Source organism: Mastacembelus armatus, chromosome 23, assembly GCF_900324485.2.
Source record: "Mastacembelus armatus chromosome 23, fMasArm1.2, whole genome shotgun sequence".
Lineage (NCBI taxonomy): Eukaryota > Metazoa > Chordata > Actinopteri > Synbranchiformes > Mastacembelidae > Mastacembelus > Mastacembelus armatus.
In genome coordinates this window covers 13,932,974-13,998,664 of record NC_046655.1, presented here as the reverse complement: position 1 = coordinate 13,998,664, position 65,691 = coordinate 13,932,974, and the positions used below count along the sequence as shown (strand labels likewise).

The window sequence follows — 65,691 nt, the reverse complement described above, 5'->3', positions numbered from 1 at the left end:
TGCCTTACTGTAGTATAAAAAGTTTGCCTTAGTATAGTATGATGAAAGTTTGCCTTAGTATAGTATGATTAATTTTGCCTTAGTATACTATGATAAAATACTTGCCTTACTGTAGTATCACATTTTTGCCTTAGTATAGTATGATGAAAGTTTGCCTTAGTATACTATGGTAAAATACTTGCCTTACTGTAGTATCACATTTTTCCTTAGTACAGTATGATGAAAGTTTGCCTTAGTATAGTGATTAATTTTGCCTTAGTATAGTGATTAATTTTGCCTTAGTATAGTGATTAATTTTGCCTTAGTATACTGTGGTAAAATACTTGCCTTACTGTAGTATCACATTTTGCCTTATTACAGTATGATGAATTTTGCCTTAGTATAGTATGATGAATTTTGCCTTAGTACAGTATGATGAAAGTTTGCCTCATTGTATGAATTTAGGGAGTCAGAATTCAAGATTTCATTTGGGTTCTTGATCTTTATTTAGCTAAAATGGAAATGCAACATTTTATATCACGTAGACAATTCAAGAAAGACAATTTAAATATTTGTTAGTATACAAGTATTGACTATTTGCAGTGTTACAAATGTACATTTTTGCATTATTTCATTACAAGGCACATGGTTTGTGACTTACAGTCCAATGTAAAAAGTACTTAGAGACTAGTATTTGTCTAGTTGAACAGCTGACACTTGTTTATAACTTAAAAAGTTTGTGCCTTAATTGAAACGTACATGTTATAATGGATAGTGGTAAATGTAAATATGCCTTCACTGCTTGGCTGTAGTTCTTAACATATTTAAATATTCAACATACATGGAATTGTTACACTATTAGCAAAGCTCCTGTGAAGTGATCTCCAGACCTTCCATATTTTTAAGACAAACATTAACAAGGTCTGTTTTAAATGTACATGCCTTTGTGGAAGAGGTGTGTCACAACACCATGGCCAGGATTTGCTGCATATCATCAGAAATTTCCCATCCAAAATTGTAGATGCATAGGAGGATAATGAACGGTCATTCACTTCACAAGAGCTTTGCTAGTAGCATCACTACTTCAAGATGCAAAAAATTCACTCCAAAGTTCATTTGAGGCTTAAAAGGAGCTTCAGCTTTCCCACTGTGCTAAATTGAGTTAGTATGTTTCGAAATTTCAGGTGTTTCCAAGGATATTAGTTCCTGCTGAGTTGTAGCTGAGGGATACATTATAACTGGGAACAAAGGAGAGAAATTTGTTTTAGAAAGACTGTAGCTTGAACTGTAACTAAAGATGGCAGCTTGAGTTAGCTTAGAGGGAAGCTTCATTTAAGCCTCAGACAAACTTACAAGTGAATGCTGGATATTTGACTCCCCTTTTTTTTTTTTCTGGGTGAAATACTTCAGGTATAAGATTTTAGTTAAGAGCAGGTCCTTGAACCTTGTGGAACCTTCCTTAGTTAATATTTTACATCATTCGTGACATCATACTTTGCCTTACTCTATTATGACAAAATTTCTAAAATACAAAGAGAAATTGGCCTGTAGGCTGCACAAGGTTCAAGGACAAAGGTCTGGCAATTTCTGTATTAATAGTATTTTCAACAGTCTGTATTCAGTTGTTGTCTGTCATAGACCTTTGTTGTTGATCAAAACCACATCAGTGAAACTCATTAAGAAGCGTGAGCTGAATATTTGTTGTTAAATGTTCCTGCACAGGCTCTGGATGAACTTAAGTTTTTACAGCGTCTAAACAAAGCAGAGCTGTACTTTAGAGTTTTTTAGGCTCAGGTTTTTTTTGTTTTTTTTTACCCGATACTTAAGGCACATGTTTCATAATAATGAAACATGTCACTAGTGCAGCAGTGAGTTTCCCTGATGTTGAACAACAGAGGCCTATAACACAGATGAACAAGGTTGGAGACCAGCAGACATCAATTTTGAGTAGAGTCTCTGTATAGGGACTGTTGAAAACACTATTGATATAGAAAATAACTGACCATCACATTTAAAGGGGGTGTATCATGTCTAACAACATCTTCCTCTGGTACACAGGCCGCTGACTGTCATTGGTGCCTCTCTCCTCAGATGGTCTCCACCTTGACCCAGTTGAAGCACCCACAGAAGCAGAATAGAGTCCAATGTTGCTTTGGTCCAGCAAGAGTTGATGTACACCTCTTGTCCTACTGCAGGGGGATTGGCTCCAACCCCTGTGACCCTCTACAGCAGGGGTCTCTAACTCCAGGCCCAGAGGTTCACTGTCCTGCTTGTGTTCCAACTATCCCTGACCTACCCGCTGCTGCTTACCTGGGTCAGGTTTGTTTAGCCAATCAGAGGCTGGAAGATACCAATTTACTTTCTTTCCACACTCATCTGATATGGTACCTTCCAGCTTCTGATTGCCTGAACAAACCTGACCCAGGTAAGCAGCAGTGGGTAGGGCAGGGATAGTTGGAACACAAGCAGGACAGTGGCCAGCCCTGATCCAGTAGAGCAGAGGGGTGGGGGTGAACTCTGGTCCTCATGGGGCTGAAACAGATAAAGGAAGTTCAGAAATTAAAAACTGCACTCTTTGCCAAAGAAAAATGTACACACCTGAACTGTCACTACTTTGAATTATTATACATGACTAAGTGTGAATGTGTAAACCTGTTGCTCATTAAATAAGCATTTGTTCCTATTCCACTTATTTTTGAGTCAATCTGCTGTTACAATCTACACAATCAACAGCAGGAATTCTTGTACAATAATTGGGCCATTTTATAATGTGCCTCAACTAGGAATGAAACAGCAGATATAACAAGATTTTACCTTTTTTTCTGGTCCACTGTTGTGATGCAGAGCCCAGTTTTACCAACGATCACACTGCAAAAACATAAGAGACAGAAAATCTTTGTGAGGCCAACTGAAACACATCAGGGACATTATACACAGCCGGCATGAGCCACTGTGATTACAGATACGCTGATAAATATTCCTAAATGCCAAACTGTGATGTCAGGAGTAAATCAAGACAGACATCACTTTAGGTCCCTGTAGGTTTGTAACCTGTGCAGGGTCAGGATCAGCCAAACAGGTCATTGCTCATTAGACAATTAGAATCTTATCTGCTTCTCTTCCTTCAAAAACATATCAATCACAAGACTATTATCCATGCAAACAGATAGCGTAGCTGTTAGATCTCCCTCGACCTCAAAGTATTTCTTTCAACAAAAACAACAGGTGTAAGATGAAAAGTGTGAGTAAGAACTGAAGTGTTACCTTTTAACCTCCATCAGCGAGGTGCTGTGGCATTCCTGTGGCAACTTGCTTTGCTCTTCCTCTTGATGACAGACTCCTTCCTGATCCCGACCTGGACGTTTTTAAACCTGTTAGATGCTCCCACCTAAAGGGGACAGCAAGAGTAAACTGCAGGTGAACCGTCGCTCTAAATGTTTTGGTCCATATGTACCAAACATACAACTGCACAGGCTTAACAGATCTGGCTCATGTTCCCACAACATCAGCGACTGAATGTAAGATGAGAGGAAAATACTCAGCTACAATCAGGACTGAACTCATGTGGAAAACATTCCTTATCAATTCTCCAACATACAGCACCAAACTGCTACCGTCTGGCTGCCTGGGCCACTGTCATTTTTTTGAGAAAACTACATCCCAAAAATTAAAAAGCTGCAATTTCCCTTTGATTGGGCTTATCATAGAGCACAAATCTCAGAATGTTCTGGTCCAGTCATTAAGTCTGATCCGAGTTGCAGGGGTATTACAGCCAAATGTATAAAAAGGTTATGAAAGTTATCAAGAGAACAGCGACGTCATGAGTATGTGGCTGCATTTAGTGAATAAAAGATCGGGCAATTTAGATAAATGCAAAAAAACACCCACAGCAATAAGAACAACCTCTACCTCAGGTCTGCTCCTTTTCTAAGCAGGGATGTCAACACATCTGAGAAATAAGGAGACGGATGGAAAAAGGCTGAATAACCAGAAGCACTTCAGGCATCTGCCCTCAATGCAGATCCAGTTTGATTTTTAACTCTTTAAAACTTGATTGCATTATCTAAGCCGTGACAAAAATAAGTCACCGTTTCAGCCGAGAGCAACGAAACGTCAGTGAGAAACCCGAGTGAAGATTTGCTGAAAGGCTTTCTGTGCTTCTGGCACAGACGAGCCGATACAGAGCAGATTATGCTTTATTAGCTGCTCATGGAAACTTAATTGTGAGATCAAAGTTAACAGTGCTCCATCGATGCACGGCAGAGCAGATTTCATTAGGCTGAGACATATCAGTGCAATAACACTGTTCACAACTCCGACTATCTTAATGTTTTGGGGCAAATTAGAGCAGGAAACTCAGACATAATTGGCAACGTATTGATAAGTTTCTATACTTATAGAAATACACAACAAGGAAGAGATGATTTGATGACAGATCCAGTTAAACTTGGGTTGATGGTGACATTCAGCAGTTGCTCTGGCCAAATCTCACAAGAATATACTAGATGGATGAGCGATTTCTGAAAAAACTAAGGTGTGAACAGTGTTACATCAGGAGATGATGACGCCTGAGAAAGGTGAGCTCACTTGACAGGTATCGTGGGTGTGGGGACCTCAAAGGAGCCACCGTGACCAGGAAGAGACCAGGAGGAGACGAGACAATTGAGCTAAAGGGAAAAAAATATGGTCATATTCCAGATAAACAGGGAGGCTGAAATATAACATCTTAAATAACGTGCTGCAATGCAACATGGGACAATGGCTACAAATCATTAAAACAACTTTTGTCTTTCTCAGTGTTTCTTACCTGGGTGGGGCCCCAGCTTCACCGTACCAGGTGACGTCACGGTCCTTGTTGTCCCTTTTTTCATAAGGGTCTTTTTGAACCGCTCTTAGTCTGGCCCGTCACCTAGGACCTGTTTGCCTTGGGAGACCCTACTAGGGGCATATAGCCCCCGACAACATAGCTCCTAGAATCATTCGGACACTCAAACCCCTCCACCACGGTAAGGTGGCGGTTCACAGAGGGGATCTCTTCCAGATGCCTCCTGGACTCCTCCCTAGGGAGGTGTTCTGGGCATGTCCCTCCAGGAGGAGGCCCTGGCGATGACCCAGGACACACTGGAGGGACTATGTCGCTCGGCTGGCCTGGGACGCCTTGGTGTCCCCCTGGAAGAGCTGGAGGAAGTGACGAGGGAGAAGGAAGTCTGGGCATCCCTGCTTAGGCTACTGGCCCCTGGCCCCGCAACCAGGCCCTGGATAAACAGAAGAAAATGGATGGATGGGGAACAGGTTTTCTTCAGCTCAGTTCACCTCATTCACAAATAACCTCAGTTCCAGACTCGTATTACATAAATTGATACTTTAACTTAACAGGCAGGAACAAATATTATTCAAACACTGTTGGAGCTAACCCGCTGACTGCCACACTGACCCTGCATGACCCCAGGTCTCACATGGCTGACTCATTTTTTATGTCCTCTGCCAGTGAGAACGTCCTTTCTCTCAGCCTCAAACATCACGCACATGAATATCAGTTTACCCAAAACCATAAGTAACATTCACCTACACAGCTCAGTCCATGTGGCAGCCCGCTGACCCTTTAAAACACACATCTTCACTGAAGAGCAGGGGATGTGGATGTTCTGGCTGTTCAGGAGCCGACCCTGTAACCCCCATGAAGCTGGGGGCTCCCAAGTCTAAGTGTTGTCAATAGAGTGTTGTTCTGAGGTGCAAAGAGAGGAAGTCTGATGGCCTCTTACCTTCACCGAGCCAGGAATCTCCCCTTAATCGCTCTTCTTTGTTGGTGCTTCCTCTGCGGTTTGTCAACATTCAGGTGCAGTCAGACTGGGTTCATCAAGACTGGAGCTAAAAGAGTCCACACAAATGACACCATTAACATGTATGTTGGGCTAATTGTTTCGTTGGTCGATGTCTTACAGCAGGAAACAGCAGTTTTAAGGTGCCAGAGCATCCATGTGAAAATGAGTCTAAATCTGCTGATTTCTAAAACACAAGAAAACAAAATGAGCTTCTTATTTAAAAGCCTGTTAAAGCTACTGTTGTAAAATAAATGTGAGTTGTTTCATTGATGAATAATGGAAGGCAATACTAAGAGTCTAGTTCTAGTCCATGTGTCAGACCACAGTCATATTTCAGCATCAGGCCTATAAAGGATTAAAACTACTCAGGATAATTTTTTATGAAGCTGTGCTGAGGTGAAGAAACCATCACATCAACAGTGACTACAGGAGGCCAATATCAACAACTCCTGTCTACCTGACCTTTGACCTGCACCTGCGTGACTTCATCCCACACACATCAGAAGCAGCAGCAGGTGATTCTATTGTATACGTGCAACGAGTGAGCAACAATGAGGCTAAATGAAGGAGCCGCACGTTGAATCAAAGAGCATAAAACAGGAGGTGTAGACTGAAGAAATAATAGTGTCGTGTCATTCGGCGGTTTGCAGAGAAAGATGAAATGGGCTTTTAGTAGTTGGGGAAACCGAGGGAATCAAACACTTCCTGGCTTTAAAGTGGAAACAGCGGAGACTTCCTCCCTCATATGCAGGTAGAGGAGGCACCATCAGGGAGGAACAAAGACGCAGAGTCTAAACATGAGCTTCTGCATCGTCACCACCTCTGTCCTGGAGGACACAGAGACAGCTTGTGTGTGTGTGCGTGTGTGTGTCTGCACCGGGTGTGTGCATGAGCTCGTCGGCCTCTCTTGGGGTGGTAACACACACCATAGTGGGTGGGTGGTTGAGTGGGGGGGTGCTCAGCTGTGATTTCAGTGGCGCTCATTCCACAACCGGTCACAGGGTTAAGTGCCGCAGTCATACACACACATGAACACTGGAGCCATTGAGTCCAATGTACAGAGTAGACGCCACAGGGTTGGGTGGGGGGAGTCCACACACACACACTGCTGTACACATTCATGGTCAATGGGAGCTGAAAGGGGAGTGTGACCACACAGGCAGCAGGAGCTTTATGACTAACATCCTTCAGTTTTATGTAATCCTGAGCTATTGAAGACTCCGTAGGAACCTCCACAATGAGCAGCACAAACACACAGCCCCGTGTACCTCACACTAACAGCTTCACCTGGGACAACAAAACCAAAACAACCTGCACAGTCAGACACTGCTTAAAGAGTAAAAGTAGTTTTTAAAACGAGGCCTCTGAACGGTGCAGATGAGGCAGGTTTTATTCCAGATGTTACAGACTGAACATCCCTGTAGAACTATCCCACTAGACAAACAAGACGCAGTGAGCAGGTCCAGTCTAACTCTATAACAACTCAATGCCAGTGCAAATATTCATCTTTAGCTTGGAAAGTGTTAATCCATACAAAGTTTAGTCTAAGTTGCAACTATACACAACACAAATATTGATTATTTAGTTTTGTTCAGTATTAAAGTGTTAGAATTATATTTTGAGGCTCTACAAACTTAGACAGTGGGACAGCGGCTCCATACAGATCTTATGCTGGAAGCTAGTGTGGTGCTGTAGCTTGGCGGAGCTGCAGAGCATCTGTCTTTGTGTCTTTGTGTCTGGGGTAAACCCCTGCTGCTGCCGAGCTTTTGTCTCTTCCTGATCGGCTCTAATGCTGCAGCACTAATTGTTTAACACAGAAACACGTCTTTTTTCCCTTTAATGTTTTTGTTGTTATTGTCGTCGATGCATTTATTACAAAACCTTTGTGGATTTTGAACACACGCCTCCCTCATCCCTTCCCCTCCCCTTCATCATCTTCCTCCCTTTGCTCTCTCTCTCTTTCCCTTGCTCCAAAACTGCCCGCCCTAAAAAAGAGAAGGAAAAAATGTGAACATCAGCAGAAAAAGAGATGTCTGGCAAGTTGCATCATTTTCTGAAACAAACAGTGTGAAACCGTGTTAGCCAGCCTATTAGCATATATACATAAAGACCGTGTGGTGCGTGCCCGTCTGCAAAATAAAAAGAAAACACAAAAAGGGGAACGTTACTCTCCGCTACCCGTGACAGAGGTTTCTCAAAGAGATAGCGCTCTGGGTAAACATGTGATCAACACAGAGCCAATCAGCTCAAACAAAGGGGATAAGCAATGGAGCTGGGTGAATTTTATCATGTGTGTGTGCACTGTAATGTAGGTGTGCATCTGTACTATAATGTGCCATGTTGTTCATAGTAAAAGTGCAAGAAGAAAAGGGAGCAAGAGGGAGCCAGGCGCCACTCTTATCATTTGCATCATAATGGTAAACTGATATGAATAGTGCTGCGTCGATGCTAAGCTTTTAAGGTGCATGGAAATCGCTTACCTTTAAGAAATGTGTCGCTACATTCATGTTTATGTGTGCACATTGTTTCATCATTTTTCCTCACGACACAGAAAAAGGTACTGAGTTATCGTAGGAGTGATTTAGACACTGCTGCTGAAGATGCAGCCGCCTTGTGAAATAGGTAACATGAATACGAGGAGCCAGAAATTTGGCCGATGCTTATTCCAGGTTTGTTACTTCAAGTTTGAACTAAACTCTATGAACTTTCAGCAGCGGGGAGAAAAACACGATGCACAGAGGCCGAGAGACATGCTGAGATACTGGAAACTGGTCAGTGAAGGGTGAGATTAAGTCCCAAAGCTGATCACATGTTTACACTGGGCCCAGATCTCCACTTTCATCTTCTGACACTTCCTACAGCTCACTTCACAAATTTATTACAACTTGGAGTTCACTTTTATATGTTTGTCCAGTGGTTCTAACTGCTATCATAACTGAGAACATACCAACATCACTAAAAATGACTAGTTTAACCCAACGAGGCCTCACCCAGGTGAGAGTTTTACTTTTAAAGGTCCATCATTTCAGTTTTGTGCTTACGATGAGCCATAATAGCATCAGTGCTTTGGGCTAAATGCTAACATCAACGTGAACATTGTTTACTATGGTCATCATGTTAGTTTAGCTTAACATTTGTGAGCTAAGGCTGATGGGAGTGTGAGTTTTGCAGGTATCTGGTATTTGACCTGCTGATGGATTAAGGAGGTGGAGAATTACAAAGAAATGTTTGCACTAAACTTCACAACAATCGATCTAAATGATATTTTCTCATATACTGGACCAAAGTGCTGGACTTACCAACAGGAGAACTGTCATCGAGCTGCACCACGTGTGAGGACCAGGAGCTAATTAGTCTCCGGGACTCTCAAGCAGCTTATTGGAGCCAGGACAATTAAAGGTTTTTCCTTCTCTTCTTTTCTTTATGTCTTAGTGATTGGATTTAATCTGTTTGCCTGGACTTGGAAAACATTCTGTGTTACAGATATGAAGTTTATAATCTATTCTCGTCATTCAAAAGACATGAAAACATTAGAGGACACATTCAAAGACAGAGCGCTCATCGACGGGATCCCCACCCCATCTTTCTTCCCTACAGCACCCACCTCTGCCTCCTCCCTCCATCATCTCCCCAGGAGGCTACAGAGGCCCTGGAAATCCCTGATAAGACCTTCTCACAGAGAGAAAGGGGTGGTGGTAGGATGGGTGTTGGTTATGGAGGGAGGAGGGGGGCACCTTCAGGGTCACCACAATGGCACGCTCCTGATAGCGCTATCTGCTTATGCTAATCACCAGCTAAGTGTTTCGGGACGAGAGGGAGCGACGGGGCGCTGTCCTTAAACATGCGCCTCCTACTTAACCTGCACCGTATCGTGATGAGCCCATTCAAAGAGCCACCTCCTCTTTATTTAAACACTGTCGACAGTGACAAGACAGACACAAGGGGAGAGAGGGTCCAAATTGATTAATTGCGTCACAAATTGATGTTAAGCACCATCACAGATACGGCCCCTCTCTCTCCTTTTTTGACTAACTTGGCTTTTTGAGGGTTTTGTTCTGCCAATAACGGCGAGGAGGGGAGGGGAGGGGTAGCAGAGCCGCTTTAGATGTCTGACTGGATGAATACAGAGCAGGCATGTAATGTAATGTACGGTGCCATTGTTACCTGGTCTTACTGTACATGGCAGGTGGAAGATAAAGAAGTGCAGGCCAAGCTCGTCTCAACCTATATTTCACGATGATAAACTCTGAAAGTCGAACAGGAGCCTTCAGTGTCAGTGACACATTTTCCTGCTGCCTGAAGAGAAGGATGAGACCTTTTGCTCGATCACTTAGTGCATTTATCTCCAATCTTCTGGTCAAATCTCTTTCAGCTCTTCACGGCTTTTGTGCCTCTTTCTAACTCTGATTTATGTTGATTTCACCCTCGCACTTCCTTCGTTTCTTCAATCCACTTCCTCCTACCAAGAGCTCAGACTTGGATGCAGCAGTGAGGACACAATGAGACCAGGGGTTCTCCCATCAAACAAAACGCCACATCTCACTCACACTCACACTCACACACACACACTCATATGGTAATGAATATGCTATGTAGGGCACTTCTTACTGCTCACAAAGCTGCTTGCACTCAGAACCAACGAGGGCAAATTAAATGAGCATCAGGTGAATTGATTTCATTCACTTAACCTTTTTAGAGACAGGTGTTCATGTTTTATAAATCTGTGGTGGTTGTTTCACATTAAAAGCCTGTTCATAGGTCTCTTTCCTGTTTGTCTTTTAATGTGAAACATCTGCAGGAAGTGCCACAAGCTACTGTCAAAAATGGCAAAGTAGAAGCTATTTAGGTTAATTAGCAAATCAATAATTTGTATATTTCTGTGGCAAATAAAAAGTCAGAGCAGCAGATTGATGACCATGACTATGTTGTTCGACTGACAGTGGAAACGAACATTAGTCCTGTTAGCTGCAGGTTTGTATTTGTTCTCTAGTTTTGAGCCATGTCGATTATTCAGAAAGTGGCTTTAAATGTGAAAATCTACGATTTCAGTATTTCTATCAACTCACAGCTTCTCTCATCTGGATTATGGCAGCTGGACAGGCAGGCTGTATGTAGAGAGACTTTTGTGAGTAAATTAAATCGAAGTTGTAAAAGTCAGGGTGACAAAAAACGGGATTTGAAAAGTGAGGTGGACCTTACGCCCTTGCCATCTCCTGACAACCAGCTTCCCGGTAAACTCCGAAAATGAAGTTTGGTGCAACGCCATATCTTCTCCTCCCTCCCCTGTCCATCTGTGTTTTCTCCTCCTTCCCTCGGTCTCTAACTCCTGCTTAGATAGAGGAGCTTTGGGAAACCCGGGGGACAGGAGGTGAGGTCCACAGATAGAGGACCCCATTGTGGTCCAACGGGAAATGCATTGTGGCTGGATTTGTCCAGTTTTATGTAAAAGCAATACTCTTTTCACCTGAACTAATACAAGCTGTGGCGTAAGCCCCTTACTGCCATGTGCTGCATTTTTCCCCTAATCTCTCTGGATTCAGCAGCGTCCCCACATACCTCAGGGCACTCACTGATAAAGCCTTAACTCTAGACTCCTCTCCCTCTCTCACTCGCTCTCTTCTCACCCAGCTTGGTTTGCAGTCTCTTGCCCGTTGGCTTTTTCCCTTCCTCCTGCCCCCTGCCTCCTCTTTTCTCTTTCCCAGGACACCGATGAAGCAGCCTAGCAAAAAATTAAAGTGATCAAGAGATTTAGAGGAACGAGGAGAAAATCACTTTGTGAATTCCATCTAGGAGAGGAGATGAGAAATGTTGAGGGAAAAGAAGAGAAGTGAAAGAGTGAAAGAGTGAAAGAGAGAGAGAGAGAGAGAGAGAGGCAGTGGGATTTCTCAACTTCAAATCAACCTCAGCATCATCTGCTATTACAGGGACAGACAGACCACAGCTACGTGCAACTGACTGATTTCTGGGTCAAATACACACACGAGCGTCTAAATCTGATCTCAGTCGTCCAGTAAGTTTCTTTGTTCCTTAAATACAAATGATAACAGGAGGTGCAATCATAACCTACATTATCTTTATAGACCAAAACAAACCTACACACACTAAACCTCTAAATTATATTAACATAACCAACATCCCACAACATCTGGGCTTTCCCAAAGTTAAGCAGCTGCTTTGTTATGATCACGGTAAGATCATAAACAACAGTAACAAAGTGGGACACTGACTCCTCCCACCTTTGGGTGCACACAGTCCTAAAACCCACAATCATGACTACTGAGGCAGGTAGTGTTTTTGGAGAGGACAATCTCCATGTCAGATTTATCAAGGCGACTGTAAAGTTACGGGATTAAACATGAGGACTGGGGAAGCTGAAAGAACAAGAAAAACAAACCATCTCTGACTGTCTGTTGATTCAGGTACAATAAAATATCACACCGAGCTTTAAATGCTAAACCACAAACACGTGCAAACAGTTAGAGAGACAAAGCTTTTCCACCTACATTTCCATCTTTCTATAAATAACCTGCAAATACAGAGAGAGACGTTTCTGATGGATTATGAATAAGAGTGATCGATTACATACCGTCCATCATTTAGTGATACTGGCCTCACAAAAACTAGATTCTGTAATGATTTTAATATTATTGCTCCTCAAACCCAACTGTACCACATATTTATATTATATTAGTATATTTACTTTTTTTATTTCATACATGTTCCCCTTGTTGCTCTCAGGTTTTCTCTAACACCTTCAGGTGTAAAACTAAAGAGCACACAGCATTTTAAGCCTAATTTAAGGTGCTTGAACCTTTTCTGAGATGCATCTTCTCCTTAGATTGCTTCAGATTTAGAAGTTGTGCTGAGGCGTTACTATCACACGTTCGGCACAGGTAGGAAGGCACATGTCTCCCATCAGCTGTGATTTGTCAAAGCAATTTGAGTCCTTGCAGAAGCTACTGTGGGCTCTCCTCTTAAGCAACCAGAAGCACATAGCGCTGACAGAATCTTTATTCAAATGAAGATCCTGTCGAGAGAGATTAGCTGTTCGCAAGCCCACACAGGGACATCCATGCCAGAAACTACAGATATTATACCACTGACTAGTGCTTTAATATTATAGCAGTGCTTTAACATCACTTTAGGTCTTCAGGAGGTCTTCCCTCCCCGTTCCTGCTCTTCAGCATGACTTTTAAAAGTACTGCTTTCTCTTCTTTTTCTATCTTTTCCTAATCTACCAGGCCCGTCTGCTCTCTAGCTGCTGCACGTTTCTTGATCTGGAGCTGTTGTGTTCAGGAAGGCTGGGTCTGGACAGTTTGCCGCTGAAGAAACACACAGTTTCTCATCTCTGAAGTTAAAGGAACAAATGCAGCATCTTCCTTCTCCTTCACCCTGTCCTTGCTTTGCTCCCTCCTGCTGTTTTATCTTGTCCTTGTGCTCGTCGCCACCCCCCTCCTTCCCGTAAAGACTCGAGTGCATTTTGAAGATATTTTTGTTCTATTTCTTTCTCCACAGTTTCAGGCTGAACTGGAGGTGGACCAGACACCAAACACAGGTAAACACAAAACAGTAGCTGCAGTTACAGATCTGCAAAGTATTGACATGAAATTTCAAATGTGTCCAGAAGTAACTACGTCAGATTTGTTGCATATACATTTTTCTGATGTCTGATCCAGTGTATTTGGCCAGTTCTGCACTGGAATTAGTTCTAAATATCAGTGCCTCCTTTGTTAAAGGTGTAGGGGCTGGATTTTGATTTAGTCTGGATTTAGTGGTATATTAGTTTTAATCTTTTTATTTTTGTTCATTTTAGTGCAGTTTAAGGGAATAAAACCTGAAGAGAAGAAAAGTGGTGACAGGTTTGTCTGTTGTCTGTCTGCAGGAGCTGGATTCATATTTTCACTAAAATCCTGCCTTAGAGAAGTTAACTCCTCACAAACGACGTTCAAACAGACAGTTATAGTTCTTAATAAAAGATCTTACCTGTCCATAAATGTTGGATATTATTTTGCATCTTCCTGCCTCCTTCTCAGTGGATAAGATGCTTCTAGTTAGTGTTAATGCAACAGGTCAAGATGCTACATCAAGATGTTTTTGAGTGATGGAGAAAAGTGTTTCAGGGATCAGGAGCTGCAGTTTGTGACTCGTTAACATCATCTCTTTTGTTTTAATAGTCTCATTGTGAAAGTTTGGGAAAATAACACTGATTTTTATTATTAAAAACTGTTTATTAATTTTCTGTCTATTAACTAAACAACTAATGATTTGACTACAAAATATAATAAACCTGTTGCAACTCAAGTATCCATCCACTGCAATTAGAAGAGTCTTTTGTGAATATCAATATATTTTTTTTTTTCTCCAGCTTCTTCAATACGTCTCTTGACATATTACTTCCACTGCTGATCATTTTGTCATCTGAGTGTTTGTGCGTTTATGTGTGTGAGAAAAACCTGCACACGGTGCCTCGACTTTGACTTGATCTCTCCATGTAAAAATGGCTCAAAATTAACACACTGGTCCTGTGATGTCAAAACAGGTGAGTTAAGTCGGTGTTTCCTGTGGGTGGGAAGCTGTGACTGTGGGTGGGCTCTGTGTGTGTGTGTGTGTGTGTGTGTGTGTGAAACGGTGCATCCACATATCACTGCTCTCCATCAGAAAATTTCTATCTGCAGATAAAACAAGGAGGAACAACACCTCGGACAAGATACGCCTTCACTAATCTGCAACACTTAACATTTCCCGGCTAATATCTCCTCCAGTCTGCCTCCTTCCCCCTGCGACAAGTCCCCACCCACCCGACCCCTCCCTGAGTGCGTGCACACACACACACACACACACACACACACACACACACAAAAACACACATGGCCGACTCCTCTCCCACCACGTCATTGTAAGTGCAGGCCGCCCTGGCAATGTGCTGCCGTGTGATACTGAGAGAGGGCAATTCAGTTCCTCATAAAGACCAGGCTATAATCTCCTCCCAATGACAGGTCCACCTACCCCACCCACACACACCTCCACGACACACACAACCTCGCCGTGTCCCCGCCATGCTACACCTCCACACACACAGTGACGACTTAAAGCTGCACCCGGAATGACACGCACCATTATAAATAGTCTAATCTATATGGTAATAGTGTTGTATTCTACAAGCAGAGAATAGGGATAAGATAACATTGTGACTTCGGGGTTTGTACTGCCTTCTATGGTAATTGTTATCAAAGGTTATTTGGGATGACATCGGCGGCTCCTCGTGATTGGCTGGGCCCTGTTATTTATGATATGAATTATGATAACCATGATGTCTCTCTGCTCCTTTCCCTCGCTGCTGCCTCGCCGTCCGCCAGATACAATAAATTGCTATCGTTAATCATGGCGCTTTGTTCTGCCATGATTACCCCTCCACTGCAATAAGAGTTTTATTTAAGGGAGAATATGGATTTGTCATCCTTCTGGCGGCAAAATGAAACTGACAATATTTTATGTCCTGACATTTAATTTGTAAAAGCGGACGCAGGCTGCATTTGCATTTTATGACACTCTCCTTCTTCCTCTCTCTCTCTCTCTCACTGATCTATCTCTCTCCCCTCCTCCTCGATGTCTTCCTCTCCTTTTATACATAGAGTGGAGGTGACATTTGTGGATCGGGTTGGGGCTGGAACGAGAGCAAGGAAGGAGAGGAAAGCAAAAGGCGAGGCGATGAATGCCTCTGAACGCCGGCCAGAGTTTGTGTTTTATCTGCGTGCTGTAGCACATCGCCAACAAAACCAACTAAAAATAGTTTAGTTGGCGAATCAGTGTTGCTGGTTTACACGGCACTGCAGAGCAAAAGGTTCCTCTTATCTCAGCAGTATCGGCGCACTAATCAGGATGACAGACGCGATATTACAATACTCCCTGATGCTGAAGATCAGTGAAATGTTTGAATGTTTGTTTTACAGGGACAGGAAAAAAACCTGAAACTTTTAAAGATAAGAAATATCAAATCTGCATGGTATATCAAAAACTGTATGTTCAAATAGGTTCAAACCATGTTTAGTTTTTCCCAACATTTCTACTGTCCCAGTGAATAAACTGTGCAAAATGAGTAACATTTATAAAGGTCATCATTTTTAGACACGTCATCCTGTCACATAAACTAGGAGCTGCTGCTGAATCACCACCCATGGAGTCCTGAACTGTCAAGTCCTTCAAATGGACTGGACTTGTGAACATGCCCCCCTGAAGGCGTCATTCCGCTCGGTGCTACAGCTTCTTTTACAAAATGACAGAATTTTCCTTTACATTTCAACTAAGTCGCAGGATGGATGAAGACGTCTATAATAAACAGATCCACTGCTGTCACGTACGGTGCATACATGCACATATATACTGACAAAACACACACACACACACACAAAGAGTGTGAGGGCTCTCAGCGGGATCGCTGCAGTGAAGTCGGGCTATTTCCTTTTCGTGTTTGTGTGGTGCCAGGCGAGCCACTCTGCTGCCACCGAGGAATGTTGATAATGCTGTTTTTGGGCCCTAACACACACACACACACACGCACGCACGCACGCACGCACGCACGCACGCACGCACGCACGCACGCAGGCAGGCAGGCAGGCAGACAGACAGACAGACAGACAGAAAGACAGACAGACAGACAGACAGACAGACAGACAGACAGACAGAGCCCATGTTTCTCTGCCATCTGCGAATGCATGTAAACATGATGGGGAATAAACTCCTTGAGAAACAAAAAAGCCTCCAGAGAAAACCAGACTTTGAATGACTTTGACCCTGCATTGCCTAAGCCGACTTGAACACACACACACACACATTCTCTCTTTCTCACACACTCACACACACTCGATGGCGTCCCTCTCTTCTTCCTCTCGGCTCCACCTTCCTCTCACTTTCCTGACCTTCCAGTCCAGGGGGGATGGAAAGAGACAGCGAGCCCACTGGAACCTTGGGCTGAGTTATGCAGGAGTGAGCTTTGAATAATTGTCCCGCAATATGAGTGTCTCTGATTAATTGCCTGAGATAAGGTCTGCTTTCCTCCCCACTCCTCCCATCTGTACCCCCTCCATCCCTCCCCAGCTCCAGCTCCCAGGCCTGCCTGAGCTCCCATAATCAGCCCGGACTACTGAGAGAGAGAGAAACTATTTAACTGACCCTGTCATCTCGGAGCACGATGATGGCTGTCCTAATTACTCAACAATAACAAAGGGCCTCATTTAGCTCTGACGGCTGCCTGCAATCAGCAGTTCTATGAATAACTTAACAAATAGGAATGAGGAGGAAAAAACGTATTTACAGGCACATTAATTCAAGGCCAAAAGACAATACATGTCACCTCCAGCTAACTTAGAATTCAGGTGACAATCAGTAGGTGTGTGTGCATTAAGCCTTACACATGCATGTGAGTTGGGTTGACTAATTAAAAGGCGAATATCTGCTGGGTATTTTCATGCTGAAGCTGGCGATGGGTCATATTTTATATCTGAGTGAAATAGTTATATTGTCATGATCACCTGCCAAAACGGCTGCCAGGTTTTAAAGTTAGCAGCCATGTAGAGACCTGACCCTGACTCACCGCCCCCCTTTCATAGTTAATTATTAGTCATAGCTAAAGACAGAGCTACACATGTCACAAAAGGGCTCATGAGGACAAGAAAACTGCATCTCAGGGCAAAGACACTGAACGTTTGCTTTGTCCGGACCAAAAAGTATCACTTGAACACACCACGCAGACTCCAGACACTGGCCAGACAACAGGAAATACCTCTCCACACCAGCAGGGGACGATAGTCTGTATTCACCACTCCAAAAGGGACCTATAGTGCAGATATATACAAAGTCTCACCAAAGCAGCGTTTGCTTTGACCATTTTCACACCACAGATGGTTTATAGCTGCTTCTAGTCCAGAACATGTCTGAGGAGAAGCTGCAGGTGGAGCTGCTGTTGGCAGGACTTGGTCTTTGGTTGTAGAAGAAGACAGGAAGACGTGCAGGAGAAAAATAAGAAGAAAACACATTAAATGGGTGAAATCACGGAGACTATGATCTCTCTCACTGCCTGGATCCAAAACGTCTAAAAACTAATAACGATTACTGACATATTGAGCTGTTCAGAGACCTCTATGCATCGTCTGATCAATAACACCCTGCTTATCTATCACTCTATCCATCATACCCTCAGGGGACGACACCGATCAGACCAGACTACTGGCCCAGTCGGTCTGTGCGTTGAAATGTGTGTCTGCCTGTTTGAGAAGGCGAGGAAGACATCCACTGCCCAGAGTATCAGCTTGTGTAAGCACAGATAACACCTGGGCTTTGTTGAACTGAATATTTACATATCAAATGCCCTCCCGCCTGTTGTTGCACCCCGCACGAAGACACCGACGGAAAAGAAGGGCATTTCCTCCGGCAAAAAAATATATAAACTAAACAGGGAAGTTTAAAGAGTTATAATGGAGGTGGACGAACTGTGTGGAGCTCCGTTTACTGATAAACACACCGGGCCTTTTATAGTGTTACAATAAAATGGCAGCCTTAGACACACACGCACACAGACACACAGTAACAGGGCAGCGAAGACAAGTTGTATGAAGTTTGTCTAGAATTTCAGAGCATTTGGGGAGAAAAGATAGAGAGAGGGAGGATGTGGGGAAGACGGATGGGGAGGGGAGCGAAAGCCGAGCATACACTTGACACTCAGCTAATGGTAAATCCGCAGCTTTATACTGTAATTTACTGCAGAGCCTTCAGGCCAAACTGCCTTTGAAGTGCTCTGAAATGTCAAATCAATTATTACTTAAATGAAAAAAAGAATTCAATTTAAGTGTTTCGTGATAATCGGTAACATTTCATGATAGAAAAAAAAAAAGCAAAGCAATTTGAGAAGATTTGAGCCCCAGCTCCATTTTTCTGTGCGATTCTTTCTTCTTCATCCTACTCAGATATGCTGATTGGAATATAAAGTTGTTGATGATTGCGTCTTTTCTTCATCTTCTGCTTTCTTGTGTCATCATGATCGCAGAGTAAGGAAAATCAATTTGGCAGTATAATACTCTTCATCAGTTGGAACTGGGCGATAATGATGTTCTACACCTGTGAGTGTGTCTGTGTGAGCAGCGTTAGGAAGAGTAGCATGGAACAATACAGCTTCTTCATGATTCATTACGTCCTAATGTCGCCGCGTGAATAAAGACGGCGCAGGCCCTTTGAATTACACACTCCTTACACTAATGGCTCTGAAAATAGGCCAAACCAGCGTGCACGCCGCCGCCGCCCTCCTCCTCCTCCCCACGCTGCTCTTTGTTCAAGGACAGGTAAAGCAGGCGAGCCATGAAGTGTACCGCTTTTCTCAAAAACATGCTGCCGATGATGATATTGTCCGTTACAGGTATATCAGCAAAAAGTGGAATAAAAGGACGCCGTGGTTTCCCTTCGACCGCGAGTGACTGGCCTCCGTGAGAAACGTCAGGTTAAAAGTAAAGCAGATAAAAGTAGATAACGTAGGTGCATTTAAATGTAAATGAGAAGATGATTATGTTTGTTTTTTAGTGATTTGGGTGTACTTGCCCTTTAAATGCACTTGTTTGACAACCCAAGGTCCAACATCTAAAGATCTGTGCAGCGAGTAATGAATCATCTGGGGGTTTAAAAGGTCAGAACTTATTTTTCATACTTCAGTTTTCAAGCATTTAACAGCGAGCACTGTCTCATATATTAGTATTTTCTACAGAGTGTATTTGTGGACGCTTCATTGGAGGAAGAGGCTTCATGTGCTGCTGCTGCTGCTGATGTTAATGCTGCAGATTTCTAACTAAAAAGTCATTTTCCCAGCCTGTACTGCTGCACTCGAATGCATCTCACACTTTTGAATCAAATTGCACTTTCAGCTCTTTGAAACAAAACCATTGTATATAAATAATAAATAAATCCTATATCTGTGTGTACGCCTCTGGATAATCGCTCTTGAATTTGACTTCCTGTTTCACCGGCACTACACAGTCGCTCATGGGTCGGTGCAGGTGATTTCTTAGTTTACAATCAGAAAACATCTGGATATGCAGCATCACACTGTGAAACACAGGCACAGTAGAGCCAGCAGAGGGAGAAAATGATATGCCAACACATCATTGATCTGATGCTCTCCTCTCATTCGGACAGAAATGAATATAAACAGCAACACAAAAACCTGCTTAAAAGCCGATACACAACGTAATGCAGTAAAATATCTCAGTATGTATGTTCTAAATATGAACTTAAGGTATTTCTGAGTAGTCAGAGTGATACATCTGGGAGGAAGACAACATGCTGGGGGGCATAAGATTTGAAATAAAGTGAAAAGTTAAACAAAAGACTCAAGGGGCTGCAGGGAACTAGACCTGGCTGCTTACTAATTTCTAATAAAAGGCTCAAATTCTCCACGTACTAACAGGCCAGGAAGCCGACCACCCACGTGACCTATGAGACAGACAGGCTGAGACTCCGGCCTGACTCAGCTGCAGACTGGCTAGAGGGAGACCGGGCAGAACAAGAAGCTGGTAAGGAGGGAAAAAGGAAAAAGGGCAGACAGACACACTGCCAAGCACCCACATCTCTTTCTGTTCCCTCCATTTGTGTACCGTGTGGAATAACATACCTTTTATTCCCTCCTCCCCTCTCTCTCTGTAAAGCGATCAGGGCCCCTGATAGTGATGGCGATTACAAAACCACAGGAGCAGCCTCCCCCCCAAAACAAAGTGTTTTTCAGCTCCTGTTTTTTCAGGGCCTGGCGCCACCCGGAGCACCGTAAACAATAAACACGAGCAAACGCCGGGCCATCCGGCGCTCTTTTTTCTCCCTGACTCACTAAGCTCACCGTGCACACATCATCACAGGTACAGTGTGTCATTGTGAGCAATTGCTGGTGCATTCAGAGGCAGAGCGTGCAGGGTTGAGTGACAGCTATAAGTCCGCACACTTCCTGTGAACTTCTCATCAACTCCGCACACGCACGCAGGCTGTCTCCATCTCTTATCGACTTCACCTGTCTTTTGTCTACAAAGGGTCTTGTGTAAAGACTTACAAACACACGTGAGCCATCTTTTGTTGAACGGAGTGTTAAAAAAGCGTCCTTTCAATCGGCGCAGCCTCCCTATCTTTACATCTGCCGTGGCCAGCTCACAGGCCCAGCTTGCATCGAGGCAGTTCTGTTAAACGGTGGACTCATAGCAAATTGACTATTACTTCAAAGTGGTCTGTGATTATGTCCCTGAGTGATTAGGCGGGGGGGGGGGGCTGTTAAGAGGGAGCCACTTGAGCATTGCCACTGAACCCATGAAGGAATGCCGGCTCGGTGCCGACTGGGAAGAGAAAACGCCGCCAGAAAGCTACAAATCCCAGAAAGGCAACTGCCATGCAACGCTGCACAGAAACCAGGGCGGAGAGGCAGGAAAGACAGAAAGTTCACTTGTACCTGCACGAGACAAACTCAGACAGAAGCAACATCAACACAGCACGTTAACGGGGTGAAATAAAAGATGGAGATAGAAACTAAAGTCAAAGGAACTAAACTTAAGTCAAAGGAAATGGAAATGTTAGGATGTGTGGACGCACACGTACACCCTGAAAGCAGGGTGCACTCAGGGCGGCAAAATCATTAGCTAAGCACATCAGGGGACGAGACCTCCAAACACTTCCATTACATTCCAATTGTTACCAGATTTTCCAACTTTTCTGCACCAAACTGTTCTTGTTTGCCCTTTTCCCCTTCATCTCCACATCAAACAGACAATAGAGACAAGCAGAAAGCAAAAGAGGAGGAGGGATGAAAGACGTTTGGGGGGAGGTGGGAGAGAGCCGGAGAGCGAGGCCCCGAACGCCCGTTTTAATGGAAATAATAAGCTTCTATCTCAGGCAATTAAGTCTGCATTCGATACTTATCTCAGAGCAGAGGTCCACTGTGCCATCTAAAGAAAATGTTTGCGTTTGAAAAACTCCATCACATAAACAAGATAAGAGGGAGAACACGTATGCGTGCCGCCTATCGCATCCAACCTCGGCTTTGTTCTTGGAGGGATAAGTGACTGAGAAGCAGGTTTTCTGGACCGACTAATGTCCTCGATCCCCCTGTTACTGATACACGCTGCTGGTTTCCAGCCGAGGTAACAACAGCAGCAGCCGCAAACTGATGCTGAATATAATGGTATATACCTCAGGTTTTGACTTCTACATATGTTTTTAGATTGTATTCACTGACAGTTAAATTTGACTGAACCTCTAAGCTTTTCTAGACATCTAGGTTACACATATAACTGTTCTAACAAGATTTAAATCACTAATGTTTAAGTCCAAGTTACATGAAGATGAAGATATGTTAAATATGCAGCTCCCAGCTTTTTTATGCTAGTTTTTTCCCAAACACCCATGTTGGGAATCACAGGTTTATAAAGCTGTTTAAACAACAGTTAGCGTACAGGTAATTCGGAAATTTAAGAATAGGTGTTGAAGGTACTAACTAATCTAATTTGAATAATTAATATTTATCTTTTACCTATAAATGTCTTGTAATTAATCTACACAGATACACTGTAAATAGATGATATTACATTTAGAAACTAATTCATGCAGCCACAGAACTAGAAACATTAGACTGCCATTTGCTGAAAAGCAGCTCTGACAACGTATAAAGGAAATGCTTTTTCGTTATCAGTGCAGACACCAAGGCGAGATGGTTATGTGGTTATGTTTTCATTCCTGACAGGTTTTCTTTATGCATCACATCGTCTGTATCAGCAGGTCACATCTAGAGACTCGTCTTCGACCCGGGTCATGAACTGAACCTACGCACACTCACGGGTTACACACACCGGATCCTGAAATACAGCATTTCTGCCACATTCTGACCTGCAGTACAACCTGAGGTACCCACAGTATAATGGACTACATGACTGTTTATTTTAGAGTTACTACCAGTAGCAGTAGAAATGGTTTTAGCCACTTTGTATTTTAAAAGGAAGCTGCAGCTTTCAGCAGCCACAGGCCTGGAGGTCTGAGGACGTGTAATGTGGCCTGGAGGCAACTGGACGGGGCTGTTTTGTATGTTTTCCTACAGGTCGGGACATGTAGGCCAAACCAACACACCGAGGCCCCTCTGACGCTGAGAGCCAACGCCATTCGGTGTCATGACCTCGGCCAGAGTGTCTCTGAGGTCAAGAGGTCGGGTCGATCGCAGGGGAATGTTATCCAAAGCATCAGAGTTTATTTGTTTAATTTTCCGTGTCTGCCTCTGATCAAGATGACTGGATTAGCAGAAGAGGAGGAGAGAGAGCGAGACTGAGGGAAAATTGTGGGAGAGAGGGCCTACTGCTTCAAATTAGGCTGGAAAAATAATCCTGTGTTACCTCAATTAAACATCGTACTTTAAACTTATTGTCAAAAGTCAAATACGCTTAACAAACCACTAAAACACTCTCAGGCCGTGGAGACGGAGGAGGCTGAGATTCACATGAAGGTCACTCCAAGTGTCATGAATATTTTCCTGCCTTTAAACCACTTTTATATTTTCTCTCATTCAATCTGCTAAACCACTTACACACAGTGAGGACCAGACAAGTGTCCAATTCATAAACACTGATCTAATCTTATGTTCAAAATGAAAGGCTCATAGAAAGACGAGTCTTCATGGGGGTTTGATGATTGTGACTGCAAGCTGCCAACTGCACCTACAGATCCCTGAATCAGGTTTTGGAAAAGCAAACTATTAATTGCCTTTTCAAAAAGCACATCATGGCACTCCATCAAAAACAGTTAATAAAAACATATATTGAACATTTGCCTCAGCAGCTGGTTTAGTTGCTTAAACAAAGCAGTTAAAGAAACATGAATAAAATACTTTTCTTCTATGAAAATGTATAAGCTGAAATAGGTTTTGTTGGTGAAAGATGTTTTCAGATTATTTACTTCAGTAACATTACACGGAGTATAAGTAAAATAAGTATAATGTTATATAACCTACAATTACTGACATTGATTTCACAGTATATGATCAATTTTAACTGCATCTAAAGTGTTGGATCAGTAAACACAGTTCTATTAAATCAAAAACTGATTTACATTAACCTTTTTTTTTTTACCAGGACAATAAGAATATTAAAACTATTTGTATTTAAAGCTACTTGCTTGAAATGTGTATTTTTTTAAAGAAACAAAACTGATGCTGCTCCTGTTTTGGAAAAATTCTATTAACTTAAAAAACGAGTTAAAACAAATGAGAAATGAAATAAAACTTTAGAAGTAATTTTTCATGCATCATGTTTTGCAGCTCTTATCTGCTTAGTAAGAAACATTATCTGCAAAATAACTACAGGTTTTAGATAAATTCAGTGGAACGGAAATACTCAGTAAAAAACTGAAACATTGACATTAATGCCTAAGATTCATAGTTAAGATTAAACTAGTTTTCCATTTGGTTGCATTCAATATGCGATTATATTACAATATTTACAGTAATGTCCTGAAATCATGTAGTTAAAGAAATGAGGTGCAGACAGCAAAACACAAAAAAACCAGGAGTGTAGTTGAACTTTAGTATCTAATGCTGCTCTGTGACTATAAAACTTTACGTAAACAATCACTTTGGTATATTCTGAGCTACAGGAGAACAGATTTGTCTGGGGGGGCACCAGTGTCAGTAAACTGGTCAAAGTCCTGGTGGTCTGAACCTTCATGTGGTACGAGAACAAAACCTGCGCTGGAGGCAACGTGACGTACGATTCATTTGCTGTGTGAATACCTGTGTACCTGCGTAGGTGTGTGTGCGCGCACGCGTGTGTGCCGAGATACAGCGAGAGCCCAAACACTGCGGCGCCAGCAGTCTGGCCTTCCCTTGAGAACGTAACGGCTGAGTGCCATCGGAAAGGGAGAGCAAGCAGAGCGGGGGAGGTGGGGCTGGTTGCTTAATGTGTGCAGCACGGAGGGCAGCAGGTAAAGGGCTTTCAGGTGAGGCTGGTGATGCCGCTTTGTCTCCAGCAACACGGCAATGAAGCAGCAAAAATAGTGTGACTCAGCCTGACTAAGAGCTCAAGCATCACTGAGCTACAGTTACTCACCGGGTGCACACATAGTTTATTCTCACACAAATAAAATCCCCCAAAACAGGGACTTCCTGCCATTTCCCTCATCTAAATGAACCAAGAATGTTTGATCGCTACACGAGAACGTCCAGCACTTCAAAATAAATTCACTCTCCACATTCCTTCTTGCAAAAACCCCTCAGTGCCACATGATAATCCTACTGTGCAATGCCAATTCAGAAATGCTGTCTAAATTTTCATTTAATCTGTAGAGGAGGGAATGGATGTTCGAGAGAATATGAAAATAGGGTGAGCTCCAAAGCTCCTGTGCTTACTCCATCAGAAATCCATTTCTGCTGCGCTCGGCACAAACCTAATGCCAAAACATTTACCCACAGTCCTGCTGGCCTCCCCCCGGCCAGGTTCCACTGCAGCTCATTCATTTTAACCTGAAACTTTTTATTTTAATAGCAACAAAAAGCATAACAAGCTGAGTTCAATGTGGAGGAGGGCGGAGTGTTCAAGGAAGCCAAAAATCACTGAAACTCCATCTGGTTATGGCGTGCTCTGTGACTCCGAAACACTTTTTATGCTCTAACTGCTGTAGATAGACAAATATAAAAATCTTGACATTAAAATATTTTTCCCCGATCGTGTGTACGTTACATAAAGAAGCTCCCAGTGTGGTCGACCTCTCGGTTTTCTCCACAGGGGGTATAGAGTTTCATCCTGCTCTTTCTGTATCAAACCTATCAAAGGAGATTTGCTTTTTTAATGAGGGTTGAGAGTAAGTCAGCCGGGCCTCAGAGCTCAAAGCGTTCCCTGTCAGTGTCATTCTTTCCAGTTTGATGGAAGAATCCAAGTCAAACCGTGCTGATTCAAACGCACAAACCTAATAAAAACAAAAGAAGCGCTGTTCACACAGCCCTAATTCCCCTGACAGCCTTCCAGCCAGTCCCACTTAAAGTTATTATGGCTATAAATATGCTGGTTACCAGCGCTAGAATGTTAACGCTGTTTGCCCTCGTTAAGACACATAATTACCTCATTTACATCTCGTTTCCTCCCAAAAATCGGAAACCATTATGTGCCCCCGCACTCGGCTTCCCCCCTACTCCTCCAACAACGATTACAGTCATCATCCAATCAGCTTCCGAGCTGCACGCTGGGACGGAAAGACTCATGAGTCAGGGTGGGTCGGCTGGACAGAAACCGAGAAAAGGCTCATGGGAGATGAGATGCGCAGGAAGGAAGTACAAGCAAGGGATATTTCCTGGGCAGAAAGTCTCTGTGGATCCTCCACAGGCTGCAGTAACAGAGCTGGACAGTCAGTGCACACAGGTCAGGATTTGGATTAACAGGACAAGGAGTCTCAACACAAGCCAGACTGATACCTTCCTTTCTAATTTAGTTCTCAGGGTGCATCAATATTTTTGTTGTTCGTTTTGCTGAGTATCAGAAAAGTGTTTGTATCCTCATATTTCCCAACCTGGAACAATCTCAGCTGTGTTACTGATGAAAATTAGGAAAGGTTTAGCTTTAGAAGCACAACAACCAAAACAACAAGACAAATCGCTCAAAGACAAGGCTGATACTGGTCCAGAAGCTTTCACCAGGTCAAACATTTGTCTTCTTTTGGTTAAACATAGAATATACAGCAACCAATCACTAATCCCGTAACACATATGCTAACATTTTAACATTATGTTTGGAAAATACAAATAATTTAGCAAATCACTAAACTTAAGCGCTGTGGGTCTTTGAACTGGTCTTAACATGTAGATTATTTTGAATATTGTGTAGAAGAGTCAAGTTACTTTAGCCAACAAAGCACAACAGCTACAGAAGACCAGGCCTGGATCAACCTGCCCCTGTGCCACAGGGGTCTGTGTCTGAGTCTGTGAGGGAGGCTCAAAACCAGGTTCAAAAAATGCAGAAGCTGCAGACCCATGGCCCCAGGGGAAAGTTCCAGATTTCAGATACTGAGTCTGAGTGAAAAATATGGGCCACTGTCAGATGCAAACCACATACATGTGGATAAATATCAGCCGTTGTGACCCAGCACTGACCCACAGGGCTGAGCTCAGAAACACACAAAGCTTCATATTTGAAGACACGACAGACAAAACAACACAATGTGGAGCACGCAGGGTGTTACACGTGTGTGTCCGAGGACGAAATAATCTCCAGCGAAGATCAAGAGAGACTTCATTCCTCACATCGTTGACAGGTTCCAGCCTCTGTCTGTCCACATCAGCCGCCAGCATCAGCAACGAAAACAACAACAACAACAAGGCTGCACAGAAGCTGCTTCCCTTTCCCTTCTTATCCCTCCCTCAATGCTTTCCTCCTTTTGCCTCTTCTTTACTCTCCCTCCTACAAACTATCTCTACCGGCTTACCGTTACACGGTGGGAGTCTATTATATTACGTGTGTGTGTTATAACAGTATTACAGCAGTTGTGTATGAAAACAGCAGATAAGACAGCAGGATGATGAAATGTGAAGCAACAACACATGACCCAGCTTAAAGATCTCTGATAAAAACAAAACACGCTATATGCTGCATCTGCGCACACACACACACACACACAAATACGCGTGTACACACATGAGGTATACATAGCATTACAACAGATAAACACACACAAGCGATGAACCAAATGTTACGCACATTCACCAGGGACAGAGTAGCAAATGTGTGTATGTGTGTGTTCAGTAATGACACACGGAGGCCGGTTCGGCATAGTAAACGAAAAAGATGTGATAAGATCGGTGAGACAGGCAGAGTGACTTGGGTTTCTGTGGTGGGGGGAGGGGTCTGCAGTGTGGTTAAAGCAGAGGATCATGGGAAGAGACACGGAGGTGTATACACTAATTTCCCCTGCCACAAAATTCAGCTTTCATAACATCACGAACAGAAAAAAGTTCAGGTTTTATGCAAATTTCTACAGTAAAAAAGCTCTGACAGGTGCTAATGTATATATCATGTATATAACTACCAAAGAGAACAGACGCCAGAATAAATCTTAAGATATGGATATAAAGTATGTTAAATATGCTGTCTGCTCCTCCAACAAGCCGCTAGCATTGGCATTAGCATTAGCTGTGTGTTTGCTAAAGTTTCATTTTGGGGAAGATTAAAGACGTGTTGGTAAATTGAGTTTGATCAAGAGTCAAAATTCTCTCGTGTAATTTTCATGAACCCTGTGGAGTTACTCCACAACAGGGAAACTGATATTTCGTGTTATGCTGGTTTAGTTAGAGGCTCGGTGTTTGTTTTCCTTTTGTCTCTTCCTTCTTTGCCGTCTGAAAAGTTCATTTCAAAACAAACTGGCTGGTTGTCTGTCTGATATAAAGTTGACCATGGTGACATACAGAGGGCCCACAGTGACACACACACACTCAGCTCTGTGGTCTGATAACAGCAGTTGGGGGGGAAACGGGAAAGTTGAGGGACAGATATGTTTTTTCCGGATGGACAGGTATGGTTTTGGCCACGCTCCGCTACTCCGGGCCACCTCTGTGATTGGCATGGAGGCTGGGTCGCCCCCTCCACTGACAGATTATTCATATCACCTAGTTTGGTTTCATGAGGCAATTATATGTCTTCACACTTCGCCAACTTTGGGAATGGCAGACTATAGAAACACAAACTGTACGGCCTCTGATGGTGGGAGACGCCTGTCGCTGAGGAAGAGGAGTTCACGCTCACATCAGGGCATTAAAGTAACTTAAGCATTAAAGGTGCTTTCGTTTTGAATATACTGTATGTGTTTTAATGCTCTTTAACACGTTAATGACCCAAACCCAAGATTAACATGACATAACTGATGTGATAAAAGTGAAAAAGGGAGACGAGCACAGACGCGACTGACACTGACCGAAGAGAAAACAAAAAGAAAACCTCCCACCTTACCGACAGGAAGACTGTACCTTCCTGGTTTGGGGTACTGGGGTTCTGGGGTTAAGTGAGATGAGGTCTGAGCATGTTTTAAACAGACTAGGTTACGCAAAGTGCCCAGAAAAACATCTACGGTGCAGAGAACACTGAGATGCAGCAAATCTAAGGCATTAATGCTTAGTGAAACCTTCCTTCACACCTCCGCACTGCTGCTTAATCACTGGGTGAAGTGGGTGTGCTCGCCGCTTACAGAAAGTTGCAGAAAACGTTGGGCTCAGCGTCGCTGATGCCACTGTCAAAACTGGGGTTTCAGATGCTGATGTGCTGAGAGGCACGTTGACAACAAACCATTCAGACCTGCAGCTCACTTCTCCCATCACTCTCATACAATCATACAGTCTTTTCTCACATAAATTTCCATCTAAACAGGCCGGTGCAAAAGCTTTTACATCTCAGCAAAGACACTAGAGCACACTAAACCAATAAAATAAGGACTGATTCAACAGATCCCATAATAATCCCCCCTCTCCCTGTGGATGCCTTATTAACCCTGACATGCAGTTAGAGGTTAAACAGCCACAGGTTCAAGTTAGGCGCGAGTGATTCAACAGAATTTAGCTGATTACTCAACCACTGCAGCAGAAAATCAGTGTAGCCTGACTGCCTCTGAAAACAGACGCACACGCTGCTGAAAGACATGGCGACAGGGCCAGCATGCACGTACGCATATACGCACGCACGTACGTACACATGTATGCACGTCACTTCCAACCAAGCACACATAAACTTCAGGTGTTGTGCACGTTCTGAGTGACATCATGGGAAAAGTGTCAGGTTTTTTTCTGGGTAAAATGTTCAAGTGTGTTATTTAAGGACTTTCTCTCTTCTTAAAACACACACACACACAGACACACACACACACACACAACTGTGCACAGCCGTGGTTCTCACACCATCAGCTGTGACCTGGATAGCTTTAAGCTGCTGTATGAGCCTGACCCTTAGTTGAGGTTGGCTGCTCAGACAGGGCAATAGTTTGCACACACACACACACACACACACACACACACAGAAACACACACACTGGCCACTAATTGAATGGCCAGGGCAGGAGGTCCAGGTCTTTATGCTTGTGGAGAGGAGCCATGAATATCTCTGTTTCATTTGGGCTTCACTACTGAGGCAGGTAGGAAAAGGTGAGTGAGTGTGGGAACGAACAGGGACAGGCTTTGAATATTTACCTCACTAACAGCCCTGCCAGAAAATGAGCGGAAGACGATTCATATTGTTTGATAAGAAAACTGTCACAGTTTCTAATACAGCTCAGGCTGTCAGAGGGAAGCTGCTACATTATGATCAGATTCAACACGAGTAAATGTTTTTTTTATTATTAATGTTGTTACTGCTGTTGTTAAATTACTGATTGTGCTTCTACAGACTGACCAGTTTAAACGTAACACCTAAAACACACCAACAGTTACAAAAGAGGAGACATATCTACCTAAAGCTACGACTCTAGACTGTGCATGTCCACTAAAACAGAAATGGTGAAATCGTTTACATTTGCATCTTCAATCTTCATCTGATTCATAAATCTATAAACTCAAAACACACACTCTCACTATGCTTAACAAGGTTTCACTTCTTCTTCTTTTTTTTTTAAATTCAAGCCGTGAAAAATGTCAGATTTAATGCGTCTTCATTTCAGGCCTTGAGGGGATCCACAACATCCACATAGAAAAATACAGCGTGTTTGTGATGGTTCAACCCCAGTATCAGTTCATGTACAGTATGCAGCACATACAGGCTTTTAACAATTTTCATGCATGTGCATGTTTTGTGTGCACAAACACTCATGCATGTGGGGGGTCATGCTGTAACTGTGTGAGGGAAGGACAGAAACGAGAGAGAAAATGGAGCCTTGGAGGACGGAAATAAAACCCTGGAGCAGGAGCTGAGGGAGAGGTGAGGACGGCTGCTGACAGACGAGGAGAAAGGAGGAAAAGTGAAACGGTGTGATGAGAGTGGAAAGACTCAGCTTTGTATGATGCAATGACATGTTTGCTGATGCTCAGCATTCACACAAGTGAAGTATTAAGGAATCAATGGATGAGACACTGCATCACACAAACAGAACTGTGTGAGGGCATTAAATGTCAGATATTCGCCAATAACGTTGAGCCGCTAACCGGAAAAGCAATTTATCAATAAAAGGTTTGAGCAGAGACTTTGGTGTCACATGATGTAAATGCTGATTTTGACACTTTCCACCCACACGAGGATCAAAATCATTCGAGTCTAGTTTAAAATGATAGAAAGTGTAATCTTCTTAAAAATTCGAGGGTGCAAGAAAGGTGAAATTTAAAGCGATCACCCCCAGATGTTGTCAATCAGCAGCTCCAGTACACAATAGCTGGACTTCCAAGAAAACCATAACACATATTCACCCTCCCACACACACTCTCACAACCTATAACCTTGGAAAAAACAGTCAACTCACATTCACACTTTGAGTTACACAAACTAATTTCACTACGATGAGACACGCCTCAGTGTTAAAACCAAAACCAGTCAAGAAATGACCCGTTAACTTAATGTTGCATAATGTTGCTATGACTGTTCTGCGTCTACCGTCACACATATACACAATAAATACGCTCTATTATTCCTGCACGCACTGTCTAATGGCTCACACAAGGGCAAGGAGGGGCCGCAGCTTCAATTATGGCATAAACGCCGATGGGAAAACAAACACACGCACACGCACACACACACACACACATACACACTGAGGCACTCATAAACAAACACATAAGAGGGAAGTGAGCATCATTAGAGCAGGACTCCACTGAAGCCTGAGGTTTGAGCTGCTCACTGTATGACTCACACAGATCTAGTTCAGACAGAGTGGATCACCTCTGATATTGTATTATGGTGTAGATGATGCAGTGTAGACCTCATTAAATTATTATGATTATTATTATAAGGGTTTGGATAAGTCTTACTATTAGGGTTAGAATTAGAACAAATACCAATTATAAACTTTTATGCTATAATTTGTATTCGTGCTGTTATTCATAAGAGAAGCATTAGCATTAACATTAGCATAACATTTGTATTATTACTATTAGCATCCAAATAAAGAGCACAGACCCTGTTTGTTTACACTTTCCTTTGTCTCTTATTCTGCATTTCAAAGCAATCTATAAAGATTTCATTGATGTTTATAATACACTATGATGTTCTGTACAAAGACACAAGGACATTTAGCTTGTGTTGCCCCAACAAAACCCAAAACATAGAACATGTATCTGCTTACAGCGACATTACAATGTGTTACAAACATGCCAAATGTTTATATGATGCTAATAAATAATAAAAGTGAGAACATATTGTGCTGTCACCAAATGTCACCAAACTCCAGACGACAGTCATTTCTCAGACACTGTAGTTTCTCTAGTTTCACCTAAATGCAGAAACCTGCGTTTGTATTCTAAAGAGACTATAACTACAATACAAAACGCGTGATTTTAAAACACACACCGTATATAGAATTACATTGGCGCTATATGAAAAGGGTTTGGAGGGAGGACATACAGGGGGTGAGACAAGGGTCAGGGCAGTGAAACAGCAGCTCATGGAGTGAAACAGAGGCTGAGAGGGTTACAACTGTTAGCGTAGCCCCACTGGCCATATTCTCCCTCCCCTGGGTCTATTTTACATACCTGTCTCTCAGACCTCATAAACAAACAAGTCTTACAAATTAGTGCTGTGCATGCATGTTTCTGTGTGTTTACATGTGCGCCAATGCGGCGTGTGAGGGCAAAGAACATTATTCTCTGTCGAAAATAAAAATGGAGTTATGTGGACATAAAGTACACACACACACACACACACACACACACACACACACACACACATATATAGGCACATACGGCAATGCATGTCCTGGTACTTGCACACATACACACACTAGACATAATTTCTCTTAACACACTAATATGGTTCATTTTCAGCTATCAAAACACACATGAAAAGAGTGTTAACAGTGTCAACAAGCGAGCATGGGATGTGGAACCGTCGTTTTCATTCTCAATATGTCAAGGTTGGGGTGTATTCCTGCAGAGAGCGAGGGGGGGGGGGGTAGAGGGCGAGCAAAGGGAGGGAGGGAGCGAGAGAGAGAGAGGGTTAGGGGGGAAGGAGTGTCGTTCTCCATCCTCTGCTCTCCAGAGAATCCCATCATGAAACGCCAAAGCACAAAGAGCTCAGAGCCTCCGTCTGAAACCGAGGGACCTTTTATCCAGAAGCAGGAGCATGGCTGGGGCAACAGCGCCACCCAGCACGCCACTACACGTACTACACCTGTACAGCCTGACCTGTCCATTAAAAATGAATTTAAAAAAGAAAAACAAAGAGACGTTTCGGCTTTTTCACATTCAATGATCAAAACGAGCGACGGTGAAAAAAATTCAAGTCAAATCCGGTTCTGAGCAAACCGTCTTCCTCCCCAACACACGAGAGAGGTAATCAAAGCCCCAGTCGTCTTTCTGTGTGGGAATCTAACCCTTAATGGGCTGCACCAACCTCACAGCCAAGCACACACACAAAATCAAACTAATTACAATTTGTCCTTTCTCTTTTGTCCTTTTCACTGAGCTTCATTTTAATTCCCACCAAGAACACATTTAAAAAAAAAAAAAAAAGGGGGTGGTGGGTGTATGTGAGGAGTAAATGTGGGGTGGGGTGGGGGTGTACTGAGGGATTTTCCAAAGTGGCACAGTAAAATAACACACTGGAGTGTATATCGGCTTCCACTCTCCCTCATTTAAATAAGCGCCAACACTGATTTTCTAACAAAAATATGGTACTAGTATAATAACAATGAAATAAGACCCTGTGAAAACTCGCAGCCTGCAGCAAGTATTTAAAATATCATTTAAAAAGGGCTGATCTGTAATTCAGAGCGGATATGGTATCAGACGGCGTGCTTGTCATTCTCGGCTATAATCTCCACTACACTGAGAAACACACTGTCTGCTGGCAGCACTGGAGAGAGGGAGGAAGAATAGGGAAGAAGGGGGGGAACTGGGATTTGACTACTTATTTTTCCTTCTCCTCTAGGTGCTGTTTGCTCATCTGCTATCGGCCGCAAAATCTCAGAGCCTGTTTTAAGAAAAATCGCAGGTTGGGGAGAGAAGTAGGAGCATAAAAACGGTGCGCGAAAGGAGAGGGAAAAGTTTTTAAAATGAAATTCTTAGACAGGAAAAGGTGATAGAGGAAGGTTGGAGATAAAGTTTTAAGAGAAATGGAAACGCTCAGCTCATTAATCAGTTATGGGATTTTAATTAATTATTCCGATAATCGACTATTTGTTTATTAGGTTTATCAAACAAAGTTTAATCGTTCAGAAAGTTCATAATTAAAATCAAGTTCCTGACTTTGGAGAACAGTGAACACAAGGTGCCTTTAGTGGCTCTACCGGAGCTTTCAACCACATCAAATGATCTTCCTCAGGAAATGGAGCTGTCATGCAATTGTACTCGTCTAAAATTTTCCAGCGATTAGTCCAGTAACATGTCAATATATCAACAATTCATTCAAGCTGATTCCCTCAAACGCTGTAAGTTAATTACTGTCGAGATTGAAGATTTATTCTTGATCTAGGAAACAGTGGTTAACAAATTGATTCTGCAGCTTTTGATCATATCACATGATCTTCCTCATCAAATGGAGTTCACCCATCAATTGATGATTTTAAAAGGTATTTTTTAGCACCTAAAGGACCTCTTGTACATGTGTCCTTAACAGTCTGGATAATGATAAAAAAATTCCCAGCAGTGGGTCCATTTAGTAGCAGTTCCAGAGCTTTTGTTATTGTATTACACAGTTTTGTTAATAGATGATAAAACATGAAATTTGAAGGGGCCGTTTTCAGCATTTTTCCTGAACTGTTGATGTTTTCTACATTAAATTATTATTCAAACATCGGAAAAAAATCATCAAAAGATTCATTGATAAGGAAAATAAGCAGAGGGAGGCCGTCCTGGACCCACACTGATGAACACACAGACACATAAACACACATTGGGATTTGGTTAGACATGCGGTCTGGACAGGAAAGGGCTGGGGCAGCCACACTCAGCAGGACATGGACCTCAGGCGGTTCACACAACACACACACACTCATAGAAACACACTGCCAGGCCATCCTTACCCACCTATCCTGTTGCAGTGGGGGGTCAGAACCTGCCAGGCACACACACACGCACACACACAATCAGGCATCCTCATATTCAAGCACACAAACACACACAAATGCTGACACACACACACACACACAGTTGGCGGAAACTGGCAGTGACATGCTGTCCAGCGGCTCAACCTGGGGGCTCTGAGGTTGGGCTGAGCCATCTATCATACAGCCAAAAACACAGTAACCCAAGACCCACCCACCCACCCACCCACACACACACACACACACACACACACACACACACACAAAGACATCTGTAAGTATTCTCACAAACAAACACTCGCCCAGACAAACAACACTGGACCGGTTGTATAAGAAACACAACAAGACTAAAGACATATTGATCTGATTCCACACACATGCATGAATAAGATGTAGATGTTCTAAAACTAGAGAAAACTAGTGGATCTTACTATAACACACTGACTTCTCAGCCACATGACGCTCATCGTGCTCGTCACATTGAGATTCTCAATGTTAAAATGTTAAACCCAAGGAAAAGTACCAAATGCAGCATTTTCAAAGACAAACCTGATCCAGACTGTGACACGTCTCTATTCGAAAACATATTTCTCTCCTGAAACGATTACAATTAATGACTGACGCCCTCCCAAACCCAGAGACAGACAGACACATGGCAACACAAACACAATGAGACAGAATATAATTTGACTTACTGGGAAACGTGTGATCTTACGAACTAACCCTTTACTGCAACAGTCTTTGCAGACCCCCCCCCCCCCCCCCCCAATACAGACCAGTGTGTGCTGAGACTGTCCTATAATGTCGTTAAGTTATTACAAGGAACAGTAACGTGCTCAAGTTACAACACAAGTTAAAGAGGAAGTACAGTTTTTGATAAACTCCACATTGAGGTCAATCTCTAAAGGTCTTTTACTAAATAAACTACATAAATAATATAAATATAACTATGTAATAATATAACTAATAATACATAATAGAACTATATAAATAAATTAACTATACAGCGGTTACCATGACAACAAAGGTCAGGTAAGCATGGCCGTACTGGTCGCTTTCTAAGGTAGGGACAAGGGATGTGTATAAGCGACTTGTTTGCGACCGAGTGGTCCACTTCATTTGTAAAATCCCCCTGTGAATGATACAAACCACCACTTCCCCCGTCTAAATCTCTTCCTCTCCCTCAGCAGACCTCACTATTCACGCCCCTCGGTCAGATTGATGGGGGGTTGGCTCTCATTTGGAGCGGGAGAAAAGTGGCCAGTTTAAGGACCGCTACTGTATTTTAAACGCCACGGGTGTTAAAGAGACTGATGAGCCTGGCGGGGACTGCAGCAGCAGCAGCGATGACCCTCCCTCGTGGCTGGGTGCAAAACCCCATTGGGAGAATGAGAGAGAGGCGGGAGGGAGGGGGGGGGGATAAATCTGCGTTGTGGCGGGAATCGATCGTTTCTCCATCCTTTTCCCGCGCTATCTCATCTGCAGGGGCTGAGAGAGGCAGAGCGGTTTAAACGATCCTGACCTTGTCCGACATAAATAGTCAGAAAAGTCCACGGAGCAGATAGCTTTGTGTAAGGCTGGGGGGGGGGGAGAAATGAGGGAGGGGAACGCATTGAGATAAGGAGTGAGGAGGAGGGAGGAGGAGGAGGAGGGGGGGTGGACGAGATAATGCCCCGGCGTTACTACATCTGAGTCCATGTCACTCACGCGCACACGTCGCCGTGGGAAACAGCCCCGGCCTCACTTCCTGTCTTCCCTCCTCCATCGCTATCTCCCGCTCGGCTCCTCTCTGATCAGAAAGAGAAGAAGGGAGGGCGGAGGAGTGGAAAGCCTTTCCTTTCAGAGCCCTCATCCTTCGTTCTGATTACCTGCGAGGGGGATGGAGGGATGGAGGAAGTCAATTGGCTCCCATGAACAGCCATTCTGCACTCCCGAAGAAGACGTGAGTGTTTTAAAGTAAGAAAGGAGCTCTTTTGTGCGGCGCCCCTCTTCTTTTCTTTTGAGTGTAATGCTGCTGTACCTGACAGTGGCGCTGCCCCGGGTAAAGGCAGAAATCTCTGCCTCCATTGTCACCTGTTCCTCTAATCATTTTCCGCCCGTCATGCCACAATGGAGGAGGGCGATAACGATAACGAGGTGAAGCTAATACAGAGCGGCGGCGAGGGCCCCGAACACAATGTTCAGATGTCTTTACTCGTTCTCACACACACACCTTCATACACACACTCCATGCAGTCACACACATTTAGTCTTTTTTCTGCAGTCACTCACATGCAGATGGAGGAGCCGTTTCGTTATGGAGCTTCAAATCAGCCTCACATTAACACAGTCACACACTCTCACAGTTTCATCATAAAACCTAATAAAAGCAGAGCGCCGGTGTGTCGTGTCATTTCTCTGGCTGGTTTCTTACGCAAACAAGCCTCAGCTGTAACTACACAGAACAAAACGAAGTGTGAGGTAAAGAAACAAGCAGCCAAACAATCAGTGTGTGTGTGTGTGAAAACAGGCACAGTTCACAGAGCTACCTGTGCTTTGTCCCACTGCACTTGCCGTAGTTGTGTGCAGTGTGTGTGCATGATCTCAGGTGCCACTTCAGGGTCGGGGGTTCACGGCCCAGTCAAGACCTGACCCCCTGAGCTGGTCTCGTCCATGACGAGAATTATAAAGTTAAGAGCTGCACACCATAATACGCCACATTCTGCCGTACTCGCTCATTAGGTCAGAGTTTTTATGTAAACTTGCCGAGCTGGACTTGGTTCTGTTGTTAAGACGCCGTTTCTGAGATAAGTCTAAGGATGATCACTGTACTAAGAGGAAAATTTTAAATTGTTAGCTAGTGGTCTGTGTTAAAGACCTGCACCCTGCCTCTGAATAATTAAAACCAGCTCTAAAACCTTAAACCAGATTAACATACAGGACATCTGGGTTTGTATTGTTCCGAGCATTAAGACAGAATAGAAACCTAATGCAACGGAATAAGTTTGTACTGTCCTGCAACAGAGGATTTAGCCTTTTAACTGGACGTCCTGGTTTCTCAAAGGTGTTTTACTGGTTGTGAGCAGACTTTTCCACACAATAAACTCTTAAAGAGACAATCTACACAGAATCCAAGGCCCCAAATCAAGGAAAATCCACATATTTCCAAACTGGACTGCAGAATTTCCAAAATTACTACTCCTCCTTACTCCCCTACCTCATTCCCTTCCTCACCCACATCCACATGACGTTGGAGGGGAGATGAGAAGGCTGCTGCTCTCTGACTGTTTATCACAGTCTGGCATCGCTGTAATTTCAGTGTTCAGATGCAATCTCTGCCCACTCCCCTCAGGAGTAAACAATAACAAGCACACATACAATGGAAAAACAAGGCCTGCAGGACATGTATGCACACACACGTCTACATGTGCACGCTGATGAGGGCATGCACAAACAGAAAGTACATTTCATACACACAAACAATAGTAAAAGCTACGAACACCTCTACCTCTCATTTTCTGTCATCGCTGACAAAACCTCACCGAACTGATCATTTACAAAATCTGAATGTAATATAAAAATAAATCACCAGTCATAGTGAGTCAATAACAAAAACCAGCAGTTTTGCCTTTAAAGCTTCTTGGTGCTTTTGGGTTTTACTTACGTGCAGGCTGTTGCTGAAGAGACGCCACATTTCTTATCAGACAGCACAGCCTGGTGGCCACTTGAGAAACTGCAGAGAGAGAATAAGGAGGAAACTGAGCCATCAACATCACTCAGAGCTATAAAAAAAAATAATTTTATCTATTGCTCCTCGTCTCCTTCATCTTTTTATTTGCACAAGAAGGTCAGAGGTTATGATCAAGCTCCAAGGAGCTGTAAAGAATAATTCAAGGGCAAACATAGACCCTGAGTTTACCCTTTCTACAGCAACACATCTCTGGCCAGTGATATGGATCTATAGTAAGATCAGCTAAACAAACACAACATAGCTGATTTTGCAGATGTATCCTGAGTATCAACCTACTTCACAGTTTCATCTATATAGAAATGTGGTTACTATCATTGATTTGATTGGGATTCATCTATAAAGATTCTTTTTTAATCTAGAGAGAAAATTGTCTCTTATCTTACCTGATAATTTAAACTACAATCCCTCCATCAAGACTGGATCACAAGTACGAAAGCACTGATCCTTTTCTCTCACGATAACTTAAAACCTGTATACCTCGGTGTGTGGACCTCACAGGGACTGTTTTTATGTAGAGTAACATTAAGATCGAGAAAATCTTTATGTAAAAATTGCAAAAACTATAGTTTATTACTAATATTATGTACATTTCCTTGTAACAGCCTTAAATTAGAGAAAGTGCTTGTAATGCAGATGTACTACATCATTACTATTTAGCAGCATTTAAATATTACAGCTGACTGCAGAACTAGTTAATATATTTGACTTAATTTGCTGTATAACAATGTCTCCTCCAATGTGTAATTTTAACTGTCGAGTAAAAAGCACAATATTTCTTTCTAGTGGAGAATAAAGCAGCACAGAATTGAGTAATGCTTGAGTTAATTTACTTTGTAGGAAAGTCAGTGACTGAATCAATGTCTCTGACATGAGGGGCTGAATTTAACACTGAACTTTGTAAAAACTACATTAGATTTAATGTGAACTGGTCACGTCACATAAACATTAATACTTCAATAACCTCTAAAAATAAACATTATCATTGAAGGAATACCTGCACTGATTTGGACAATGCTGTGCAATGTGTTTCTGCACTTTTGCCGTTTCGCCTCCTGAGCAGCACTGCACGGAAACTGCATTTCTATCTAAAGGAATTTCAAAACAGCAAAAACACAGTATAAAATTATCCATCAATACCAACCGTGCCTTTAAAGATAAGTTATTTTTCATTAAGTAACATCGGGGATGAAGAGGGAGACATTAACCTTCATCTTTCTCAGGCATCAGAATTTATTGTGAGGAACGAGAGATACAGGAACTGATGAAATGGTGAAGATTCTCTGTGTAAGAGCTTTATTTTCTTCATATACTTTACAAAGTGAAGCACAAATATTCTTTAGACTCTCGACAACATGTCTGAAGTTCTTTGAAGAGCTATGGGGAATGGGAACGATGAGCTCACCCGTTTATCTGCAAAGAAAAAGAACAAAAAGAAAAGTTAAGACTGAAATAAACCAGCCTGTACCCTTGAGGACAGACTCTAAACCTAACACACATCCAAGTCTCATATCCAAGACTTCATGCTACACACTTCCCACATCTGTACAGCAAACTAGCTCTGAAGCGATCTAACACTACAGTCGACTGTACAGTGTTACCTCCTCTGTGACGACAAGCGTCAGTTCCTGAGTGGAGCAGATTAGGTCAGAGAGGAAACATAGTCAAGAAAGAAAGTGATGGCTTTTAAAAATGTAAAGATGTGCAGGACATGAGCAAATCTTTTGGGAAAGAGGGAACAAAAGGGGGTCTCCAAGGTCAGAAAGGTTTTGAGTGATAGGAGTATAATTATGGAGTGGGAAAAAAAAATCTGCAAATGAACGAAGAGAGCGAGGAAGGTCGTGGAATAAAAATGAAGGAGAGAAAATATCGTGGACATGACGAGAACACGTACAGAGCAGCTGCTCCAGAGATGATCTCGATCAGCTCCTTGGTGATGACGGCCTGTCTGGTTCGGTTGAAAGTGAGGGTCAGCTTGTCAATCATCTCAGCTGAGGGCAAGGGGAGAAATCCATCAATGTCAAAACTAAAAATTCAGGTCACTGCTGAACTGAATTGTCAGACATTCACTGGTTTTCATTTTCAAACATGAGGTTCTGCTGCTTCACTCTGAAGTGTAATAATCAGAAAGGGCAGCATCTTACAGGCGTTCTTGCTGGCGCTGTCCATGGCAGTCATCCTGGCGCTCTGCTCACTGGTGGAGGACTCCTTCAGGGCCAAGTAGAGGATGTTGACCAGGGTGAACTCCTGGTAGTTCCTCAGCACATCAGCATCAATGTCATCATAGACGCCCAGGTTCTCTGTTTGGGGAGAAGGAAAACAAATGAGTAATGTCTCTGGTTGGGACACTCAGGGCTGAAAAACTGCCACGATTAAAAAAAAAAAACAAAAAACAAAGCAACAGCATTACCTGAGTTAGCGACTGTGTCTGTGGAGAAAACAGGCTTCTGGTCTGTCTTGTATGAGATAACAGACCTGCATGAGGAGAAAAGGTACGCTTAGTTGGCTTTAACCCATTAAAACACAGAGATCCAAGTAAAGACTCCAAAGTGAGAGGATCATACCTGAATCTGTTGAAGATGACGGTGCCCTGGTCAAACTCATATCCAGAGTTGAGCATCTCGGTGGCGATGACGGCAGCATCGCCGAAGTTGGGGGGCTTACGTCCGACTTCCTTACAGTTCAGTATGATGTGCTTTCCATGAGTTCTGAAGAGGGACAGTAGGTATTACTCCAACCATCACTAAGATCAGACTAAGTCTGTCAACTTTAATCTGCTTCAATATTTAGACAGAAACCAACTTAAATCCAACAGTTCTCATGAGATGATGTGAAGCCCTGAGCTGAAACACTGTTCCACCCTGCATATGTTGTGAAAACTTTAATATCAGGAAACATTTGGGCCTGAAAAAGTTTCTTTGCAAAAAGACCTCAGTAAACAACAGTCCTAAAACTGCAGCTGTTACACACAACTGGAAACTACATCTTAATAGCAATTAACAAGTATCACCCACTTAACATTTCAAATGCAACACACTGATTTACAACATCCTTCTGAAACACAGCCTATTCATTTATGCCCTCCGCAGTCTCCATGAAAACAAGGTTCCCCTCATCCCACCCAAACACATGAGACATCATTGGAAAGACCAGGATGTCCTCTGTCGAGCACACCAGGACTTAGAGGGGTAGCTCAAATGAATCAAAGGATATAGGCCAAAATCAAATGTCCACTACAGAGGCTGTAAATGAATAGCCTGCGGAGGATATTACAAAGTGGACGCCACAAAGCCCAACACTGGACCAGTTCTTTGAGGTTTTGAAGACACAGGTTCGTACCGGTGCAATAGGCCTCTCAGCTTGTCTCCCACATTGATCACCATCACCTCCTTGCCAGTACGTGTCAGGCTGGCGATCTCGCTCTTGATGGTCTTGGCCACACCGGAGTGGATGGCTCCACAGAGTCCACGGTCTGAGGTCACACCAATGAGCAGGTGTTTGGCGACCTTGTCCTCTGGTGCCTTGATATCGGCCTTCTCGTACAGGGCTGGAAACAGCAGGATATTAGCTTCAAAACCATTAAAACACACAGCGAGAGAGAAACCAGAGAAGGGAGATACCATACCCAGGGCACCGGTGCCATAGACCCGGGCGGGTTTGAGCTGCTTCTCTGCACGGGCATATTTAGCAGCTGCCACCATTTTCATGGACTTTGTGATTTTCTGGATGTTCTTGATGGACTTCAACCTAATGGTGACTAAAGAGAAAAGAGGACATCACCCAGAACAGTTAGAGAATGTAAAAACAACATAAATATTACTGTTTACACCAAAGCGTCTATTATCTACATCATCGTAAAACATTAGTTTTCTCTTACTGTCCTTCAAGGTGGCCATGTTCCTGACCTGCCCACTGCGAACAGAGACAGTGAAACAATGAGCTCAGACATCGATTATTGATCAGTAAAAGGTTTGTTCTCATGCAATGTCAAAGCGTTTGTGCAGGTAAATGTTAGCTCCGTTAGCATTAGCTTCATTCATTAGCCGCGGCCTTCATGCTAGCGCGTCCTTGTGCTCGATAACTGCATGTACCACAAGCTAGAAGGAACACAATTGTTCTATTCGCAGACAGACACGTAGTAAACACAACGAAGACACTAGTGCAGAAAACTAGGAAAGTGTGTGAGTGTTTTTGACCTCACCATTGTGGGGAGAAAACCAACGCGCTGGTCCGAGCGAACATGTTGCTCCACTGAAGGTCAGACACACCGGACTGCGCATGCGCAACTCAAAAGCAAAATGGCTGGATGCTGCATTTACGTACCTCCAGAAAAGAACCATACACGTATTTTCTCAAATTAATTTTTTTTGTAGATTTATGTCTTGTGAATCATGTATAGGCTCTCAGGAATAAAATAGGCAAATCATGCATTTTCTGTTCAATCTTTAGTTTTCTTCGGTAAAACGTTTACTTCAAACTTGCAACTGTGCACAATTTTTCCATTTCTGTATTGTAAATAATGCACACACGATATTTTCTATAAAGAAGGGGGATACCACAGGTGCGGATAATATTTTTACGAAGTACATGTTTGAATGTTTTTGTAAATATTTTAGTTTAATTAGCAACAACTGTTAAACCCCACGCAGCACTAATTAGTTTCACCTGGACAAACATTTAGGTCCCGCAATCAAGCACCTGGTTCTCAGAGATAAATGCAAGATAAACTCAAGATAAATTAAAGATAAACTACACTTACTTCTGTTATGACGGTGTTTCCCGAATCCCAAAGACTCATTTGTTTGTCTGCACCGAACATATGGTGTACTATTACACCACTTCAAAAAAGAGACTTTCATCAAAAAACGTTTGTCATAAAACTTGCAACTCTGTCGTTATTGTTTAATAAGACATGATAACCGATGATGAGATTTTAACCCTTTCCACTTTACAATTGCTTTTAGCAAATTAAACGATAATTAAAACATTACACAACACTGCATTAATATCGTGATAGTTTGCGGATTCATCCTTTGGTTTACAAAAATCAACGAAATTACAATTAGGGGAATTAAAATGTTTGTATTTTACCATCAAATCGGTTGTTTTTCATCACTCTTCCGACAAGGACTTTTTAAAGTAGAATTTACACGCCTTTATATTAAAAAATCATTCAGCCAGTCGATTGTGACCGAGTTCGGTAAAAATCCTAAAATCATCCGTGAACGCAACACATATTTATCGCGCGTCGTCACGAATCCTCGCGAGATTGTGACGCCACCACGCGGAAACGTGTTTACGTTGGTAGCGGCTGCTCATATTTTAGTAAAATTTCTGCCTTTTGACTGTTATTTCAGCGCTGGATCGACTGTTTCTGTGTATCGTAGCTGGTCGTGATGGGGAAAGCAGACTTTCTCTCCCCAAAGGCGATTAGCAACCGGATAAAGGCCAAAGGCCTCCAGAAGCTGCGATGGTATTGTCAGATGTGTCAGAAGCAGTGTCGAGACGAGGTGAGCTGCTTATAAATCCTGTTTGTTTTTGTTTGTTTGTTTATTTCCTGAACCTGCCCAACGTTTCTGTGTGTTGTCAGAATGGCTTCAAGTGTCACTGCATGTCGGAGTCCCACCAGAGGCAGCTGCTGCTGGCCTCGGAGAACCCCACCAAGTTCATGGACTACTTTTCAGAGTGAGTTTACACTTTAGAAAACCATGTGGGTGATCCACTTCACGGGTCTGACATGATACGTCTTTCCCCCTCTTTGTACCAGTGAGTTCAAAAGCGACTTCGTGGAGCTGCTCAGAAGACGCTTCGGTGAGTCCTGGTTCCCCACACAGATCCAGATGTTTGGACAACAGCAGCTGTTGACGCTTCTCACCTCTGTCCTCTGCAGGGACCAAGCGAGTGCACAACAACATCGTCTACAACGAATACATCAGTAACCGGGAGCACATCCACATGAACTCCACTCAGTGGGAGACACTCACCGACTTCACCAAGTGGTTGGGCCGAGAAGGTAAAGTGACGTCACCTGCATCACCCTGACCTTACAGATTAGTCCAAACCCCACACACATGCAGACATAGTCTCAGAAGTGGATATATAGTGATAGGTGCAGTTAATATAGCACCAAGGAAGACTCTTACTTTATATTTGTCCCAATATGCTAATCGCCACTACTAGGTTTCTGCAAAGTTGACGAGACACCTAAAGGCTGGTATATCCAGTACATCGACCGGGACCCAGAGACCATCCGCCGCCAAGAGGAGCAGGAGAGGAGGAAGAAGCAGGAGCTGGATGACGAGGAGAGGAGCGCCAGGTTCATCGAGGAGCAGGTCCGTAGAGGCCGCGACGGGAAGGAGACGGAGGTGAGTAGAAGTAGCCGTCACCGACACACCTGGGCAGGTTAGCTGAAGCAGAGACCTGACATACCTGCAGATAGGATCATGCTTTCTGTCTGCATTTCAATCTTCAGGAAACTCCAGCTTACACAGAACTCAAACGAGAGAGTGAAGAAGAAAAAGGTTGGTTTTGAAGTTTTTCTCTCATGTGTTAAGTAAATAAAGTTTCCATTGCAGACTAACGCTATAAAATAACAGTGATTTCTCCCAGTTTTAGTCTTTAGGATGTAATAATGAATTTAAATATGCTGCTCAAAGTGTAGGCTAAGTTTTGACTAAAGTTTCCTAAACTGTGGGTGTCTTTTTTTCTTTTTTTTTTTTTGTCTCCTCTTCAGTTGTTTTCAACCTTGGAGCATCTTCCTGTGTTGCTGGTCCTTCCAAGTCGAGGTACAGACGCTCCTGAGCAGATTCATTTGTGTTTTTATTGCTTTTCTTCTGCTGCTCAGTTATTCAGCAGGTATCAACAGGAAGCTGTTTGTGTCTCCCGGTAGTTCTGTCATGGGTGCTAGCGCTCTCAAAGCGGCAGCATCAACATCGACCAAGAGAAAAGACACGTCCAGTTCGGAGACCCGAGGGGAGAAGAAGAAGAAGAAATCTGCTCTGGAGGAGATCATAGAGGTAGAGATGAGCACTGTGCCTTGTCTTCTTTCTTGTTGTTGCATCTTTGTGTTCTGAGAGTGTGTACTACTGTGTTTTTGTTGAGATGGAGGAGAAGAAGAAGCAGAAGCAGCAGGCAGTCAGAACAGATTACTGGCTGCAGCCCAACATCGTGGTCAAAGTCACCACCAAGAGACTGGGGGAGAAGTACCACAAGAAGAAGGCTGTCGTCACGGTAACGGCGCTTTGTATTTCTTCTTGGTGAGTGGACTAGTAAGAACCTGTGATGTTCATAGCAGCGGATCCTTTTTGCTGCAGGAGGTGCGCGACAGATACGCAGCGGTGGTGAAGATGATCGACTCCGGAGACAAACTGAAACTGGACCAGGATCACGTGGAGACGGTCATACCTGCGCCAGGTAAATCAACTCGAAATTTGAACTGATTGTTGAATAACAGAAGTGAAACGCAGTTGGACCTCTGGTGTATTCTTCTGTCCTCCTCAGCATCTTGTTGTCAAAACTTCCCGCAGGTAAAAGGGTTTTGATCTTGAACGGTCCCTACAGAGACACTGAGGCTCTGCTGGAGGGCATCGATGAAAAGAACTTCAGTGCTACGCTCACACTCGACTCTGTAAGTGTCTCCTCCCTTCAGACTGTTCTCACATCTGTAAAAGCAGTACATTAATCAGTAGTTTATCATCTGCTATACGTCTGTAGGTTGAGTATTTGATATTAACACTAACCAGTTCTTTGTCTGCCCACCACACAATTAAAATAAGCAGCAAATCTTCCCTTTACATTCCAACAGAATATCAGAACAAAATCTGATTGATCCCATTCAGTGTGAAAAATCTATACATTTTGTTTTATTAGCTAAAGTCACTTCTGTCCTGCTGTTTATTTGTTGTATCAATCTCTGCGTTGTGGCTGCAGCTGCTCTTAAATCTCCACGTCTTCTCCTCAGGGTGAGCAGAAAGGGAAGAGAGTGGACGTCGCTTATGAGGATTTCTGTAAACTGGCCTGAAGCAGCAGATCTCCACTTTTAACCTCAGGGACTCTACTGTGTCAGAGTTATCGTGCATACATATCCCACAGTGCATTTCCAGTGAGCTATCACTTAAAAGGAGTGTGTTCAATTTGTTGTTTATTTTGTATTAATCGATCTCAACATTGCAGATGTGAATTTTGTTCAAATAAATTCAACAAAGTAACTCCTGCTGTTCTGCAGAAACTGATCAGTGAGAGAACCTGCAGGGGAAAAAAAAAATAAATCACAGATGTGTCACTGGTGGGAAAACAATACACACAGGGAACTGGTCTCTCAGGGCGTCTGCAGGAAGCTGTTGAGATCTGGGACGATGTAGTCGGTGTAGTGGCCGTCGATGAAGCCCTTCCCACTGTTGTGAATGAACCAGCAGTAGATGTTGGAGCCACGTTTCTTATCATGCCTGTAGTCCTTCTGCCAGCCCCTAATACACACACACACACACACACACACACACACACACATCTGGTTTTAATAAGAAGTGGATTTGTTCAGTAAACGGTTTTCTATGAGCTCAGATGTACCTGGTGACCAGCAGCTTGTTGCCCTTCACTTCCATCGTTGCTTCTTTCTTCAGAGGGTCGAGTCCTTCGTGGACATCGTACACACTGACCTCGGGCTCTGTGGAAAACTGACCTGTGAGGTCACATGTTAGAGTCAGACACTGGCTGAGTCCATTTTCTTTTGTTTTCACGGTGAGTGTTGTTACAGGCAAACGTCTTGACACATGGAAAAGAACTTCAACGATCATGTTTCTGAATATACATTAATTACATTTTCAGTTTGAAAGTTGTGCTACTGGTATAAAAAAATCATCCATTAAACATTAAGACCTGGATTTAATCTTGAAATGCTAAACGTAAAGAGCTGTGATGAGCCGTCATGTGCCAGCAGCAGAATTTCCTCCATGCTCCAGTTTTCTATGATTTCACCCTATTTGTATGTTTAGATGAACCTGGGTGTTATATTTAGATGTTAACTGCTTTTTGATATGTTAAAACTTTCACAGAGATAAACACTGATTTAAAAAAATAATGGTTTACCATGTCTTATTCTTCATTTGTGGTAAAAAAAAATCACATATTAAGGCTTGAAAGGAAGATGCTTGATTGACAGGTGTGTCACCCATCGCTGTCCAATCATTGAATCAGGATGGTCCCTCCTCCAGCAGCCAGGTGACTCCATGATTTACAACATCAGACACGTTACAGGTGGTTTACTTGTGGGGTCCCTAGGTACTTCCCACAACACAGTACAGACCTACCTATGAGACCGTGGACCAGAGGGGAGTACTGGTTGTCGTTGGGAATGTAGATGCCAAGGAAGTCGACATTGACGGGATGTTTTTTCCACACGCGGTGAAGCAACACCATCACCTGGATATTATTGTTTATTGTGATCTTAACATGTGAGTTCTTCACAATGGAAACCCTCAACCTGAAACACAGAACAGGACAACATGAGACTAAATGTCTCTGATGTAACTCAGACGCTGTAGCTGAAGGTGTGACCGCTACCCGTTCTGTGTGATCTCAGCCGTGGCCCCCCAGGTGAAGGAGTGGTTGCTCCTGCCGTCGCTCAGGGCGATGCTGCTGGTGCTGACGGTCACGCTGACCCCATCCGGCTGGTAGTAGATCGAGATGGTGCCAAAGTAGGTGTTGAGTTTTTTTGTGGATACTTTAGAGCTGATTAACTGACCGTTCACCACCACACCTTCAGGACAGAAGGGGGGAGGTCAACCCAGGAAGTACAAAGTGATTTTATTTTGAAAGTGTAGTGTTGAGTATTAAGTAGAAAAAGAGTGAGGTTGGATCAGAAGTGTGTTTCACTGCACTGAGCACAGTCCAGTACCTGCTCCACTGTCAGACACCAGGTTAAGGATGTGTCCGGGCTTGGAGTCGATGTTGAAGCAGACGTCCATGTCACTTCTGGGCAGGTGAATGATGAAATGAGGGTCGTTGTCCACTGGAGGAGAAACACTGAGGTTTTTACATGTTAACCTACAGTTTACATGCAACAGTGCAGCTGGAAGACGTGTCGCGATGCTCTGTATGGGTATGAGTGTGTGTTACCTAAGGTGATCTTCCGAGGCAGAAGCCACTCCTCTCCACCCTTCTCAACCTCGCTCGGTGGTGGAGTGGTTATCTGGACCCAGGGTGGATGCTGGTAGACGACATTGACCGGAGCCATAGGAGGGGGGCCTACGTACATGTGAGATAGTACAACACAGTTCGTTATAGTTTAGCACGTAGTTTATGTTTGGGTTTTTATGTTTTACATGTGTTTAATTACTTCTTAAGTGTTTTTCTCTCTTACTCTTCTTCCTGTACTGGATTGTGTCTGTTTTGGTTTTTGTCAGGCACCTGAGCAGCAGCCTTGTTTGGAGTCCTTTGGGGAGTCAGCCAGCAGCCTCTCCTTGGCGTCGTCGCTCTCCACCAGCAGAGCGGTGAGCGGAGTGACGAACTGATGCTCCACGGCCAGCGCCATGATCCGCTGGGTGATCCTCCTCTTCTTGGCAGCTGTTGAAGCCAGAGACCTGCAGCAGAGCCACACTGCAGCTGTCACACACTGATGATAACGCAAATGCACCAGACAGAGGTTTCACTTTGACTCGTGATAGCAGGTCCTTGGTATTATTTTATGTTTTGATTTAGTTATTCATGTGCATTTATTTGCACTTATTAAAAAAACTTTTAAACTGCTTCTTCCTGTGTCTTTGTTTCCATAATTCATGTATATTCATTCATAAATCAGCCTGTCACCTGTCAGAGATCAGCTGTTTGATGGTGATGTAAGCCCACATTTGTCTGGCAAAGCCGTTGAAGGAGTGCTGCTGCTTGGCCAGCTCCGTGTCCAGCTCCGTGGTGTCGGTCTCTGTCTCCACGGTAACATCCAGACTGGCCTGCACGGCAACACAGCAGAGTCCCAGTTTAACAAGCTGTGAAGTTTTAGCCCTTCCTGAATCCTGCCTACATCTTCTGCCTCACTCAAGTCACGTTACTGAACCTACAGAGACTCTAACCTCGGACCTCTGGACCACAAAATCCAGTGCAGCAGGTTTAGTGATTTGCTGGTGTGTGAGACTCACAGCAGACGCCGTGGTGAAGCTGGTGAGCGTGTCGCTGTCAGACGGCAGCACCTTCCCGGCCACCACCAGCTCTGAGCCTCTGAAGTATTTGTCGAAGACGTTCTGAGTGACATCTGACACGGAGTTCTCAGGGAACTGAACCTGGATTCTCCTCAGCAGAGGAGCAGAGACCTGGCTGTAAAAGGACTGCGGGGGGAGACAAGGGACAGTGAGGTGAACAGGGAGAACTGAACAGCTTCAGCAGGTGAGTGATGCTGAGCTGATGCCGTACCCGTAGCTGCTCTGCGGCGTCATGGTTTGCGTAGATCCGCTGAGCCGTGCCCCTGTTGTCCATGGCGATACGTTCGAGGAAATCATAGTCCACGTCGAAACCGATGCCCACTGAGAAAAGAGAAAACTCCTCCCTCATCACTCGCTTCACGTTCTTCTGGATGGTGCTGAGCTTGATCTCCCCTGCAATAAATCATGAAGACTTGGACCTTAACGGCCGAGGAGCGAAGTGACAGGACACTGAGAAATCTTTTTAACAGCAGCTGAGTCTGTGAGTCCTACCGACAGTGGGGTCTCCATCAGACACCAGGATGATCATGGAGACGGACCGAGGGTCAATCTGGTTCTGGTTGGACGCCTTCACCAGCATCTGGACTGCCCTCATCAGTGCCTCGTTGATGTTGGTGCCTGGAGTCAGAGGTCAGTAAAGTAAAGCCATGAACGGACAGATGTTTATGTTCATGTGAAAGCTGTAGAACAATACTGTATGTTCTCACACCTCCACTGGGCTTGATGTTCTCGATGTATTTCTTGGCATCTGCGATCTGAATAGTGGAGCCGGGGACCAGCTCCTCGCTCCAGCACCGCACGTTGTGATTGAAGTCAATGATGCTGAACTGATCATCTACGGTCAGGTCATCCAAAATAGCCTGCATGGCCTCCACTGTCTGTGGGAGAAGGCTGGAGTTAAACACATTCTGCAGAGCAGCCACAAGGCGGCGCTGCTTCACACAAGAGGAGTGAACAGGGAACAGGAAAATGACGTCTTACTTGCTTCATCTTGACCCCCCACATGGACCCACTGACGTCAATGACAAACACAATGTTTTTAGGAAGGGGGGAGAGTTCTGATGGAGCGAAGAAATGGACGAAGTGGCCATCTGAGACCTGCAGGAGACCATGAACAGTCAGGTCCAGACCAGCTGCATGAAATGTTAAAGTAGTTCATTAAAGCAAACGTAAAGGATGCACTTGAGTGAGTGTGTGATACCTGTAGCTCCCCGGCATTGCTGTCTCTGTTCACATCATATTTGACAGTTAAGACGCCATCTATAGCGCTGTCAGTGCAGGTGTCACACTTCCTCTGCTGCTGTATGTTGGGCTTGAAGACAATATGAGCCTGAGGACACAGACCCAAAGAAAGACACGTGAGTAGACACCCAGACGGCTGCAAACACATTTAACAGACAGTATCTCCACCAAGAGGACAGATCAGTTTTGAATCATAAGCGTTAGAAGCTGATTAAAAAAGGTTTTTAAAAAATATATTATGAAGTTTTGGAAGGGGGTACCGGCTCCGGCTGTTCTCCAGTGTTACCTTGCCATTAGAGGATGTAACTTGGATCAGTTCTGTAAACTGCTCTCCAAGCGTGTTCGGCGTTTGCACCATGGAAATTCCCTTCGGCTCAAAAATGTACACATCCACCTACAGAGAGAGTGGGTCAGCAAAGACTGCAAGAGCCAATCCAGTCATGCACAAATCAAAATACTTTATGTCATGATATTCTTACCTGGAACTGTGGCACCAGCCTCCCGGGCTGCAGGTACAGCGAGTGCTCGTAGAAACCCAGCTTCCTGTGCATCATCTCCTGGTAGTGGAGCTCGAACTCAATGTTGCTGCCGGGAGGAACGTGGACCTCAGTCTTAAAGGTCTCCATGTCCTGGGAGTTAGCCCTGTAAAGCAGAAAAACCATCTTTAACAGGCTGCTGAGCTCCACAGACGACTGACATCCAGCAGAACGGTCCAGCACCTGACGATGCCTGCCGCCTTCCCTCTGGCTCTGGCCTGAGCGTAGAGGTTCCTGGCCACCGTCTTCTCCTTCACTGAGCCCACAAACGTTATCCCGTTCACATTCCTGCAACAGAAAGTGAGAAACGTTCTACCTGCGCTCACGCTGTTCAACAGGCTTGGGGGAACCACATGGATCTGAGCTCACATGGTGAAATTGCTGATGAAAGCTCGTTTGGGGATCTGGACGTTAAAGCCAATGCTCTGGGCTTTGGAGCCTGAGTTGACCACGGAGCTCCTGACGGTGGTGTGGGCGAAGCGTGATGTGATGCGGCTCTCCACCTTGTAGCTCTTGACGGTGATGTCATGTCCACGGATGGCCTGGGAGCCATTAGAAAATAGGAGTGAGGAGATTTCAGGTGCTTGGTTGGTTTTATTTATTATTTTGATGCAGCTAAAACCAGATTTCAGTGTGAAGTAGCATCAAATATGGTTGTTTTGGTTTAAAGTCAATTTCACTGTTCACAAGGCGTCAAACTGAAATCAGAAATACTGTATTTTGTCCCAGTTTGAGATGATATAAAGGAAGATTAAGCTAAAAACTTATGCAGGTGACTTCATGTTAGTGGAGAACAAAGTCAATAACCCGTCGGTCATGACAATCTCTTCAAACAGCAGCATATTGATTATTAGGTAAAGTTTAACTGTCACAGTGCAGAGGGCCCCAACAACAAAACCTCAGATCTTACCTCAAAGTCTTCCTGCTCCTCGCTGGTCAGTATCGCTCTCTGAAACACATGTAGACGAACAATCAGCTTCACACTGTCGTCATCTACTCTCTGTAAACCCCAAACTTGTTCTTAAGTTGGAGATGATGCAGGATTAAGATCAGGATCAGAGCTGGTTTGTTTGTTGACGTCTTGTTCATTTTTGTGTAATCGGCAAAACGCGCTCCACGGATCAATGCTCGCTGCTTTTGCAACACCGACGAGATAAACAAACCTACGATACATGTGCTGCCTTATACAATTTCTAGGTCTAAATAATCAGAAGAGTCGGGTTGTTTGGAAGAAACTCTCACCTTGTGTCTCTGCTGATGGTCCCGTAGGTCTGACTGGTGGAAGAAAGAAAAAGATTCTGCAACAGTTCATTTCATGTCATTTATATCACATTCAGACTTTAGAGGCTAAAAATGTGTCTTCGGCCACACGAACGTGATTTTTAAAAGGGTCAAAGGTCACAGCAAGAGACTAGATTTCATGTCAAAAAGCACAAGAAAGTTTTTGTGCTAATGACAGAAATTTGATTTGAAAACTGAGCTGGATCAATTGGGTCAGACGTGTGAAGACACATTTTCTACTTTTTGTGCAACAGTTCAAAGTTCAACAGACAAAACATTTGGACTGCACAATGAAGAAACTGTCACAATCAAAGACTAAATTTTTAAATGAGTTTTAAAGGGTCAGTGGTCCCAATATCACTTACTTTAATTTATGACAAATATAAAAAAAAACAAACGATGTAAAACATAAAAGTGATAAAAATAAAGCAAACCAAGAGACAGAAAGTATTTTTATAAATATCAGAATAAAAATGTATATTTTGACTTTCAGTCTAAACAGTAGTGCGACCTCTACCAATAAAAGTTTCATACGCACAGATTTCATCATTCCCAACTCACCGTCTCATCCTCCCATTCTCCATCTATCACAAACTCAAAGCAGCGGCCCCGGTGGAGGAGCAGGATCCCCAGAAGCAGCAGCAGACGCCTCATGTTTCCAGACCTGGGAGCTCAAACACACATTCACTCACATACACAAAAAAAACACACGGTGCTTCTGCAGGAAGCTCAGCTGAAAACTGCAGGTTAAAATCCACTGAACTGATTAACTTCCAGCTCCGGTCAATATTTGTTGTGGTTCATGTAACCCAGAGAGGAGAGGGAAACTTTGAAACTTGACCTGCAGAGTGAGTAGAGTAAATAGGGCAGACTTGACTCAGTCACAGGGTCAGCAGATGTTTTAAGAGACTGATATAAACATAACATCTGGCCAACATGGAGCCGAACTGGCCAATGTGTTTCTTTTCCACTTTTTATTCATGTATTTTACCTGCTGAACGGTTTCATGAAACATATCTCAGGTTTACATTTCAAACATGTAATGTTGCATTTTGCCCAGAAGATGACGCCAAATTCTGCCAAACTGTAATGACCTTCATGTCTCCACACTCAAAGCATATTCATATGAACCGAGATCACTTTGTTCTGCAAAACTGGGCCCTCCTGTAATGGTCTGAGCTTGGTCTTATTGTGGAAGGGGTCTCCTTAGACCTGCTGCATCCAGGACGCTCCCTACTCTCCCCCGGGGAGTAAAAAAAAAACTTTCACTCCATTTGAAACCAATTGGCCTCCGGCTGAGTTTTTATTATTCATTATATTTTAATGAAACCTATAATAAAGTCAATCAGCAGCAGCTTTCCTGAACCTCCAGCTCTGAGCTGGGTTTGTTTAAGGGTGCGGCGCATCGCTGCCACCTAGTGGGGATAACAAACGCAGCATGGGGGATATTTTTCTGTTTCTCACTACACGTGATGCGCCAAGTGATGAACATGGCAGATTACGAAATGTTGCCAGATGCCTTTACTTCTTAAAGTATTTCAGATGAAATTACTGTTTAATCATCACTGTCGATCCCGCTCTGGAAGAAGGATTAAAAAAATCATCTTCAATGTGAAACAGTTAAACGCTTCATATTTGTGTCAAATCCTTATACCTCACACTTCGCACGAAAAAAAAAAAAAAACAATCCGACGCACCCTAAACGCAGCAGTGGCCCAAACTGCCACCCACTCCAGAGTGGGACTAAAGACGCTGCATCCCTCTCCTCCCGTGGGTGGGCGTGTGCTCCTTCTCCACCAAGTGTCACCCTCTGTGCGGACACTCCGGCCTGGACACTCAGAGACGCGGAGACGTTTGAAATAATGTCCCGTTCGTCCTTTTGACTTTTAACGCGAATTCAAGATGCTGCTGCTGCTGCTGCATTTTCTAATGTGCGTCAGTCCGAGTGTACTGGGACAACTGGAGGAATTCCCTTTTGAAGACGATATTGATATAGATTCAGACTTCGGTTTGGAAATAGTAAGATATTTAAATAGCCAAATTACTGCACATTGTGGTGCTTGGGTTTGTTCCTCTGACCATCTCTGTGCCCACAGGCGTCGCGCAGGGTCCCACGGCAGGTGAAGACTATACTGACCAAGGTAAAGTCGGATTTACTGCAGAGATGTGACTGTTTTTGTTGCTTATTTACTTTTAAACAACCACGGTAATCTAACTGGTCTGATCATTTGGCACACATTGATACCTTGTGATTTATAGTGTATTTTTTAACTGCCTGCTGGTTAGTGAGCTGCACCTCCCTGGTAGAAAATAACACAGCGGGTTAAACAGAAATGTATGTATTTAATAATGATCATGAACGCGTGACCTAGTTTAATTTATTTAGTCAGGCACAACTTGTGCGTTTTGGGCGTGACGCACGGAGATCGGCCAAGAGCGCAGATGTGCCAGAGGAGCAGTAATGCGCAGGATCGCAGCTCATGGGAATAAATTCCACTGACTGTTTGGGGTTTGTAACTATGGGGATGTTCCTGGGATGTATTAGTCTATCTGCTGAGCAAAAATAAAAAATGGGGAATTGTAAATGTGCACAGGAATGGTGCGTAAAATGACGCCAAATTTAGCATCAAGGACACAGGTCCAGGTTATATTTAGGTGGTTATGCTCTGATGTCTTAACGTTTCCGCTGCAGGAGACCAAACCTCACATCCAGGAGCTCTCCATCAAAACCACCATCATCTCCCGCTATGCCTTCACCGCGGTGTACTGCGCCATGCTCAACCGGCACTCCGCCGCTACAGAAGGCGTCTTCCAGTTTCAAATCCCCGCTGACGCGTTTGTCTCCAACTTCACTATGTAAGAGCCGCACATGTCACCCGAGCACCTGAACAGTCCGGTCGAGAGACTAAACCTCAAATCGTTTTGGACTCATCACTGAAACAGAAAGCAGGGATGAAGTGCAAATTGCTAGAAGCTGCCTAAGAATCTTATCAGCAGATTTTTTTTTTGCACCAAAGTTTCTTTAAGTTGCCACTTTAGAAATAAATCTCCAAACAATAAAACAATCTGTCAGTCCGCAAGGTATTTATGAGAGAAACCCACAGCAGCAGGATTTAGTGGCTGAGAGGATTTATGATGTTTCTGTTGCTGTGGAGAAGTCAGAGGTGACAACTTTTATCCTGCTGTTAACCCACACACAGCGACCAGAGTTCATTCAGGTCCCGGATGGGCACCATAAAGACCAATAGCAGGATTTCATCCACAAGTTCAGTCTTTTGTAAGAAAAACCCAGTTGAACTGTGACAATAAAAGGTCCTGAACGACTCTAATCCCAGACCTTTGACCCCCATGAACCAGGATCGTTGGAGGGCGCATCTACCAGAGCGAGGTCAGGCCTAAGGAGAAGAGGGTCAAACAGGAGAATGGAAAACCCAAGAAGAAAGAGTCAGGTGACACAAGGTAAGAGAAACCGGGAGGTGAGTGTTTGCAGCCACACCTTTGGTCTGGTGCCTCTAACTCCACAGCAGCGCTCACTTCCTCTAATGTTCCTATTTGACAAACACAGATTTAATCCCCAAACTAAAAGTGTTTAACCACAACTGTGCAGCCACAAAGAGTGAGTGTGTGTGTGGTTGAAAGGTCGGAGGCTGAAATGATTTGCAATCCATGAGCTAAGAAGTGACATATGGAAGAAGTGACATCACACTTGTGAAATGACATTTCAACAATGAGATTTTGTGATTCATGCTCTCGACTGTCAACAGAGCAGGGAGGGCAGAGAAGTGGAATATGTGAGATTAGACAAAGGCGCTTCTTCCCTGTATTTTATGTATCACGTCACCACTTGGTCTGTTCAGGGCTCAGCTCTTCTGTTCCCTACTTTTCCAAACAGACCTGAAGCTCCTCCTGAAACCTGCACCATCACGTCAAAATACAAAATCTTACTAAAGCAAGCAAAAAATCCTGTCTAAACAAAAGTTTGAACACAATGCAGGAGATGGTAACACGCCAATTTAAATCAAGACTGTCACAGTTTTCCATTAAAACGCTTCAGAAATCTTAAACTATAAAATAAATATCTAGGAAATTAAGGGAAATGCACTTATTTTAGAGAAGATGAGCGAAAGTGAGTAAATTAAAGTGAATAAACAGAGTTAACAATTGTTGAACTGTTCCTTTAAACTGTAAACACACTGTAAATTGAGCAGTTTCTCCCCCTGGTACCTTCGCTCTTCTCTCCAGCCCTCAGTCTGAGGTGGAGGTCTTCAGGATGGCAGTTAATATACCTGGGAAGAACCGGGCCGTCTTCCTGCTCACCTACGAGGAGCTTCTCCAGCGGCGGCTGGGACGCTACGAACATGTGACCAGTCTGCGGCCGATGCAGCTGGTCAGTCGTCTCAGCCTGGACGTCACCATCGTTGACCACTCCCCAATCACGGACCTGAAGGTGCTGCCTCTCCAGAACGGCAGGAGCAACGGTGCTTCCAATGCTGCAACGGGGCCTAATGCACCGAACACACCAGGTTTTTAATATTTCATCAGTAAACAACACAACACACTCTTTTTTCCTTTGTATTTTACTCATCATATAGTATTTGTACTCACTACGCTTTTAGCAACAGGTAATCCAACCACATTTCTCAAAAATGGGATGAAAGGACATGGCAACCCTCTGTGCCCTGTCACCAGTTTAAATCCTCACTTTACGCATTTCAGGGTTTTGTTCTTGAGCCTAAACACACTCACACACTCACTCCCTGTGTTTGTGCTCCAGTCAAGCCCGAGCCTCCCATCCCCACTGTGATCAATAACGAAAAGAACGTCTGCAAGATCACCTTCAGACCCAACATCGTCCAGCAGGCCAGGATCACCACCAACGGCATCCTGGGAGACTTTGTGATCCGCTATGACGTCCAGAGAGACATGGGAATAGGGGACATTCAGGTGAGGGCGCAGGTCGTGTGGTCAGCTGCTGCACGATGACAGAGATGAGTCAAGGCTGAGGCAGCAAAAAAAAAAAAAAAAATTTTAGTTCATGTGCAGAAATTTCCCACCCGGCTCCGCTCACACACTCACCACCTGTTAGCCATTCGTTCCTCTGGCTTCCTGCCACCAGCGTCACTCTGCTGCCAAGCTCTTCTGTCTGTCCGCACATCAGGACTGCGATCCCACACAGCTCCCTGCCTGCTACACGTCTGTGAACTTCTTTCTCTTGCAGGTTTTAAACGGCCATTTTGTCCACTACTTTGCCCCCAAAGACCTGCCCGTTGTTCCCAAGAACGTGGTGTTTGTGATGGACAACAGCGCCTCCATGCTGGGGAAAAAGACCAGACAGGTACAGCAACACAAGCAGAAACTTATTTCAGGTAAATTCATCATTGTCCTGCTGTTTTTTTGATGGATTTATTATGACTGCGTGAAAATACAGTCATGCAAATGAAAAACCACAGTTTGGCTTCATTAAATAAAGTCAGTGGGATGAAATATGCAAATATTTGCACAATGACTGGATTCATTACTGTCATTAAAAGTTTTCTGCAAATGTTCAAATACCTGACACTCATTCTGGGACGTCTTAATAACAATAGATCACACACTCATCTGCAGCAGTTTACTGTGTTTTTGAGCTGAACCTCTATTGCTGTGTTGGATAAGAAACCCGACACTCCACCTCCTCACTCCCACACTGGAATATCAATATCAGACCTTTTTTCCTCTATCGGCAAAAGCAGATTAATCCCTCGGCCAGACTCGGAGCCGATCTCTGCAGCTGCCATGAGCCCAGAGAGCAGAAACAGAAACGAACAAAGAAACTGAAAACAGATTTCAGTGAGAAAGAAAAGTGGAAACATACAGCACAAAGCCACGCTGTGAAGGAGGAAGGTCAGGGTCTGTGGGGTAATGGAACTTTGTACACAACAGCACCCTCGACCCCTTGATCCGTCCCCCCACTCATCGCCAGCCCCCAGCGGACTGCAGGAACAGAACAAGAAGTGTGTGTTGACGTGGCTCCACAATAGAGGGCTTGAGTGCAGGTCAGTCAGTGGTTCTGACCCCTGCTGTATATAGCATGTATGGTCATCTGTAAACCCCGCAGCCCCAAACTGTATAGCACACCCACACTCAGGGCCTGCAGAGATACAGATGTGGTGACCGTGAAGCTTTAGGACAGAAAAGCAGGAAAAAGACTTTTCTAGTTTAGTTCTCTTTGTGCTTAAAGCTGCACAGTCCAGTCAAGCCGAAATGCCATCAAGAAAAGTATCAAGGTTCAGCAGCAAGTAGGCAAAGTCTAAATCTGCAGCCAACGTGAAGGTCGTCTGTCCCGTTTCTGACGATCCGACAAGCGCAGGCTCCCCACCTCTTTTTTCTACATCATTGCTGAACTTTCCTATGAATTTGTGTCAGTATCAGCGGAAGGTGACGCAGCATACTGATCCCATGCTCATCTTCACATTTAAATACATGTAAACTCTGTATGTGATTCTCCGTTTCAGACTAAAGATGCTCTGTTCACCATTCTGAGGGACCTGCGTCCTGGGGATCACTTCAACTTCATCAGCTTCTCCAGTAAAATCAAAGTGTGGCAGCCGGGTCGACTGGTTCCAGTCACACCTCTGTCTGTCAGAGACGCCAAGAAGTTTATACTCTCACTGGTGCCCTCCGGAGGTGACACTTGTGTCTTTGTATTGTCTTTGTGCAGTGTCTGGTTTAGGTACAGGCAGAAGATGTTTGACTGATGCACTGAATCTTCATATACTTGACATTTTCCTGAGTAATCTCCCAGTGGTGTCCCCTCCACTGCAGCCACCAACATCAATGGTGCCATCCAGGCTGGCTCCTCTCTGCTCCGTGACTACCTCTTGGGTCCGGACTCCAACCCAAACAGCGTCTCCCTCATTATTTTCCTGACGGACGGGCGGCCCACTGCCGGGGAGATCCAGTCCATGGCGATCCTGGGGAACACTCGCTCGGCCGTGCAGGAGAAGTTCTGTATCTTCACCATCGGGATCGGGAACGACGTGGACTACCGGCTGCTGGAGCGCATGGCTCTGGAAAACTGTGGGATGATGAGACGCATCCCTGAGGAGGCAGACGCCAGTGCTATGCTCAAAGGGTGGGTGTGTTTTCAGCATTATTTCCCACCCACGGTCACCTGACCCTACTCAGTACTAATTCATCAATCAAACCTCTTCCTACAAAACTGGTAGGACCTTAGTGGCTACAGCTGATATATGAAGGCATGAAGACAGTTTCATAAATGGCTTCAACTGGTCTAAGACTGCTGTAACAATGTGGGTCTAACATCTGCATAAACACCGGAGTGAAAGTGAAATAGTAAAAGTGATGAAACAGAAGGTCAGTCTAAGTTAAAACGGTCTGACCCTGGGGTCAAAGTTAAAAACTGGCCTGAAGCTTATTGAGAAATACACTTTTTTAGTATTTTTTTAAATAAACAATCTGGGGATGTTTAACTATTATGTCTGGGAACGTTTAACTATTAAATAAGTAATTAATAACCAAAATGGATCATAAAGCCTTATTGAGCCGTTAGCTCCCTCTCTCCTTTCTGACATGGACCTCCGTCTCTCGTCGAGCTACGAGGAATCGTGGAGCGTAAATGTTCTCGCTCTGTTCCGCCCTCGGCCACATGAGGGATTAGTTCAGTTGAGCAGGAATATGTGTGTGTGTTGTGAAACCTGTGTGTGAGTGTGTAGTGGGGTTAACACACTCCAGAGATAATAGCCTGTGTCGTGGTTGAGCAAACACTGTTTAAGAGGTGAGGGGGTTTAGTGCAGTGTGACAGGACGGAGGACTTATGCACATACACTTTACACACACTCCTTTATGAATGTGTGCACAAGCTTAAAGAGCTAAGACAAGCAGATCTAGCTCCGGAGGGTGGTTAGTTTGGATACACAGGACACTTGATTAAAATGTGGAAAACCAGTTCTGCTGTGCCCTTGAGCGAGGCCACCAGGTCTAAGAGTTCTGATCTGTGTGTGCTAAGGTTGACATTAGCACTGCAACAAAAAACACTAGGGTCTATGTTGATGTTTTTACAGGACACTAGTATAGAGACTCTGGAGGGTCCTTTGAGACAGAACTTTAAAAATCCTGAAAATTATCATGGTAGATTCTCCACCAACTTGATGCTTGTGTGAGATAAACAGTAAAATTAACACAAGGCTCCAGGCTGGAAACATCTTCTGCTGTGTTCGAACATGCAACAACTCTAACCCTAACCTGACCCTGAGGTTTTCCTCTGTCAGGAGCAAAGGCAGAACCAAGCATTGTGTTGTTGGCCCATTATTAAGACAGATATTCACTACATGCTGTTGTCGCTTAAACACAGCTGTAGAGAATTTACTCCACATCTTATTTTTCTTTTTCTAGATTCTACGATGAAATAGGAACTCCTCTGCTGTCCGACATAAGGATCAACTACACTGAGGACTCGGTCCAATATGTTACTCAACATCTTTTCACCAACTACTTTAATGGCTCTGAGATTGTCATTGCTGGCAAGCTCACGAACCAAAGTGCAGAGTCCCTTCACGTCCAGGTGACCGCCAGCAACAACGACAAGAGCATCATACTGGAGACAGATGTGCCCCTGCGGCACCGAGAGGCAGAGACTGGGAAACACGTGAAAGCAGCTACAGCAGCGATGGCAGCCGGGGCCAAGGCACCAGGATCAGGGGCCACGCAGGATTTAGGGGTCGCTCTGGGTTCCTTAGTAGAGGACTTTGCGGAACGTGTATGGGGCTTCCTGAGCGTGAAGGAAGGGCTGCGGTCACGGCTGCGTAGCCAAACCAGCGAGGAGAGGGAGGAGCACACTCATCAGACCACCAACCTGTCTCTGGCCTACCACTTCCTCACTCCCCTCACCAACATAGTGGTGGAGAAGCCTGAAGTCCTGACTGACGGCACCATGGCTCAGGCACCCACCATCACCCCGGGAGCTGGGGAGTCGGTCTCACCTGCCAATGAGCTGCCAGGTGATGCGGACGACAGAAGGCCACAGAAATCTGATGGGAAGCCAGACAGGCAGACTTCCTCCCTGAGCAACATGATTGGTGAGGTTAAGGTTGATTTGGTCTGATCTGCTTTAAACAAATATTCAGTTTACTCAGAATATCACATACTCACTGTGCTCCTTTGTGGTAGAGTTTCTCCTTTGTGGTAGAGTCGGTCCTTTGTGGTACAGTTAGTCATTAGTCCTTTGTGGTAGAGTCGGTCGTTAGTCCTTTGTCATAGAGTCGGTCCTTTGTGGTAGAGTCGGTCCTTTGTGATAGACTTAGTCGTTTGTGGTAGAGTCGGATGTTAGTCCTTTGTGGTAGAGTCGGTCGTTAGTCCTTTGTCATAGAGTCGGTCCTTTGTGGTAGAGTCGGTCCTTTGTGATAGACTTAGTCGTTTGTGGTAGAGTCGGATGTTAGTCCTTTGTGGTAGAGTCGGTCCTTTGTGGTAGAGTCGGTCGTTACTCCTTTGTGGTAGAGTCGGCCCTTTGTGATAGACTTAGTCCTTTGTGGTAGAGTCGGATGTTAGTCCTTTGTGGTAGAGTCGGTCCTTTGTGATAGACTTAGTCCTTTGTGGCACATGGCAACTGCAGTTACCCTGAATTCTGAAAAAAAAAAAGAAGTATCATCAGAACCACCGAAACTTAAGAAAATCCCTCTCCTGCACCAGAACCCACTTCAACAAAGTCCATACTCTAAATATTAATACTTATTAGTGTTATTAGTATTTGCAGGATACTTTGCATATGGGCAGATAAGAGGAAAGTAGTTTATGCAACAAGAACAGTTTGAGAAGTTTCTATTTGACCTTTTTCTATAATTAACCAGGTCACCTTTGGAAGATTTTGAAACTGAAGCTAAACAATCGTCATCTGCAAAAATGCAAATTACAAACTTTTCAGAGCCGTTTAAAGCCTGTAAGGGTTGATAGTGCAGACCACACAGCTGTATATCTTTTCTCTCTGTGTTAGCGCTAATACCTGACCCATTGACAGTTAATGTTACTTGGGTGAAATATTTTTAGAGGAAGTACTGAACAATTGCAACCCTGTGAGACACTGCAGCAGATAAATATTCTCTTCCTTTTAGGCAAAGCTGAGAGGAAACCAGCCAAGAAATCCATCACCATCTCCAAAACATCAGGTGACTCCACCTTCTTCTCTCTCGCATGCAAACATATTCCCCGGCCCAGATGTTTCATCATCTATACTGTGAGCATATATGCAGTGGTTACACAGCTCCACAGTAAAACTTGAAAGAGAGCAGGGGAACGTACAGTAGGGCGGTCTGTAATTTGGATGGTCGACAGTGATGCCTCTGAACATTACCTGGATAAAGGAAAGAGCACACAGCGTCTAATTGAAATGCCAAGGCACTTTAAACATGCAAGTGTGTGTTCATGATCACACACACACACAACACACACACTGTGGGCAAACAGGACAGAGTTAAGTGTTTAGAAGTGGATGTTTGTGCATGTGTTACAGTAAAAGAGTCAGAGCTAATGACCCCATCATTACTGCTGCTCTATCATCTCATCACTGCTCCGTCCATCTTAGCTGGTTCTCACAACCCTGACAAGACTCCAGCCAAACATATAAACACTCCCATAGAATATAAACTGAGCTCGCCAAAATAAGAGAGTAAATCTCAAAACATCGACATATAAAGACATCGACCAATCAGCAGCTGCCTTTTGTTATTTACAGTTTCAGCTTTTCCAATGGAAATAGTGAAAAAAAGCAGATTTGTTTTTCTGTATTTTTAGCTTCATTTATTATGACATAGATGAAAAATGTACTTACTTTGACATGAAGCTGAAGCATCTTCCAGGGGTTTTCTGTTTTTCAAAGCTAAGTGGTTATTATAAGGTAAGTATGAAACATAACCAACCACCAACCAAACTGCACTATTTTAAAATATTTTATTTGTTATATTTTTGTCCATTTCCTCAGTTGTGGTGGAGAATACTGAATTGACTACATTCAAATTTCAATAAGGAGACAGTTAAGTTAGATTTGCCTTCTTACTCAGCTCCTGTTGCTCACAGGTGTGTTTTTTAAAATAAGGTTTCTCTCTCTCTTTCACTCTGACGTCTTCAGCGGACGGTGATCCTCACTTTGTGGTGGAGTTCCCCCTCAGTAAACTGACTGTGTGCTTTAACATCAATGGTGAACCTGGACACATCCTGCGCCTGGTCTCTGACCACAAGTACTCCGGTGAAGTACCCAGACGGGGCAGTTAATCATCATTAGAAGACACTGAGATCTTCACTAAGATTAGATTATGACTTTAGCATTGTCTTGTCTGTTGTCCAGGTGTGACAGTGAACGGTAAGCTAATCGGTGCCCCAGCTCCACCAGGCAGCCACAAGCAGCAGCGGACCTACTTCAGCACCATCACCATCGTGGTGGATAGGCCCAGACGTGCCTACATCGAGGTGACCCCAAAGAAAGTCATCCTGGACGGACGGGACCGCATGGTTCTGCCCTGTCACTCGACCGTTGCGGTGGACAGCGGCGCACTGTCGGTGGCTGTTGTGGGAAAGTCTAACGTGACGGTGACAGTGGGAGGTAACATCAGCTTTGTGATCTTGCTGCATCAGTACAAGAACCCAGCCCCGTACCAGAGAGACCACCTGGGGTTCTACATCTCTGACAGCAAGGGGCTGTCCCACAACTGCCATGGTCTGCTGGGTAAGTGTCACCAAGGGGGTGAGCTTTAATTATGTGCTAATGGACGACTGGGTAAGACATCTGACTAAACCTCTTTAAACAAAATCCCAAATCCTCTGAACAAATGGTCTCAACAGCTTTAAACAATCGGACACCAACAGAAAATCAAAGACCGTCATCAGCTGAACACTGAGCCAGAAATAACTCGACCCTTTGATTCACTTTCAGGTCAGTTCCTGTATCAGGAGGTGGGACTAGCAGAGCTTCCCGCACAGGAAGGCCTGAAACCGTCTCCGGTCCTGAAGGTGAAGGACCGTTCAGTGCCGGTGGTTCAGAAGAGCCGGCGGATCTACAGCGGGACGCAGAGCGTGGACTGTTGGTTCGCCAGGAACAACGCAGCCAAGTTAATAGACGGACAGTATGAGGACTATTTGATGTCGCACATGTTTGACACAGGGGACGGGCCAGACGGGACTAACAGGGTCTGAGAGAACAGCCAGAGTCTGTCAGTCTGTAGCTTTTTTTAATCTGACTTTTCTCTTTTGACCCTGTATCCAGAGTGACTGCAATAGTCAGTGATTCAAAACACCACAGCTTGGCGTTTCAGGTTTCTTTCTGCCTACAGTCCTATTTCCTGAATATATTTTTTTACTACTCATGATAGAAAAGGATTGTTTTATTACATAATGTGTATTTTTAATAAATAATTGTAAATAAAACATTTAAATCAACATTTTCAGATTGTTGTCAGACAAAAATTACAGGTTTTTTTCCACACGTCTAAAATGTACGTGAGCAACCTGAGCTGAAAATCACACCTGGTTACCACGGAGACCAGCCCTTGTAACCTACCCCCTGTCTTAGTGGCAATGACTAGATGCATGACTAGATGCACACCTAACACACACACACACACACACACACATCACCCTGTCATCAGCAGGAGGTCACAGGGCTGCTGGCCCCGCCCACACAGGTGTGCTCTGCCCAGGCCCCACTCAGGTCGTCTGTCGTCGCACTG

General features: G+C 43.9%; 4 protein-coding genes and 1 long non-coding RNA gene across 5 annotated transcripts; 2 read left to right on the top strand and 3 right to left on the bottom strand.

Moving 5' to 3' along the window:
- Positions 1-2,312: 2,312 nt before the first annotated feature.
- On the bottom strand, positions 2,313-4,988 carry LOC113141814 (uncharacterized). Its single transcript, XR_003296820.1, has 5 exons — positions 4,787-4,988; positions 4,567-4,646; positions 3,244-3,367; positions 2,794-2,847; positions 2,313-2,511 (listed from the first exon to the last, which is right to left on the bottom strand). It is a non-coding gene; the product is annotated as an uncharacterized LOC113141814 (long non-coding RNA).
- Positions 4,989-39,995: 35,007 nt separating this feature from the next.
- On the bottom strand, positions 39,996-43,029 carry atp5f1c (ATP synthase F1 subunit gamma). The gene is made up of 9 exons (XM_026326321.1): positions 42,932-43,029; positions 42,608-42,642; positions 42,356-42,487; positions 42,070-42,277; positions 41,295-41,438; positions 41,141-41,205; positions 40,875-41,030; positions 40,625-40,721; positions 39,996-40,143 (listed from the first exon to the last, which is right to left on the bottom strand). The coding sequence occupies exons 1-9, from the start codon at positions 42,970-42,972 to the stop codon at positions 40,140-40,142; spliced, it is 882 nt and encodes a 293-aa protein (XP_026182106.1). The 5' UTR covers positions 42,973-43,029; the 3' UTR covers positions 39,996-40,139.
- A 975-nt stretch (positions 43,030-44,004) lies between these two features.
- kin (Kin17 DNA and RNA binding protein) lies at positions 44,005-46,982 on the top strand. Its single transcript, XM_026327006.1, has 12 exons — positions 44,005-44,240; positions 44,321-44,415; positions 44,498-44,541; positions 44,621-44,743; positions 44,911-45,095; positions 45,203-45,251; positions 45,464-45,515; positions 45,620-45,746; positions 45,832-45,960; positions 46,044-46,143; positions 46,257-46,357; positions 46,691-46,982. The coding sequence occupies exons 1-12, from the start codon at positions 44,127-44,129 to the stop codon at positions 46,748-46,750; spliced, it is 1,179 nt and encodes a 392-aa protein (XP_026182791.1). The 5' UTR covers positions 44,005-44,126; the 3' UTR covers positions 46,751-46,982.
- On the bottom strand, positions 46,981-54,236 carry itih2 (inter-alpha-trypsin inhibitor heavy chain 2). The gene is made up of 21 exons (XM_026327001.2): positions 53,540-54,236; positions 52,940-52,972; positions 52,608-52,646; positions 52,067-52,239; positions 51,881-51,985; positions 51,641-51,803; positions 51,448-51,555; positions 51,121-51,249; positions 50,901-51,017; positions 50,629-50,797; positions 50,412-50,537; positions 50,131-50,312; positions 49,860-50,045; positions 49,534-49,673; positions 49,135-49,307; positions 48,844-48,972; positions 48,623-48,736; positions 48,289-48,484; positions 48,036-48,208; positions 47,296-47,407; positions 46,981-47,195 (listed from the first exon to the last, which is right to left on the bottom strand). Exons 1-21 carry the CDS (start codon positions 53,630-53,632, stop codon positions 47,048-47,050), a joined length of 2,808 nt encoding a protein of 935 aa, XP_026182786.1. The 5' UTR covers positions 53,633-54,236; the 3' UTR covers positions 46,981-47,047.
- A 445-nt stretch (positions 54,237-54,681) lies between these two features.
- On the top strand, positions 54,682-65,403 carry itih5 (inter-alpha-trypsin inhibitor heavy chain 5). The gene is made up of 14 exons (XM_026326999.2): positions 54,682-54,997; positions 55,075-55,119; positions 55,671-55,834; positions 56,336-56,437; positions 57,221-57,501; positions 57,753-57,922; positions 58,197-58,313; positions 59,473-59,644; positions 59,783-60,092; positions 61,373-62,055; positions 63,085-63,138; positions 64,098-64,214; positions 64,314-64,691; positions 64,899-65,403. Exons 1-14 carry the CDS (start codon positions 54,881-54,883, stop codon positions 65,156-65,158), a joined length of 2,970 nt encoding a protein of 989 aa, XP_026182784.1. The 5' UTR covers positions 54,682-54,880; the 3' UTR covers positions 65,159-65,403.
- The last annotated feature ends 288 nt before the right edge of the window (positions 65,404-65,691 follow it).

What these genes read in the sequence shown, in the direction of transcription:
- itih2 (XM_026327001.2), bottom strand. Translation starts at nt 53,632, where the DNA reads ATGAGGCGTCTGCTGCTGCTTCTGGGGATCCTGCTCCTCCACCGGGGC. An exon ending in AGGAGCAGGAAGACTTTGAG is followed by an intron (nt 52,240 to 52,607) that starts GTAAGATCTGAG and finishes AATGGCTCCCAG; the next exon opens with GCCATCCGTGGACATGACAT. An exon ending in CAAACAAGGCTGCTGCTCAG is followed by an intron (nt 48,973 to 49,134) that starts GTGCCTGACAAA and finishes ACATGTACGTAG; the next exon opens with GCCCCCCTCCTATGGCTCCG.
- itih5 (XM_026326999.2), top strand. Translation starts at nt 54,881, where the DNA reads ATGCTGCTGCTGCTGCTGCATTTTCTAATGTGCGTCAGTCCGAGTGTA. An exon ending in TGAAGACTATACTGACCAAG is followed by an intron (nt 55,120 to 55,670) that starts GTAAAGTCGGAT and finishes TTTCCGCTGCAG; the next exon opens with GAGACCAAACCTCACATCCA. An exon ending in TTTGTCTCCAACTTCACTAT is followed by an intron (nt 55,835 to 56,335) that starts GTAAGAGCCGCA and finishes CCCATGAACCAG; the next exon opens with GATCGTTGGAGGGCGCATCT.
- atp5f1c (XM_026326321.1), bottom strand. Translation starts at nt 42,972, where the DNA reads ATGTTCGCTCGGACCAGCGCGTTGGTTTTCTCCCCACAATG. An exon ending in TTGGTTTTCTCCCCACAATG is followed by an intron (nt 42,643 to 42,931) that starts GTGAGGTCAAAA and finishes CTCTGTTCGCAG; the next exon opens with TGGGCAGGTCAGGAACATGG. An exon ending in CTATGGCACCGGTGCCCTGG is followed by an intron (nt 42,278 to 42,355) that starts GTATGGTATCTC and finishes TGCTGTTTCCAG; the next exon opens with CCCTGTACGAGAAGGCCGAT.
- kin (XM_026327006.1), top strand. Translation starts at nt 44,127, where the DNA reads ATGGGGAAAGCAGACTTTCTCTCCCCAAAGGCGATTAGCAACCGGATA. An exon ending in TTCATGGACTACTTTTCAGA is followed by an intron (nt 44,416 to 44,497) that starts GTGAGTTTACAC and finishes TCTTTGTACCAG; the next exon opens with TGAGTTCAAAAGCGACTTCG. An exon ending in GCTGCTCAGAAGACGCTTCG is followed by an intron (nt 44,542 to 44,620) that starts GTGAGTCCTGGT and finishes TGTCCTCTGCAG; the next exon opens with GGACCAAGCGAGTGCACAAC.